Source organism: Babylonia areolata, chromosome 5, assembly GCF_041734735.1.
Source record: "Babylonia areolata isolate BAREFJ2019XMU chromosome 5, ASM4173473v1, whole genome shotgun sequence".
Classification (NCBI taxonomy): Eukaryota; Metazoa; Mollusca; class Gastropoda; order Neogastropoda; family Buccinidae; genus Babylonia; species Babylonia areolata.
In genome coordinates, this window is record NC_134880.1 from 32,314,057 (window position 1) to 32,380,329 (window position 66,273).

Here is a 66,273-nt window from a genome sequence, read left to right on the forward strand (position 1 = left end):
TGGCATTCAGCTGTCCACAAAGGCGCCAAATCCTGTGAGGCCAACAGAATCGCTGCAGTAGAGCAACGCAGACAGGCCAGGAAAAGCAGTGCCAGCAAGTCCCCGACAGCCGCGACCATCCCCTGTCCACACTGCGTCAGAACCTTCCGGGCGCGGATTGGCCTGACCAGTCATCTGCGCACCCACAGAGCCCAACCCATCCACCCCCAGGATGACTAGATGGTCCTCGTCGATCCCGTCGGACGAACCACACACACACACACACACACACACACACACACACACACACATATATACACACACAAACACACACACACACATATATATATATATATATATATATATATATATATATATATATGTGTGTGTGTGTGTGTGTGCGTGTGTGTGTGTGTGTGTGTGTGTGAAGAACTCAGAACTCAGAACTCATTTAATTGTCGTAAAACCATCATAGGAATTATGGACACTATAAACTAAACACAACAAGCAAACAAAAAGTAAAAGCAATAAGTTGTGAGCACATGCAGGATATTCCATAAGACATAGTTATGGACTGCGAACTTTAAAGCATTCATATATGTATTTTGCCAGTTCTGGTTGGAAATAATTTTGTGGCAACAGAGAACTCGGCCTTTGGATTATTGTGTTGCCAGTGCCATCTGGCCAATGATTCGAAGACTGGGAATTGACTGTCACAAGTAGGCGAGACCTCAAGTCAGAGTACACACTACACTTGTCCAGAAAATGCAGTTCATCCTCTATAACTCCACATGATTTACATAGCCGGTCTTTCCTAGTTACGTTGTAGTGACGTCCACGCTCAATTTCAAGTTCATGTGCACTTATTCGCAATCGACATAGTGCTCCTCTGTGTTTAGTATTTTTGCAGCTGATCAGGTACGGTTGTAATGTATAAGTATTTGCAATTTTGCAATAAAAGGAGAGCCTTGAAATGGTCTCGTTCTTTCTGCTGTTCCAATATTGAACATATTTATCCTGTAATTTATTCAAGATTGAATATTTTAGTCGCTTAATGCTGAGTGTGCCTTGGTTCTCCCATACGTGGGAGAATCCAATTGAAACCAGTATCTTTTTGATAAAATTAAGCCAAGGAACTTTTTCCAATGAACCCATCGATAACATATCATCATATGCTTGCCTCAAATAGCTATCTTCTTTTGATTCTATGATGTGTACCCAAAATGAGATGACCTGACACACTGCGGTCAGAGAAATGGGGTATCTGCCCAGTTCTGCCAGGACTGGTAACTTAATTGATCTTTTGTGTACGCCCATTAAGCTCCTACAGAAGTTGACATGTACATTTTCTGATGGGCATTTTGCGGAGAGAAAGGCATCAAATTGGTTGAACAGCATAGAGGGCGTGGAGAAGTTTGTCGCAGTTTGATTGAATGGAAACCACACCTCAGCGCCGTAACTGAGAATTGGGGTGACTAAAATGTCAAACAGTTGCGTCATTACATCAATTTTTACTTCTTTCCCTCGCACACTGCGTTTCAGAGTATGCGCTGCTTTATGTCCTTGTTTGGCTAAGTGGTCTTCAGCAAGGTGAAAATTTCCACTGTTATGAAAAATAACTCCCAAGTATTTATATCTATCCGTCGTTTCGATGCAGTTATCGCCACATGAAAAGAGCACTGGTATTTTGGGGTCGTTTTTTGTGAAAATTACGACTTTTGTTTTGTCCCTGTTGATTTTAAGCCCCCATTGCAAACAGTATTCATGTAGTTGGTCTAGTTTGTTTTGTAGTCCGACTTTTGTTGTCGAGAGCATCACAATGTCATCCGCATATAACAGATAAGGGATCTGAGTCTTGGTTGTTTCATTGATGTATGGTGAGGTGTCATCGTGTATATATTCTCTTATGTCATTAATGAAATCCTTTTTTAACTGCGATAGAATCTGTGAACCCCTCGTTTGATTTACCACATACAGTTGAATTTTGGTACATCTCTTTTATAATGAGGAAACATTTTCCATTTATCCCAATTTTGTTTAGTTTCAAAAGAAGTGCATCATGCCATATATTGTCAAATGCCTTATTAAAATCAACAAAACAGCTGTAGAGACGCCCATTTCTTTTATTGATGGTGTTGTCAATTATCTTTTTCAGGATGAATATGTGATCAGTGGTTCTAGAATGCCTTCTGAAACCAGCCTGCTCTTTTATTAGTAACTCGTTTTGTTCTAGGTATGTTTCAATTCTTCTGTTGATAACTTGACAAAACAGTTTCCCAAAGGTGCTGTTGAGTGTTATACCCCGATAATTGTTAGGATTGGTTGGGTCTCCACTTTTAAAGATAGGAACATTTATTCCGTCTTTCCACTGACTGGGATAAATACCAGTCTGAAATATGGCATTGAATAACTTGCATACAGTAGCACTGATGCTGGGCATGCTTGCTTTGAGCATTTCGCTTGTAATTCCGTCTTTACCGGGGGCTTTATTGGTCTTGAGACTCTTTACGGCTCGCATTATTTCAGTCATCGTAAAAGGATTGTCCAGGACAAACACTGGCATAGTCTGTTTTATTCTATCAAGTTCTTTTTGTACGTGTTCTTTCCTAGCTTTATCAACGGGTACTTAACTACTTATCAAGTTTTCTAAGTGATTAATCCATTTACCTGCAGATAATGTGTGTCTCTGCGGTTGAGTAGAACTATCTGCATTTTTTAGTTCAGATAGTATTTTCCAAACTTTTTGGGGGTCGTGCTCCATTGCTGTGTTTAAACTTCTCACAAGTTCATTTCTGTACGTCTTTTTTGTTTTCTTTAGTGTGTGTGTGTGTGTGTGTGTGTGTGTGTGTGTGTGTGTGTGTGTGTGTGTGTGTGTGTGTGTCCTCTATGTGTTGATGTTTACAATCAGATACAAAAAGTGTATAATTTATATACTATATATAAGAAAACGTAATAATTTATTTAAGAAGAATTTTACATTGGAACCAAACCTGGTTGTTGCATCTTTCATTTACATTAGTGTTGATGTGTGAGAATCCTGTACATGCAATTGTGACAGTTCTTTTCTTCTCCATATCAGTTGCACAGCTTCATAAAATAAACTGTGCCTGTTATAACTGCAGATACAATCAGATTCCAACATTTTACAGTTCCAAACAAAATGGTTTGAAAAGAAAGATAGAAATTACAATTGCAATCAGACCATGAAGGATAAATCAATTATGTAAGCATGTATTTATGTTTAACCAACAGTTCTCCAATAGGAAGTAACACAAGTTACAATTGAAAACATCAAAACACACTGATATTATACAATGGTGTGTAAGTTATCAAACAGTGTTATTAAAACACTGATTTACATAATTACAAGTCATTTGGCAAACTCTGTAAGAACAAACTGCTGGGAAATGTTTATTTCAGCTGAAATAAGACAGATAAGTTGATAGGTAGGGAAGTTAAAATGCTATCTGAAATCAGTTGCTTTCCAAACACCAATCATACTGTTAATATTTGTGATTTGGATGAGAAAATAGTCACACGTAGCTGCAGTCTGCATTAATCCCATGATATTTGTATACAGTCAGCATGTGGATGAAGGAGAACATGAAGGAATGACTGTGTGTGTGTGTGTGTGTGTGTGGCCAGGAAGAAGTGAAGCAGACTATGTCTGAGGTACCTTTTCTGCCCCGCCCTCCATGGGTGTGAGCATAGCGATCCTAAAGAGGGCTGCTCAGACACCCAGAGGGCTGACGAACTCCAGTGCTGCTTTGGTCCAGTAGAGAGCGACTCTATGCCCTGGGCTGCATGTGTGCAGGTTTGTAACTACAACTTCCAGTGTATCTGCACATGCCGCTTCGCCACTCCCCCACAGGACTTGAGGTGCTGCGCGGTGGGTATGAAGTCGTAACTTGCGCCTGACTTGAGTTACTGAGTGTGAGGGCGAGTTGCGCAGGTCGTCAGCCTTACTCTCTCGTCCCGGCCTGTCTGTACCCAGTGGTAAAACGTAGTCGAGACGGCTGGAGATAGGTCAGGATGCAGTGGATGGCAGGCAGTGTTCTGTACGGGTCTCAATGCGTCCTCTTAGCGGCGCGCTCCACGAGGCATTTGCTGAGAATCGCCTTTCTGCCCGTTGTCCCAATGACAATTACTTCCGCGCAGTCCGCGGAATCCACGCTTCACACTCTAGGTATACAAGCCCTAAGTGTTGTGGGTCTACGGCAGTTCTTGTGGCGTGCTCGCAATCCTCTCTAAACGGTGTTGGGAATTCTTATCCGCCTGTGCAGTCTTTGGGAGATTTCTCCTCTTCCGCCAGCTGTGCCAATGGGATGAACCTATTGGTGTACCTTGTAGCAAGTAATCATCATCAGGATAGCAAGAATCACTTCAGTTGATCAACAACAACATCACTTTCGTTTTCTGTCACATCGACGTTGTGCGGAAAATCAGAATTCTAGCCACCTCTTCTGGTGCCTACGTCCTGGCAGCCATGTTGACACGCTCAACAGCTTTTTGCTTCACACACACACACACACACACACACTCACAAGGCATCAAAATCGAGCCAAAACTTGCTGTGTGAGTACCACACTGGTCACTTTTGAGTATAGTTGCTGGATGGTGTTGACAGCTTTTGCCCCCAATATGCTCGTCAAATGCCTTCTTGAGAAGATGGTAGAAGTGTGTTATGCCCAAAATTGACGCCTGCCCAAACTGTTGCCCATGACAACATAGGCAGGCCTCGTTCCCCATTATTTTTTTGTATTATTATGTTGCCCGCCAGTTGGAAATTTGTCATCAGTGTCAATAAATGCTGACACGTTGTTTCAATTTTTTTCATCTGCTCATACTGGGTGACGTGAAAGCTCATTCTCAAAAGCTGTAGTTTTCAAACACGAATGTGTGTGTGCGTGTGTGTGTGTGTGTGTGTGTGTGTATGCACGTGCGTGTGTGTATGTGTGTACTAGGGCGAGTGGGGACAAAGGGTAATGTATCTCTCTCTCCCTGCCTCTCTCTCTCATCTCTCTCTCTCAACAGGCCAAATCCCCGTACCGAATGGGCGTGATACATGTACAATGAAACATAGGTCATACGAATACCACAGTAATATATACCTACTACGTTATATCATAAAATGCACCTACAGTAAACAGACTACAATATTAAGGCAATCAACCTTTTGAAGGATTTGTAAACATAAATGGCGAGCCCATAAAGGATAGCTTTATTTCTGGATGACAATGATAAACTTAATCTAAAGCTACATTTCAAATCAGTTCAGTTTCTCAGGGATGCGTCACTGCGCTCGGATAGATTCATATACACTACAAGAAATCTGCTAAGCAGATGCCTGACCAGCAGTGTAACTCAAATGCGTTTGGTCAGGCCTTGAGGAGCAAATAATTAATGATGAATAGAATGAAAGATAAATAAAACAAGAGAGGCAGGGCCTTCAAGACTCACGTGTGATACAAACTTTAAACAGTAAAGGGAAGATGAAAAAACAAAAAAAAACATTAAAAAAATCTTCAGAATGTGTTCTGTGTTAAACATTGATAAGCTTGAGGCGGGGGACGAGGGTGTGGGGGGTTGACGTACTCATAGCGCCGGTTACGGCGCATCTGATGTCACAAGGCCAAATTTCAGTTAATAAGCTGTGTTGTTTTTGACTGAGCGTGATAAATCAGTATATTCTAGGTAATAACACCGTTAATATATCTTGTTGCTTTATGCGGTCACGGTAAAGGAGACGCACAGACAAGTCTACAACAGGCTGACTGAAACTGAAACAGTCACTTCAAATTTTCTTTTAATCTTTATGTTCATTACAGTTAATTCAGTATCCATTTTAGAATGTTCATGTGCAGTGAACACGTCGATTGTGCAGTAAGTGTCGACTGATGTATGTGTTCTGTCCGTAATTTGAATTTCTTTTCTTTTAATTGCGAACAAGAAAAATGACGTCATTCCACCTTCTAATCAAAGAAGGTTCAGTTCCAGCAACTGCATGGAAACAGCCGGATTATGGCTTTTTGGATCCGGAGCCTCAATGAAACGAACCGTTATGATCCAAAAATACGGCTTAATCCGGCAGACTTACAACCTATTATTGGTATGACTGTTAATCCCACCCCCACCCCCTCCACTATGTCTAATCAAAATTTGGTATCGGCAGACAAAGTATTTCCATATAAACGCAGATTCAAGATTTGATTAATTTACCTTTGACCCCTATTGGGGCATTGAAGATTTAAGAAAACTGCACAATCAGGAACACAACAGGCATTATCATAACGTTTGCATCAGTCCAAGTAGAACCCGTTTACTTGCAGAGAGAGAGAGAGAGAGCGCATTTGGCTACATTTCATGAAAGATGTACAAGAACATGTTCGATTTATCAGTTTATGGGGTGATGAAATTTGTGAAAAGATCGAAGAAGAAAGACCGAGAGTGGAAGAAAAGAGTGGACACTGAAAGCAATCCAGGACAAGGAAAAAAGTGTGAAACAAAAACAATCACAGAAAATTAGAGCAACGATGGAGGAGGCAACAATCACAGAAAATTAGAGCAACGATGGGGGAGGAATCTAAAGTGTTGTGTTGTAAACAAAAACCTGAACCAATATCATCATCTTAGATGAACAGACTATAAATAAATAAACGAAACTGAACCCCCACCCCCAGAAGAAAAAGAGCTACGGAAGTGGGTGTCCCCACAATAAAAGTCGGAAGCTGAATGACTTTCCACAGGGCCAAACAGCATGCGATCATTATATGCAAAATTGATATTAAAACTTACGTTTTTCGCGCGGTAAATTGACTATTCGAGGTGATAACATGGTTCAAATAATGTTATTTTCATGTATCTCAGTTATCAAAGACTTAAGTTCACTGAAAGGAAAACTGACGTTGCAACGTGTTGCTGTTTTCTCTAGATCTAAGCAGACCGGTGTACGCAACTGAGGATAAGCGTGTGCGAGAGAAAATAGAGTCCGCATTTCAACTAAATGAATATGTATCTTGAGTCTCGTACTTTCTGGCCCCCTTTTGATATGTTAAATGTGATGTACAGTTTTATCGGGTGCATCAAAATTTGTGTGTGTGTGTGTGTGTGTGTGTGTGTGTGCAATTTTTGACTCACTTGTGTAAACAAAGTGAGTCTATGTTTTAACCCGGTGTTCGGTTGTGTGTGTGTGTGTGTGTGTGTGTGTGTGTGTGTCCGTGGTTAACTTTAACATTGACATTTTCTCTGCAAATACTTTGTCAGTCGACACCAAATTAGGCATAAAAATAGGAAAAATTCAGTTCTTTCCAGTCATCTTGTTTAAAACAATATTGCACCTCTGGGATGGGCACAAAAAAATAAAAAATGAAGCCTAATTATATGCAAACTGCATTTACTGTTGTATTCATATGTTTTGTATTCTCTAAACTTGGCACTTTGATCTGATATTCTGACCCAACAACAAGAGCAGTCATTATTATCATTTTTTGTTCAAACAGGAACTTCTTTTGCTAAGCATGGAAGTTTTATTTATTTTGCAAACGTTTTGGTGCAGCGAGTAAAAAATGGAAATTACTCTGTAATTAATGCTAGGGGACTTAATTTGCTTTAAACTGATCTTTCTCATCTTAAACATTACATTTTGAAACAAGAGAGGCAAGGCCTTCAAGACTCACTTGTGATGCACTTTTTAAAAAACATCCAAGGTTTTTATGTATTGAGTATAAATTCAAAATGTAATGTTTAATATGAGAAAGATCAGTTTAAAGCAAACTAAGTTCCCCCAGCAGAGTAATTTCCCTTGTTTTACTGTCTGCACCAAAACGTTTGCAATAAACAAAACTTCCATGCTTAGCAAAAGAAGTTCCTGTTTGAACAAAAAATGATAATAATGACAGATCTTTTGTTGGGTCGAATATCAGATCAAAGTGCCAAGTTTAGAGAATATAAAAAATATGAATATAACAGTAAATGCATTATACTCAATACATAAAAAGCTTGGATTTTTTTTTTTTAAAGTGTATCACAAGTGTGTCTTGAAGGCCTTGCCTCTGTTGTTTTTCTTGGTATTTCTTTCATTTCCTGGACTTGTATCCAACTTTAACTGCACGAATGTCGTGCTCATGTATATTTTGTGAATTTTGTGCAATGCGAATTTTGTTGATTATACTATGATATAGTTACAAAGTTCTTACCTTTTTTTAAAGTAAAGTTCGTCAATATTTTATCAAATATGTGAAAAGTTCTTGAGAAAAGAAAAAGAAATAAATGATGGATAAATATAAAGTCTTATTTTGCGCAAAAGTCATGCTTATTTTCATGTGTGATGTTTGCCACTTTTACTCAATGGAGCAGATGACATGCTTTCCGAAGGGGTGCACATGGACATCCACTTGTCTGCAAATTGCTGGATAGCTCATTGGGCAGGAAAGCTGAAGCCTACTGGACACCATACTGAGACTCGTATCCGGCTGCCAGTCCGTTGAGAAGTCATCTGCTAAGTGGTGGTAGCTTCTTAAATGTAATCGTGTATCTTCATTGAAACCATGTTATGCTTAACCCCACTACATGCCAAATGTTGTGTCTTGATTGATATCTGCCGAGGTTTATTTACCAAATTTATTACAGGAAAACAGCGCAGTGACACGGAGCACAAACTTGCTGTGGAGGCACACACAGGAATGTCAGCTCAGCTTAACTAACGCCGTGAGCAAGTGAAAGCTTGGCATGAAGCAGTAAGCAGTCATCGTAGCAGTCATTGTAGCGGGTTGAGAGCTGGGCTACATATATGAAGTTACCACTTCGCGCTGTACTGATACGAGCAGCAAAATGGCTGATTAAACACTTCCGCTGGCTTCAGTTAGCAAAGGGCTCAAAGAAGGCATGCGCTGTCAGCCTATTTTTAGCCCAGCGAAGCCCATCCAAGTATTTCGTGCAGGTTTCCAGTTTCCGATTCCGGACTTCTTTTCTTCTGCTCTTCATTTCTGTTTGGAGAAGTCGGCGCAGTGGATGTGCTGGTGTTGTTTGGCGCCTGATGCTGGCAGTGAAGGAGACCCCTGGATTGACGCAGGTTGTGCTGTGTGGAGGATGTCCACCAAATGTTACGTGACGTTTTAGTAACTTGAGTTTTGTTTTGTCACCCCCAGGGATGAAAATGTTTTTATCCAGCCAATGCTAAGTGGTAGCTGGGACAGTCATTTCTATAACATTCTGTGGTTGCACCGACAGCCATTATCGTCATCTGTTGTTTTATTTCAAATAATTATTTGTAAAGTATAAAAATGTAATGTTTGGTGTGTTGAGAATGATTGTCTTTAAAGATTTTATGCTTGTTCCATCATGATCATTGTTTTCAAACATTATATTATTTTCTCTTAAAAACCTCTTAGTCGAGTTTTACACAACTAAAGTATTCTAGCACTGGGACTCGAGTATCAATTCTTTCATAGAATTCATGAAATTGATATTTTAACAAAATCAATTTCCTTTCACAAGATCTTTCACATGAAATTGAATTACGAAAAACCATTTTTTCTTACACCATCTTCAAAATTCAAAACTTTGCTGTCTGTCGTAAATTTGCTATTTGAAAACAAAGGTTCCATCAAAATATGTTGCTTGTCATGCATGTATCGTAAAAATCTGAATAACCAGGGAACACATCTTCCCAAAAGAGGTTTACTATACGCCCTCCAACTGTCAGAACTATTGGGCCATATTCCTGTATCATTTCAACTTCTGGGCATTCTTTTAAGGATACATTTTTCCATTTTGGACAATACAACAAATTGTGGCCTTTTTTTTCTGCCTCATCATCTGCGCCGTTTCAGTGGCATTTGTCCCACGACGCTCATTTAGATTCCCCCATACACGGCCACACCCGGGTTCGTCCGTCACAGTTCCAGCGTTGGCAGTCCACAGGGAACCATTGATGTTAGGTCGCCAGGAGGCCACACACCAGAGGAGACCCTGCACTGCTGCTGAGTTACTTCGGTGGTGTTCAGTGGTGCCTGTTCTGCTTTAACGTACTTAGGACACCACCTACTAAGCCCCCTACTAACGACAATAATGGCTTAGTCGCGGAGCCAGACTGAGTGAGCGTCCCTCCCAGAGTGGAGACTGCCATCACGTCCCTCAAACAACAGCCCCCCATGAATCTGCCGACACTGACGACATGGAGGGGTATCGAAACTGAGGTCATCATGAGAGCAGGACATGAAAAGCCACAGACTTTCAGACTATTTTGTTTATATTGATGACGATGGAGGAGGAGGAGGAGGATGACGATGATGATGATGCTATGGAGGTCCATTTTGGATTGGGACTGCGTAACAAGGCTGTACTCTACGCTTCCTGTCATAATGATATCCCGGCGTTAACCAGGCCCGAGAGATACAGACACTTGCAGTGTTGGTCAGGTAATTAGAGCAACACACCCAAAGACGCATCCTTGAAGTGGATGACCCTCGACTGTGTGGTCTCAGTCTCCCCATTTAAGCCCACAGCACACTCAACTCTGGGTAGGAGCCGGCCACGGGCCGAAAAACCCACTTCTGCTGGGATTCGAACCCGTGTCCTCCCAGCCGTCAGTCCACGACGCTAACCACTTCGCCACGGCGGCTGGTGGCTTTTTTTTTTTTTTTTTTTAATTTTTTTTCTTTTTTTTTCCAACCATGTGAGTTTCAGAGTTCATGAATGATAGAGTATGCGGAATAGTGATACCCCATTTTATGCACTGTGCACTGCCACTGATCTTTTAACTTTATCTCTCTCTTTTTCTTCTTTTTTTAATTTTTTTTTTTATCCCATACAAAATTAAAACACATTTTCGCAGTTCTTGAATACTGTTATCTGGTGGATTTGGAAGCATAATCCACAAGTAAATTGATTTTGACAATATACTTGAGGACAGCTACTCTTCCTGGAGGTGTAATTGATCTTTTTATCTGTACATGAAAGTTTTTTTAATTTCATTGAACTTATCACACTTATATGTAGTTCTGTTATATTATGCACATAGTTAGTAATCCAGAGCCCAAGGGTTTTAGAACTAGTGGATTTCAAATCATTTTAAAATTTGAAAGAAAAAAAAAGTATCACAATTACGCTTATTTCCCAGGCATACATTGCATTTTTTTTTCTTTCCTTAATTCAGTTTCAGTCCTGAAAATGATTCAAATTCCTCTAGTTCTTTAAATGATTCTTTATGATTTTTCATCATCTTTTAGAAAACGATGTATCGTCAGCAAACTGGCTAATTCTACATTCTATCTCTGAAATCTTAATGCCTTTTGTATTCTTATTCCCACTAATTTAGTACGCCATTAATTTTGCACATAAAATAAACAAATAGGGTGAGAGTGGGCCCCACTGTCTACACCCTTGTTCAATCTGTATGCTTGTAGATGCTTTAATATTAACCAGTATTGAGGACTTTATATTGGTGAATAACCTCACTAAAACGAAAGTATTTTAAAACTGTATACATTATATTTCCAACTAATTCAATCGAGAGCCATTTCAAAATCTAAAGAAACTAGTTATCCTGGTAGATTTTTCCCCCAGTAATTATATTTGGCGGTGATACAACCCGTTTGATCTTCATTAATAAGTTTATCAAGGACTATTTTGATTCTATTTGCTATACAAGAAGAGCCTGTTTTGTAAATTACGTTTGATAGCAATATGGGACGCCAGTTTTAAAGATAATCTCTGGGTTTATCTCCTTTTGGTAAGCAAATTATAATTCCTTCTCTCTGTGTAATGGACATATTTTTTCTTCTTCTTAAACCCTTCATTTAGAGAACGTATTACAAATGCGCCTAGCTAATTCCGGGAAAAAATGAAGTCAACTGTCATTCTGTCTGTTCCTGGGCTTTTACCATTTTTCATGTTTTGGTGCTTCTGAAATTTAGAAAAAATCTAACCTGGCTTGCTGCAGTGGATTTGATCTTCCCATTTATATATCTTAATGTTTCTGAACTTATTTCACGCCATATATTTATCAGTTCTAATTCACCTGCCAACTCATTTACTTTTTCTTCTGTTTTAGGATTATCAACGTGTTTTTGATTACTGTAATGTAGTAGTGGGTTTAAAACTGGGTTCCAGCCCTCCCCCCCCCCTCCCCCAATAACTATTGTTTCGGTTTCCAATTGTTTAGTTTGATTTCCTAATTCTAGATAAAACCGATTCCCCCGTAGGGATGCCGGGAGAATTTCAGTATAGATTGCATCCCCACCTTCTGGAAATTATGTGCTAGGAATTTCCTCTTTTCTATCACTCTTTGTTTCTGCCTTTTTTCTTCTTTCACTATTGTCTCCTTTTTCTGCCTTCCCAGTCCATTCCCCTTTCTTTGTTCAAGCAAGCCTTGACTTTTTTTCCTCATTTCTGCAGTCTGTGATGTACTATCTGTGCTGTTTTGCTTTGTCGATTAGGTAGTGAGATTATAAACACTGGGATGGGCACAAGCTGCCCATTCTGCAGTGTTATTTGCCTTCATGGCCTTCTTATGTATTTTTCACACACACACAAACACACACACACACACATACACACACACACAAAACTGACTTGACACCTGTTCACCGTGGGACGCTCCAGAACACAATGGCCTAGGTGAACGGGTTTTTTTTCGGACTTTGCTCGGAAGACAACAAGAAAGATGTGCTTCATTCAATGGTGTTTCAACGTGTGCATTTGTCCGATTGCTTTGATAAGTGAAAAGAAGTGAAGTGCAAGCGCAAAGAAACATTTAGCTCTGATTTGTTTCAAAAGAAGTGGAATGTTTCAAAAGAAGTGGAAATTCATCACTGACGTCACAGGAGTCAATCGAGTGTTGTGAACTCTGTAAGTGCTTTTATGTTTAACGAAATTACTTCACTGCTGTGCTTACCACCACGTTAATAACATGAGTCCAAAGAGAACACCGACCCAAAGGAACAGAAACAAAAGACCCAATAGTTAGGACAGGCAGACGAAACTGACAGTCTGCCAAACAGTAGACGAAATCAATAGCTATCAAAGAGAGCGCTCCCTGAGTAAAAAACGGAAAACATTGATTACACCAACAGCACAAGATAACAGACTTTACCAACAGTCAAAGTGGGGTAGAAGGGATCCAGTCAGGAATCATGCAAACCGACAATGCTGGCAATGCAGTGATTATTTCACTTTCCAGGTTGGAAAAAAGTGTGAAGACAAGCAAAGTCAACTTACAATTAGAGAAAGTCCAATCAGATATTTTTGATATCGGAAAAGAAACTGTATATTTAAGAAAGCAAAAAGAAGTAGAAATGTTTGAAAAGAAGTGTGATGATCTGATCGGCTAAGTCGACAGACTGGAAAAGCATGTTAAAAAAGAAAAAGAAATCCGAAACGCGCTGGAGCAATACACCAGAAAAGACAATTTTAAGATCGTCAACCTGCCGGGAGATTCGGGAAAAGAGACATCAGAAGAGACTGAAAAAAAGGTTTTAGACTTTGTTCAGAAAACACCAGTGTACAATCGTTTCAGCCTGCGCACATCAGTGTCACACACCAATGAGACAAATTTATTCATGGACAGAACAGACCAGTTATTGTTCGTTTAACAAACAGACAGTTAACAGATGAGAGATCAAATGAGGTAACAATTAATACAGTGACTGGTGAGTGACAGTGACTGGCGAGTGATTGATTGATCAAATGATTAATTTTGCAGTGAATACCAATATCATGCATGGAAGAGTGACTGAATAATAACTAATAAACAGATAAACGGGATAAGGTGTGTGATGAATGAATACAAGGAAACAAGGTGGTGGGTTTGAAAAAATGTCAAAAGAAAATTAAGAGACAAACAGTATATAAAACAACAAAAGCATGTTCTATCTCTTGCCCCTTTTCAAATGTAAAAAAGAAAAGAAAACAAAAAATAACATCATCAGAAACAACAACAAAAAAACTTTTCTTCCTCCGAAAAGGTAGAGGGTATTTTCATGGCTACAGTCAATCATACTTTCCTCTTCAGCCGGTATCAACAATATCGTCAGGGTGACACTGACAGCACGTGACTTTCCAAATATGGAGCGTGATGCCTGATGCCTGGGGAGGTTTGTCGGGCAGGTTTCAGGCGTTCGCACAATGTAGCGAGGCTTCACAAAATGATGCGCCACCGACGCTGACGCCTTACCCCGCCATGGAAGCAGCCATACTCCGTTTTCAGGGGTGTGTTTGGTATGTTTTTGTTACCATAACCCATCAAACGCTGAAATGGATTTCAGGATCTTTAACGTGCGTATTTGTGATGGAAGTCATCACATTGAAGTAGACGTGTTTTTTGTGTGTGTTTTTTTCGTGTGGCATAATACTTTCTTGATAGAGTTAATTTTGGATAAATGTGTGGTTGCACGAGGTGCATGGGGCGCTCAAGTGAACATGTATTTTTCTTGTATGGATGTTCAGGTGAGAGCTCAGGTAGATGAGGGCTCTCTGGCACAACTTGTCATTGAACCTGTGCGACCGTTCTGCTTACAGCTGCAGAGAACTTTGGCTCTGAGACCCTAGTGCTCAGGTGAGAGTGGAAAAAAGTACTCAGAATATTTTTGGTGTTCATTTTTGACTCACTTGTGTAAACAAAGTGAGTCTATGTTTTAACCCAGTGTTCGGTTGTCTCTGTGTGTGTGTGTGTGTGTGTGTGTGTGTGTGTGTGTCCGTGGTTAACTTTAACATTGACATTTTCTCTGCAAATACTTTGTCAGATGACACCAAATTAGGCATAAAAATAGGAAAAATTCAGTTCTTTCCAGTCATCTTGTTTAAAACAATATTGCACCTCTGGGATGGGCACAAAAAATAAAAAAATGAAGCCTAATTATATGCAAAATGCACTTACTGTTATATTTATATTTTTTGTATTCTCTAAACCTGGCACTTTGATCTGATATTCTGGCACAACAACAAGAGCAGTCATTATCATCATTTTTTGTTCAAACAGGAACTTCTTTTGCTAAGCATGGAAGTTTTATTTATTTTGCAAACGTTTTGGTGCAGATGAGTAAAAAAGGGAAATTATTCTGTAATTAATGCTAGGGGACTTAATTTGCTTTAAACTGATCTTTCTCATCTTAAATATTACATTTTAAATTATACTCAATGCATAAAAAGCTTGTGTGTTTTACTCTGTGTACAGGGCTTTCACTATGTTCATTCGCCCAAGTGGTCTTTTTCGGAAAATACTAAAATCAATACGACGAGTGGACTTTACAGATCTGTTGGCTGAGCCCTGAAGGTCATAGGCAAAAATAAATTGCGTACACATATTTATACACATTCAAAGCGCTTGCTCATATTCTTCGCGAACGCGAACGACGCCATTTTGTTTCAAGTTGTTGACCTGCCCGTTCAATCCTATATTCAATGGACAATACACGATAACATGTGATGTTCAAAGTTGGAGAAGGAGACCGTTAAATATTTATTCAGAGAAAGATTTGTGAACGCCTCATCACTTACTGGATTATGCCCCAAACTGCCATAAAAATATCCACAGAATCAGTCGGAATTCACAGTTAAAAATTGTAAACCATGCGAGTTAATACCCTTGAACTGATCACAATGAAACGAAAAAATTTCCAGTCTTGACTTTTCTCAAAATGAAGTCCTTTTCACTTCTTACGACGTTTAGAAGTACTTGTACTTGGCTCTACACGTTATTAGTTTAACAAAATACTAAATTTTCATATCAACTTTAAAACTATAAAACTAGAATGAACATAAAAGAGAAATTGAATCGACCGTGTCGTACTACATTCCCAGCGGGTGTAACTAAACTTGTACATCTGTCTAGATCTAGTGAAAACGGCTAAATGTTGCAGTGTTACTGCGGCGATAGCCATTAAAAAGAATTTTTTATTGCCCTTAAAGATTTTTTGAATGCCCAAGATACACCAGAATAATATGATTTAAACAGCGTTCTCATTGCGAATACTGCAATTGATTTATCGCCCTTTAAAAAAGTATGTTCAAATGTTAAATTTTACGCCATGATAGTGTAATGGATAAGGCAGTTTCTTCTCTATCTGGTTAGGACTTTTTTTTTTTAAACGCGAAGCTTTATGATAACAAATACAGAACACATTTTAACGATTTTTTTTGATTTTTTTTTTTAAGTGAGTCTTGAAGGCCTTGCCTCTCTTGTAATTCATTGGTATAGCGTCGAAGTAGTAATTTGGGTAAGTGTATTTGTATGTGCATTTGGTGGTCATTTTGCTTTTTGGTCTTTTAAAAAACTGGATGTTATTATATTATCATACTGTTTCTAAACTTGGAAGTAATCCTTTTTGTCAAAGTGTTCATGATATTATTGCTACTGTGACAGGAAGAAAAGAATATTGTTTTTCTTACACTTAATTTTACCTAATCTTTGTTTCATAATTACAATGATTTCCACTCAAGAATGGAATATAAATTTGTAATATGTAATTGCTAGTGCTTGCTTGGAAACATGATTGGATTGGAAAGACAGAAAGAGGCTAAGAGATATTATATATTACGAAGGCGATAGCTAAGGAATTATGAATTTATAACTGGTAACTTAATGGTGACGGAATGATATGTGACTGAACCTATGGAAGTTAGTGAAATTGTACAGGGCACACACGCACCCACTCACACACATGTGACTGACGGGACTAACGGACAAGACAAGACAATACGGAGACAAGCATAAACACGTACATTAGCAAAGATGAACAAAGTATTTTTATTTGAAGAGTTTGTGGGTTGGCGCTGGGCCGATACCCAGCAGCAACAGCAGCAGCAGCAGTAAGCGCTGATGGCAGCCAAGGGCTGTGGAGAAGGGCAGCCAAGCTGTGGAGAAGGCGCTGAGGAGCAGCCTCTGTCCTGGACTGAGGACTGGAGTGAAACGAAATCTTTGGACAGAACTGAGTATTCCCGTTAAGTGTTGTGCAGTGTTGTTGCCCTTCAACCATATCTAGTATGAGTGTGAGTGAATGAGTGAATTTTCAAATAGTTTTTTGTTGTTGTTGTTGTTGTTGCATATAAAGATATCCGTCTCTTGTATGATTATTATGCACATGAACATGGCTGACTGAGGAGTGAGATCTGAAATTTTTCGGTCTTTATGATAGTTCATCTAAACGGGTCTGAATGGATGTCTTTACAGTATTTGATCTTCTGCATGCATATATACACGATGGGGGTTCAGGCACTCGCAGGTCTGCACATATGTTGACTTGGGAGATCGGAAAAATCTCCCATTTACCCACCAGGCGCCACCGAGATTCGAACCAGGGACCCTCAGATTGAAAGTCCAACTCTTTCTTTAACCATTCGGCTATTGCGCCCGTTGTGTTTATATTGCATGGTCGATCAAGGGTGTTTGGACGGATGTGCAAACACATAAACCAGCCCTCCCAGCTGTTCTTCTCAAGGTTTTGACTCATCCCTGGTGAAAAATACCGAAGAACAAAAAAGTCTTTGTAAGTAAAACTATAATGCTCAATTTCGGTTTATGGTTTCTTCACATGTGTAAAATACGTTTTCATGTGCGAGCCAAATCATTCAGTGCTCGTCGGACATGGTGGCAGAGCAAAATCAGCAGGTTGGTGTCTGTTCCAATGACCAAACAGATCAGCTGCATGTTTGATGGTGGTTTCAACGATCAGGTCTGCATAATTCTTGCTGTGAAGTGTTGCGTGTCCATTTGCCACAAGCATATCGCAAAGCATGGTGATGAATCTCTGCTTGTTCACTGAGAAGGTTTGCAAGAAATTGTTCCTTTTTTGAACGAATAAAATGATGTTTTTTGTGGATGGATCAGCTATGGAAGCAATGAAAGAAAAAAAAATGGAGGGGCTGAATTCGTGTTTCCTGGAACAAACTTCATGTTTTGTGATCCTGGATACAAAGCCTCGTTTTATGTCACTTTTGTTAAGTTTTGCTGCTGTTTCAGTTAGGTTAGCTTTATTGCCTCCGAATCTTTCGTTTGTGAGGTGTCAAACTGGTTGAAAATCTGTTCTGAGGGTTACCATGTTGTCTTTTTGCCTTTTGATTTCAAAATATTTGCCACAAAGTGTAAAGATTTTTTTTTTTAATGTGCTTTGTAGTGTACGCATCAACTCTATCCCTGCAGAACTCCTGCATTTTGTATACAAGTTCACACAATGTAGCTTGTTCATCATTTTCTTCATTGACATCCCCAATGACATCATTGACATGCTTTGAGGAAAGTGTTTATTAAACGATCCTCAGAGAAAGCGGAAGGTTTGGGTTTTTCGTGTTGGGAAATCAATCAGGAATGTTCCTATGTTTTGATACTGGCACTGCAGGCATTCATGGTATACAGCATCCCATGCAAAAAGGACCTCCAGACATGCTGACCAAATTCTGTAAGATACTGTTTTTGCCCAGTTGTCCCCATGAAAACATTCAAGAAATCAAATTATTTTTACCTTCTGCAGGGAGATCAACCGATGACTTTATCTAGCCTGGAAGAAGAAAAAAAATTGCAGCAAAGTTGTCTTCCTGACAGATGCTCTTTCAGTGTTGTAAGCCCTTCAGAACAAGCCCCCACCCTTGATGGCATGAAGCAGATGGGTGGCCCTTTAGTGGATCCCGGCCCATTGCAAATTCCCTTGGAATGAGCAGACTGATGGTAAGCTTGGGGGAGCAACCCAGCAACAGCATCAACTTCATCGAGATGAAGTCCCTCATCAGGGTACTTATAGTGCCTACAACAGTCAGGGATGACCACCACACATTATACAACAAAGCGTCCTGGTGAGACTTTGTACCTGTCACAACAGACTGAACAATCACATCTACTTAAAACTGAAGCTGATGTCATGTCCCACCTGTCCATGTGAACAGGAAGACCAGACAGTGGAATACATTCTCCAAAACTTTCCCCCTGTACAAACATGCAAGATAAGTGTGGCATGTCGCCACTCCACTCATGACAATACTTTACTGAAGCCACGAAGAGCTAGAGAAAACAATGTCATTCATTATTGGACTGGTGGTGCAGCTGTGAATGCCAAGAAGAACCATACAAAGTACAATTAGGTTTTGCTCCTCATGAATTATCAAGCTTTCCCAGTGGTGTGTACTGGACAAAATATAATCTGAAAAAAGGCAAAGCCCTCATGACTCACTCATGCTTCGCGCTCTATCCAGTATAGGAATCACGAGGGAAAAAAAAGATTGAGAATTTGTTAAAATGTGTTCTACATTAAATATGATAAAAAAGAGAAAAAAGGTATGTGTATGCATGTATGTATGTATATATATATATATATAGAGAGAGAGAGAGAGAGAGAGATAGATAGATATAAAATAAACTTGGGAGAGAAAGGGCAATCACGATCGAACCCATGTACGTTCAGTTCTGAAGCAAGCACACTAAAACCCACAGCTGCGGCGCATCTGACTTCATTTTATTGAAATTAATACTTCAGGCAATGTTGACGTTTTCTTCTTGCGATAAATAGATCTGATTGTATTGGACGTTACAGTGCCCTTTAAATCGCGTTTCTGTGTGTTTTAATCATATCCCGATTATTTTATTTCGGTGGTAAAGGAGACGTTGCCATCACTTCACAGGACATCGCAACACATGGTAGATCTCTAGATCTGCAGGAACCAGTTGACAATGGGCTGCCGAAGAAACGATCGAAGAAACAATCGACTCAATTTTTGACTCACTTGTGTAAACAAAGTGAGTCTATGTTTTAACCCGGTGTTCGGTTGTCTCTGTGTGTGTGTGTGTGTTCGTGGTCAACTTTAACATTGACATTTTCTCTGCAAATACTTTGTCAGTTGACACCAAATTAGGCATAAAAATAGGAAAAATTCAGTTCTTTCCAGTCATCTTGTTTAAGACAATATTGCACCTTTGGGATGGGCACCAAAAAAAAAAATAATGAAGCCTAATTATATGCAAACTGCATTTACTGTTATATTTATAATTTTTGTATTCTCTAAACTTGGTACTTTGATCTGATATTCTGACCCAACAACAAGAGCAGTCATTATCATTTTTGTTCAAACAGGAACTTGTTTTGCTAAGCATGGAAGTTTTATTTATTTTGCAAACGTTTTGGTGCAGAGTGTAAAAAATGGGAAATTACTCTGTAATTAATGCTAGGGGACTTAATTTGCTTTAAACTGATCTTTCTCATCTTAAACATTACATTTTGAAATTATACTCAATACATAAAAAGCTTGGATTTTTTAAAAAGTTTATCACAAGTGAGTCTTGAAGGCCTTGCCTCTCTTGTTTTATGTTCATTCCAGTTAATTCAGTGCCCACTTTAGGATATTGATATGCAGTAAACACGTCGATGGTGTAGTTAGTTTCACTGTATGTGTTCTGTCCATAATTTGTATTTCTTTCCTTTTAATTGTGAACAAGAAAACATATACCCACACACAGACAACAAAACACCAGGTTAAAACAGACTCACTTTGTTTACACAAACGAGTCAAAAATAGATGTACATGGATTTATCGTTCACGGGGAACTTTCAAACACTTCAGAAATTTCGTCATGTGGCACTGAACAAGTTTATTTCTTTCCTGGTGTTTGGCAGTTAAGAAATGTGGTCCCTTTTTTTTTTTTTTTTTTTTTACCAATCATTTAATTTTCATGATTAAAACAACAATAAAACAAAATGACTCGCACACACAGACCATAAAAACACTTTTGTATAGTTTTCAATGTTGAACTTTATTAGATTAGCACAGTTTACAAACTTAGTTCAGAAATCACATGATTTTTTTTTAATAGCAGTAAGGAGGATTTATACTGTGCTGCATGTTGCTCACAGTGTAGACATTCCATTTTGTACAATAGCAGGCAAACAAAACTTTACAAGAAAATAAAATAAAAATCTGAATCTCCACCTTCCCTTCTCGCTTTGAATTCCCAAATGCACACATAACAAAACACACATGCATACAAATACACAGATACACACATGAATGCACATTCACACACACCACAAAGAAAGCAAACAACTAAGCATGGTGAATGCGAGTAAACAGGCAACTGATGGACCATTCTGAAAGAATGGGTTTTATAGATTTGCAGATAACTGTTGTGGATGTTGACTGGCAGACTGTTCTACACATGTGGCCGGCAATGGAAAATGCTCTTTCCAAATGACTATTTGGTGAGTGTCCCTGGTACAAGACTAAAACACTGAAGATGATTTCACTGACGACATCCATCATGAAAGGGCTCTCGGGTACGGAAGTCTCTCCAAGTTGGTGGCATGGCATTCTGCAAAAACTTGCCACATTTGGTGCAGGGTGCAGAAAACAAGTTGGAATACCCTTGCAGCCACATCTGAAACAAATAACTGAATAATTTAAAACAATAAATAAACTCACTAACGGTTCCGAGTAGTCTCAAACATTCAAGCATGTACCCTTCATTGAGGCACAGAGGACATCAACTGAAAGTGGAATTCACATAAAAAAGTGAAAGCTGTGATGATGGCAAAAGATTACTAAAGTCATAGTTTCAAACTAAGACTGGATGGCCGCTACCTTCAGTTTCAGCTGGGAAAACGATACATGCTTCATCTTCAGCCAGTTTCCAAGATAACAGAACAATGACTACCTACACCCCCTGACCGTGTTTGAAGTGAGCAAGTCTACTGTGATATTCTGACATGAACCAAAGCTTGTGACTGAGAGCATTGTACCTAAAATATCTTATGGTGGGGAGCATTTTTCACACAGAAACTTGGCAGTGAAAGAGATAAAAACAAATTAAATCCCCATACTTAAAAACTCAGATTAATCTCCAATTTAGTTACTGCCCCAAAGAGATGTCTTCATCAATGTAACTTCCACACTAAACAAAAGAAGTTCCCAATTGAACAAAAAAATGAAAGAAATGACTGCTATCAATCAGTGTTCTAGTATATAGAAGTGCCAAGTTTTGTGAATAAAAAATAAAAATGTAACAGTAAATTTACTGTGCAAATATTTGGCTTTTTTTGCCCATCTTAGAGGTTCACTGTAAATATAAACAATAAGTGGAAATAACCGAAACTGTCCTATTTTTTATGCCAAATTTGGTGTCAAATGACAAAGTATTTCCAGAAGAAATGTCAGTGCTATCTACCATGGACACACACACAATAATACAGACAACTTAAACTGGGTTATAACATTGATCACTTTGTTAACAAAAGTGAGTCATTAAAGAGAGAGAAAGTCATTGATGTCTGTGTTGTATGGGTCTTTTTTCAGTCCACTGTCACCAGTTAAGTCAGCAATAACCGTGTGAATGTTGTTTGTTGGCCTAAAAAAAAATTAAAAAAAAGGAAAAAAAGAAAAGAAAAAAGGACTTAATACAAACCAGGGAAAAGTCAGAATATTTCAGTGATGAGTTATCTTATCACTCTGGCAGCAACGCATACATGGTTGTGCTGACGAGTTTTCTTGTCATACTGGCAGCCTAGGGGTTAAGGCAATATTGATGAACATCATCTTCTCAAAAGGGTAGTTCATTTTAGATTAATGCTCTACTACCCTGCGTCTGCCAAGTCCATTGTCTGCTCAGCCAGTCAACACAACTCCCAACCTTAAGTGCTTAATCATTCCGTGTACAACAAAGAATGTACCATCTGAACCACACAAAGAATAGTGGGCATTCAAGTTTGACATACTAAGTATACTTAACAAAACAAGAAAGTATAATACAAACTCCACTTTTTTGGTATCACATACTGTACCATGTCAAACTGATGCACAATTCAAAACAAAAGCAGGAGGATAAAGCCCTATTGGTTTGCAAGGACAGACTTAGTACTAAAAACATCTGTGTTAACCACAAGAAAGGAAATCCCCTTCGAACCATTCACTCTGGGAATAAGGAAGTTCCTGACGTAGAAATTGAAGTGATTCTCCAGATGACAGAAGGTTGCCTCCAGAACATGCAAAGAGGAACACTGTGTTGAAAGGCCGCTTAAATGGCAATGACCTGCACCTGATGTGCTCTCAGACTGAAGCAGCTAAGATCACTGGGCCTGAGTGGAGGCTTTCAAAATGACCTGAGAAACCCAACGAAAAATGGTGGCAGCAGGAATGTCTTTCTTGTTGTTTCTGAAGACATCTCTGAAAAGAATGTCTCCTACTTTCAGTAGTATTTGAGACACCTGATTGGTCAAAGATGGCGATCTTCATTCTCCTCAGATAATATGTCACACAAGGGTCCCATCCTCAAAGATGGAAAGGGCACCTCTGGATTTGGATCTTAGCTAGAAAATCTGGAAGAAAACAGAGTGTAATATGTAATGGAACTGTCCCTGTGGAAGGCCATGTCCTGGAGTGATCCTCTCAAACCATGTATCTCTCCCTTTTATTGGCAAGTGGCATGCAAAAGGAGGAAAGTAGTCTTGATGGTGAGCATGTCAAAGGGGATAAAACCGAAAAGCTCAGAAGGTACTTTTCAAATGAAATCTAGAACGATGAACAAATCACACAAGGAAACTCTCCTGGGGTTTTGAGACTCCTTGAGTGAAGACCTCTCTGAAAATCAAATCTGCTTCAAAGGGTGGACCTCCCAACTGCTTAATTAAGGTGCAGATAGCAGATCAGTACCCTTGAACTATACTAGCTGACAGATCAAGCCCCATGGGGCAGTAAGCCAGAATGTTTGTGAGCTGCTTGCTAGGATGATTAGAAGGCTGGACTTTGTGTTCCATACATCACTCAAGCCATTTTTGCCAGTGGAAGTCATGTAATGACTCAGTCCCTGAACAGAAACCAATTTAAAGTCTGATGACCTCCCACGAAGAGGGCTGATACAATAGACTGAAGGGCAGAAAGCTTCAAATCTAATGATGGGAACTTGGAATGCACAGCAGCCATGCATGCAAGTCAAGCAAATAGGGGTTCAAATGAGGGATCCCTAAACAGGGCTGATTAAGCGGATCTGGTTTTAGTTCCAGAGGAGGAACATGAGTGAGAGCCAGCATGTCCAGGTACCAAGGTTCGGCCGGCCTCTTGGGTGCAATCAGGATGAGCTGTGGATGCTCCAAACTGGCTTTCAAACCACCTTGGATAGGATCAGAATGGGGGAAAAGTGTAAGTTGCTCCAATCAAGAGACAGAACATCCACTGTCCAGACATCCGAGTCTGAGACCAGTGAAACATAAATCAGAAGTCTCTTGTTAAACTTCATGACAAAAAGGTCCACTATTTGTCAAAACCACAAATCCCACACCCCGTGAAAGGTGACCTTGCTGAGGGTCCATTCTGTCTGATGGATACTCTTGGACCCACTGAGAGTGTCAGCCAAGATGTTGGCCTTGGCCACTATGTCTTGCTGAGAGCAATGCCCTTGTTGTGGCACCACCAGAGGTAGGCCTTGGTCCACAGTGAGAGTTTCACTGAGTGCACCCTCATTCTTTGTTCACATAACCTGTTACTGTCAGGTTGGCTATGAACAACCAGATGGTCTTGCCCCAGAACTCCTCCCAGAATTTTGGAAGGACAGGAAACTTGTGTTTTTATTTTTTCATACCTTTTTTCACTAATCAGATAACTGCCTGCCTTGTAAAGGAAGCAAACCGACATGTACAGCAGAAAGGAGGAGTTTGTATTATACTCCATGTTTGGTGTTAAATATACTTACCATGTCAAACTGATGCAAACTAGGCCTATTGGTTTGCTCTGCTTGGCCAAATTTCGCGCGGCTAACGGTGAAAAGACGGGCCCACCGCTCTCAGCCAATCAAACGCCTCTAAAAACTATAAGCGCTTAATCATTCCGTGGCCATGAACAAAAATGCCCCATGAGAACCACGGCGGAGACGCGGGGACGGACGGGCGGGCATTCGAGTTTGACATGGTAAGTATATTTAACACCAAACATGGAGTATAATACAAACTCCTCCTTTTGGTGTCATATACTGTACCATGTCAAACTGATGCAGAATTTAAAGCAAATGGAGGAGGGCAACGCCTACTGGTTCATATGGGGAGCCCTTGTAACTGAGACGGCAGTGTTAGCCGCGACAAAGGAAATCCCCTTGGAACCGTCAGCCCTGGTCATACGGAAATTCCTGAGGTAGAAGTTGATGAAGGGATTCTCAGACGGCCAGAAGGCTGCCTCCAAGACATGCTGCGTTGGCACTGAGTGCTGGAAAGCAGCCGAAGTAGCTATGGCCCGCACTTCGTGTGCCCTGGGATGAAGACAGCTGATATCCCTGTGTGCATGAGAGTAGGCTCTACGAATGACTTGGGAAACCTGGTGGGAAATGGTGCCTGCAGCAATGTCTTTCTTGTAATTCTCATTGAGGGAGATGAGCAGACACCTCTGAGAAGAACGCCTATGGCGAGACCTATCCCAATAATATTTGAGACACCGAACAGGACAGGTGCCTATCCTCATCATCTTGGGCAAGAATATCAGACAAAGGTCTGACCCTCGGAGAGGGGGAAGGAACCTCAGGGTCTTGGTTCTTAGCCAGAAACTCTGGAAGGAAACGAATAGTGATGGAACCATCTCTGTGGAAGGCCAGATCTTGTGGCATTCCACTAAGCCCATGCAGCTCACTTCTACGACTGCCTGTGGGCAGCCACAGAAGGAAAGTGGTCTTGAGGGTGAGGATGTCAAAAGGAATAGTCCCCAATGGTAGGAAGGGCTGTTTTCAAATGAAATCCAGCACCAGGAACAAGTCCCAGAGGGGCACTCTTCTGGGGTCTCTAGCTTCCTTCAGAGGGGCACCCCTAGCCACCTCTCTGAGCAGGCAATCCGCTTCAAAGGCGGAACCACCTAGCTGTTTGCATTGTGGTACAGAAGGCAGACCTGTACCCTCGCACAGAACTAGCAGACAGGATGAACCGAGGAGCAGAGAGCCAGAAAGTTGGCCAGCTGCATGCTCGTAAGGTTCGTAGGGGTAATGCCCTGAGCTGTACACCACCGCAACCATATCTTCCCGCGAAAGTCATACAAAGTCTCCGTTCCCTGCCTCCTTGCTCTGGTGACTATGGAGAGGAGGTCAGAGGAGGCAGACCCCTGGGTCAGCACAGCCGATACAGAGGCCGACCGAGGGGTCGAGGACTTCAGTGGTGATGCTGACAGTTCCGACCGCACAGCAGCCATGCGTGCTGGTGGAGCAGTTGAGGATTGGAATGCGGAGTGCCCGAGCGAGGCTGCCTCAGCAGATGAGATTTGGTTTCAAGTTCCAGGGGTGGGAACATGTGTCAGGGACTGAAGGTCCGGAAACCAGGTCTGGGCTGGCCATTTCGGCGCAATGAGGATCAGCTGCGGGTGTTCCAATCTGTCTTTCCGTATCACCTTGGACAGAAATGGAAAGGGAAGAAGCGCGGAGGCAATCAGACTGCTCCAATCTAGAGAGAGAGCATCCACTGCCCACGCTTCTGGGTCGGCAACCGAAGACACGGAAGTGGGAAGTCTCTTGTTGAACAAGGTCCACCATCGGCCAAAACCACTGTTCCCACACCCCCTGAAGGCTGTCCTTGTCCAGGGTGCACTCTGTGCGCATGACACTCTTGGACCTGCTAAGAGCATCTGCCAAGAAGTTGGTTTTTTCTGCTCAGTGTCTCGCTGAAAGTGTAATGCCCTTGCTGTGGCACCAAACGGAGGAGATTGGCCCAGCTGCAGCCTGGAGTGAGTTTTATCTGTCAGACAAAATTCTTTAGTGGCATGAAGTTTCATTGCTTAGTTTCAGAGTATATGATTGACCATTTATATTGACTGAACCCATGTTTGTCATTAACCATGTAGAATAACCTCCCTTGCATGTTCTCATTTCCCATCACACTTAACCTGAAGTCACTTCGGAAATCGAGATTTACTAACGCTCCTTACCATGCTGAGTGACCTGTTTACGTTAGCAATAAAAGTTACAAGGTGTCAGGAAGGTCAGAAGATTAAGAAAAATCAGCAGAAAAGAATAGCATATGTAGTGATCTTTTCCATTGACTGAAAGATGTCTCTGACGGGCGCAACAGCCAAGTGGCTAAAGCATTGGACTTTCAATCTGTGAGCCCCAGGATCGAATCTCTGTAATGACGCTTGGTGGGTAAAAGGGTGGTGATTTTTTCCGATCTCCCTGATCAACATATGTGCAGACCTGCTTGTGCCTGAACTCCCTTTGTGTGTATATGGAAACAGAAGATCAAGTACACACGTTAAAGATCATGTAATCCATGCCTGCGTTCGATGGGTTATGGAAAGAAGAACAAACAGCATGCATACCCCTGACACTGGAGTATGGCTGTCAACATGGCAGGGTAAAAATGGTCAAAGCCCACTAACGCACATACAAGTGAATGTGGGAGTTGCAGCCCACGAACAATGAAGATGTCTAAAAATAATGCTGGAATTCAACAAAAGGCCCCTCCAAAAAAGCAATTCACAACAAATGTACCAGTGCCAGAAAAAATGTATCTCGACAGTAACTTGTCAAAAACCAGAAAAGGTTCAAAAGATAATTTGAAAATTACGCTGTGGCTAGTAGCAAGATCAAGCCTATCAAGTAGCTGTTCTTTAACAATTTTTGGACCAGCTGTGGGTTTGAAACTGAAGCTGACAAAAATAATATGACTAAAGTAATGGGCAAACTGAAAGAATTCTTTGTAGAGGGCACTCATGAAGCAATCAAGTCCTACAAATTTCACCTAAAAAAAACCCAAACAAACAAACAAACAAAAAATCACACCAAAAACAAACAAACAAACAAACAAAACAGGCACATAAGTGATAGCCTAGAGGAGTGATGGCCTAGAGGTAACGTGTTCGCCTAGGAAATGAGAGAATCTCGGCATGCTGGTTCGAATCACGGCTCAGCTGCCGATATTTTCTCCCCGTCCACTAGACCTTGAGTAGTGGTCTGGACACTAGTCATTCAGATGAGACGGTAAACCGAGGTCCTGTGTGCAGCAAGTATTAAGCGCACGTAAAAGAACCCACAGCAACAAAAGGGTTGTTCCTGGCAAAATTCTGTAGAAAAATCCACTTCGACAGAAAAAACAAATAAAACTGCATGCAGGAAAAAATTTTTAAAAATGGGTGGTGCTGTAGTGTAGCGACGCGCTCTCCCTGGGGAGAGCATCCCAAATTTCACACAGAGAAATCTGTTGTGATAAAAATAAATACAAATACAAATAATGCAGCACTCAGAAAGCTAACAAAAGTATGCAGTTTTGATACTTTTGAAGAAAGAATGATCAGGCACTAAGCAGTAATTGGTTTAATGGAATAGGGGCTGAGGGAAAAACTTCACGACACAAAGTAAGCGTCTGACCATCAGAAGAAAGTTAGAAAGCTGCAAGCAAACAACTGCAGTCAATGTCATCTGAGAGTGACTTAGCACAAGTGCAGCCCTTGTTTAATAAAAAGAAAGTTGGAGGCAACAAAAACATACAGTCAAATACTTCACAAAAGGTGGAAAGTGTGAAAACTCAAATGGAAGAACAAATGTTCCGGATATGTGCTCCTTATGAATATCAATCTGAGGAAATAGGTGCAATGGTGTTTACCGACAAACTGACCACTTGCGCAAATGTAGATTGTGTAAGACCTTTACACTGAGTGTATTACACAATAGTCTTTCTATGTCTTGAGTCATATTTTTAATGAACTGTTTTTGATAAGCCAGGTCCATATAAAAATACAGAATTTCCCATAGTATGTTAGACTGATGTCCCATTACAGGACAGTATCAGTATCTCAAGGAGGCTGCCTGACCAGCAGCGTAACCCAACGCGCTTAGTCAGGCTTTGAGAAAAAAATTAAAAAAATAAAATAAAATACAGGACAGAACGTTGTTACTCCCACAAATAAATGAAGCAATGTAACTTCCTGCTTGCTAAAAAGCAAAATAAAATGACTGCTACTCGTCAGTTTTCTGGTATGTCAAGAAAAACACAAAGTTTTATGAATAAAAAATAAAAATATAATGGCAACCTGATTCTGGAAACATTTTTTTGGGGGGAGGGGGGGGGGGTTGTGGGGGGGGCGCCCGTTATTTTAGTCAAACACATTTCCTTTGTCATCAGAGTTGGGTTCTTGTCTTTTCCAAATGCAAATATAAGAGAAAAATGAGATAAAGGAAAAAAAAAAAACAACTAGAAATGGGGGATGACAATGACGATTATGACTGATATGACATTGGCGTAAGCAAAGGCATCAACAATAGACGGTGAGGGTGATGCACAGTCATGGTTTAAAAAAAAAAAAAATGTGAATGCATATGTATGATGAATGACATTCAGTTTTTTAAAAATAAATAAAGGCTACATAGTAAAACAAAACAATAACACTAAAACTTGAAAACAAAGCATGCAAGTGATGGACAGTCTTTGTTTCTTTTCTTTTCTTTTCTTCTTTTTTTTTTGTTTGTTTAGTATTCCTCAATGAATCTCTGTGGAGGTCTTATGGGTCGCGTAGATCACCTGACACATTTCATAAAATGAGGAGCAGAGCAGTCTCCTGAGTTGTCAATAAAGATGTTGGTTGTTGGCTGGGAGAGGGAAGCTTCCTCACCATCTCGCAGTTCCTGCTGACTGTGCTGGGATCTGGGGGTGGTGTGTTTCTGGGTCACTATGTTTTTTTTCTGGAGGTCTGGTACCCACACTTGGTTGCCATCGTTAAAGATATCCCCTTTGACAACTCTGTGACGCCTGTTGTAGTCGTCCTTCATCCTTTCTCCATATTCTATCTCCTTCTTCTTCACATCGAGCAGATCAGGGGATCAGCAGATCAGTTTTATCTGGGTGACATGAGACACAGGTTTTTAGGGATTGCCCCATGCTGAGCTGAGCTGGGGAATACCCACTGTGGACAGGTGTGTTTCAAAACATGAGTAGACCACTGTAGTCGTCTTTGCATTTCTTCATCACTGACTTAACAGTTTGGACTGCTCGTTACACTTCACCATTGGGCTGGGGGTAGTGAAGGGATGAAGTGATGTGTTCAAAGCCCCATTTCTGAGCAAAGTCAGTGTACTCTTGGGAGGAAAACTGGGGTCCATTGTCAGTGACCATCACATCTGGAATGCCATGTCGGCTGAAGACTTTCTTGCACTTTGTGACGGTTTCAGCTGTGGGAATGGTAGTCCACTACAATGAAGTAAGTGTTCCCCTTGTATTCGAAAAAGTCTGCAGCAACTCTGGACCAAGAGCGTTCTGGAAACAGTGCCTGTCATTGGTTCAACCCTGACTTTGTGGTTCTTGCTGCATTCTGGGCATGTTTTCACAATGGGCTCAGTGTCAGTGGTTAAACCCGGCCACCAAACACTGTTGGCCACATTCTCCTTGGTCTTCACCACTTCTTGGTGACCGTCATGAAGATGACAAAGAACGACTTGTCTCAGTGATGGAGGAATCACAAGTCGTCTTCCTCACATCAGCAGTCTATCATGCACTGTCAGATTTCCTGACTCACTCCAGTACTCTCTGACTCCCTTGCTTACTTGGTTCTTCAGAGGCTATCCATGATTGACATGATTCACGACTTCTTTCAGCGTGTTGTCCTTCTTTAGCTCAGCCCTGATCTCCTCCAGTCTGTGGTCTGCGGCAGGCAGAGTTGTCAGTACACTGCTGACGTAGACCTCAGTCAGGCTTGTGAGGTCATCAACTGTGTTAGATTCAGGCAATGGAGCTCTGGATAGGGCATCAGCAGTGAAGAGCTCTTTCCCTGGGACATGACACATCTTGAATGTGTAGCGTAGCAGCCTCATCCTGAATCGCTGGACTCTGATTGGCAACTAGTCGATCAGTTTCGTGGAAAACAATGGGATCAATGGTTTGTGGTCTGTTTCAACTTATAACTGCATTCCCACGAGGTTTGCCCAGTGCTCCAAACTCCATGTAATAGCCAGTGCTTCTTTTTCAATTTGTGCATATCTTCTTTCCGTTTCTGTCAGTGCTCGACTAGTTTCAGTCTGCCATCATCTTAAAGTTGCATTAGTACTGCTCCTAGTCCACAGCTGCTAGCATACGCTGTCCCAAGTGTTTCTCACTCTGGGCTGTACAAATCAGGTGTTTCAGCAGATGTGAGATCCTTCTTCAGCTGGAGAAAAGCTGTTTCTTGCTCTTTACCCTAGACCCATGCATTGTCCTTGTGCAACAAATCTCTCAGTGGTTTAGTATTTCCGGCCAGTCTGGGTAGAAATTTCATTTGTTAGTTGACCATACCAAGAAATCGCCTCACGTCTCCAGCATTTTCTGGTGTCTTCATCTCTAGTACTGCTGTCACTTTCTTTGGGTCTGGTTTCACACCTTCACCATCAATTATTTGGCCCAAATATTCGATCTGATTTTCAAGAACTCGAATTTCTCAGCGTTCAGACTTAAGCCACTCTTTCTCAGTCTGTCCAGAACACATTTCAGTCTCTTGTCATGTTGGTGCTTTTTCTTACCATAAACAAGTATGTCATCCATGTGACAGAGTACAACTTTCAGTCCTTTCAGAATTTCATCCGTTTTCTTTTGAAAATATTCAGGTGCTGATGAAATACCATATGGTAGTCTACTGAACTTGAAACATCCAAAGAGAGTTAAGAAAGTTGTCAGATCAGAGCGGGCTCTGTCCAGTTTAATTTGGTGAAATCTGGAGTTGACATCCAGTTTGGTGAATACCTCCCCTGGGAAATCTGCGACAAGAGTTTCCTCCATTGATGGCATAGCATAGATTTCTTGTTTCACACTGTCATTCAGCCTGGTAAGTCTACACAGATACGAACATTGCCATTGCGTTTGGGCACAACAACAATTGGGGCACACCAGTCAGTGGGCTTATCCACAGGTGAGATGACGTCAAGAGCAAACGCCTGGTTCAGCTTCACTTCCACTTTCTTCGTAAGTGGTACAGGCACTCTTCGTGGCACTGTCTGGCAGTAGGATTTTGCGTTTTCTTTCACTTCTATATGTTTTTCTTTTTTCAGCTGACCTTGCCCTGTGAACAATTCTGGATAGTTCCTTTTCACATTGTCCTCTGTGGCAAATACTACCTGTTCTCCAGGTATTTCAGGAGGGGGTGGAGACTGAAGGGGCACAGCCTCACACCCATATTATATTATATTGATGCATCTATCTCTTTTAATTTTTTTTTTTTATTATTGTGGTTGTTCTAGTATGATTTTGTGTGTGCAGATACCCATTTGTCCAGAAAATATGATATTTTAGTGCAAATTACCTGACTAATGTTTGTAATGAACAAGTTGAAAATGTGACAAAAAACAAAACACTGATTTCAAAACAACAGCATGTCACTGAAAATATATATAATGGGAAAACATTATGTGTTTTGTATTCTTTATTCATTTACTTTTCAGAAAATATATACTTTTATGGGTCTTTCTCCAATAACAAAGAGCACATAATTTTTTGAAAATTTATACCTGTTTTTTGTGAAAAAAAACAACCTGCAAATAGATTTCACTTAAATCTTACTTTCCCGGCAGCGAAAGGGTTAAATGTAAGTGAGAAAATCTAATGTGCTACAAATTCTCAAATAATCTTTTAAAGTCATTATAAACAGAAAATTTGTTGTATGATGTGATACAGGAGTGAAAGGGCTGCATGTGAACATGACCTGCTGTAAATAACTAAATTGAATTAAGTCTATCATTCTTTACGGTTGTAATGTATTGCACTGTATTGTATCAATGTCAGAATAGATTTCTCTTGAATGAAATTGAGGCTGCTATCCCTAAGGAAAGTGCAGCACCACCCCTCCTTTTACTCTGCCTGCAAATGTATTGTTTTATTTTCAAAGTGTTTTTTTTTGCTACAGAATTTTGAGGGGGACAACTCTTTTGTTGCTGTGGGTTCATTTCTTCTACATTTATTGAGTGCATGCAGCAAATGGGACCTTGGTTTATCAGCTCAACCTAACGACTAGCACGCAGACCACAACTCAAGTTCTAGTAAAAGGGGAAGAAAAAACCCCAGTCCACAATTGGGACTAAAACCCATTGACACAAACTGCCTGGTGGGGCACATTACACTTGGCCACTGGTCCAGTAAATGTTTACAGAACTTAACAGGAATGAATTCAAAGCAAGAGTTAATTCAATGCTGGCTTAACAGGAATGAATTCAAAGCAAGAGTTAATTCAATGCTGGCTTAAAACTATGTTGAATTAACTACATAAAAATAACCAAGCACTTACTGTGAATGAGCGGATGCCAATTTCAGGCATTGTGGGAGCATAATAGTGTAGCATGGCAGCAGCAGCATGGTCTGAAATCTGATCAAAGGGAAAGAAGTGTGTTAAATCATGATAGATAACAGTAATCAATCATTGATAAAGTCTGACAGGTTGATGATTCAAATGCAATCAATATGCTATAACTTTTACCCTGTCTTCTCTAAAATTTGATAGTTCTCCAGAGAATAAGTCACAGTCAAACAGAAAAGCGAAACTTAAAGTTTGTTTTTAATGTTGCCACATTTATTTACAGACAATCATAAATATTGTATAAACTGACAACTCACAAGATGGTGCTCTACCTGTGGAGTCCCACCAGACTGCCAGTTTCAGGCCCTGTGCCTCAAAAGGTACAACCCAAAGCGACCGGTGGTCACCCTATCCTGTTGCAAGGAGCCAGGTTTCTGAGGTGGAGGGTAAATGCTACTGGCCAAAGAACATCAGACTTGGAGATACCACAAGACCACTCAGGAATGTTGCAGGTATCTACACCAAGAAGATTCCATTTGCAGAGAGACTGCTTGAAGAGAACACTGTCATGGCCTGTATCCATGAGGCACATCTGAACACCAACTACAGGTTCAATGTCAGAGGATACCATACCTTCAGGATGGATAGGGAAGGAAGACACAAAGGAGGAGTGCTGATACTCATCAGGGAATAACATCTCAGACACTGACTTCAAAGTGGACACAAAGCAATAAGCCGAAATCCATGGAGTCAAGATCACTGTGGACAACTCGGTTCACCATCTTCAACCTATACTGCCCTGCAGACAAAGATCTCTCACTGCAGACGATCCATTTACCACATGAAAACTGCTTGGCTGTTAGTGACATCAACAGTCTCTCTACCTGTTGGGGTTATAATGGAACTGACCACAAGGGAGATAAAGTGGAGGACTGGCATGATAGAAAACAACATGCTTCTGTTTAATGATCTAGAAGACCCATAAACCTTTTTCCTCATCGATGGATATCAACATCTACCCCAGACCTTGCCTTTCCCGAAAAACCAGCAGCATGGTGCTGAGCCAGTTGGCAGGCTGTGACCACAGACCAGTGTTACTGGCCATCAACTTGCAGCACAGGCCCAGCAACCCCAAGTCCTTCCCCAGATGGATACAAGAAATTTACAAAGCAATCTGGGAAATTTTCTCATTCACTCTGACGAATTCTGCAAAGGCATTAAGGTGGATGACTTCAACGCAAATAAAGCGTGCAGTCGCTTCAACCAGGCCATCCTAAAAGAAGCCTCAGAAACAATTCTCCATGGTGCTCGAAAAAAAACTACAGGCCATACTGGACTACAGGAGCTGGAAGAGGAAGTAGCCAGAATAAAGAAGAGGTAGAGAACAACCCAATTCCAGTGAACAATACTGCCCTCAAAGCCTATTCTGCCAAATATCGAAAGGCATATATTCAAGCTGCAAGAACAAGTGGTAGGGAGAGAAAAAAAGCACCAGCCACCATGGCGAAGTGGTTAGTGTTGCGGACTGACAGCTGGGAAGACATGGGTTTGAATTCCAGCAGAGGTGGGTTTTCAGCTCACGGCCAGCTCCAACCCAGAGTTGAGTGTGCTTTGGGCTTAAATGGGGAGACTGGGACCACACAGTTGAGTATCATCCACTTCATGGATGTGTCTTTGGGTGTGTTGCTCTAATTTCCTGACCAACACTGCAAGTGTCTGTATCTCTTGGGCCTGGCTGACACCAGGATATCATTATGACAGGAAGCGTAGAGCACAGCCTTGTCAGTTAGTCTCAAACCAAATAGACCTCCATAGCAACATAACCATCATCATTATCATCCTCTTCCTCCTTCGTCATCATCAATATAAACAAAAAAGTCTCAAATTCTGCGTCCTTTCATGCCCTGCCGTCATGGTGACCTCAGTATTGAAACCCCTCCACTTTCATGCTTGGGGTGAGTTCTGTCAATGTCTTCAGTGTCAGCAGATTCATAAAGTGCTGTTGTTAGAGGGACGTGGTGGCAGTCTCCACTCTGGGAGGGACGCTCTCTCAGTCTAGCTCCGAAACTAAACCAATATAGTCCTCAGTAGAGGGCTTAGTTGGTGGTGTCCTAAGTACGTTAAATCAGAACAGGCACCACTGAAGTGACTCAGCAGTAGTGCAAGGTCTCCTCTTGTGTGTGGCCTTCTGGTGATCTAACATCAATGGTTCCCTGCAGACTGCCGATACTGGGACTGTGACAGATGAACCTGGGTGTGGCTGTGTATGGGGGACTCGGAATTAGCAGCATGGGAATAATGCAGATGATGGGGCATAAAAAAGAAGAAAAAGAAAAAAAAAGAGAAAAAAAAGCTGAACCTTAACAGAGATGGAGATAAGCTTTGGGAGCTTACCAAGGCAAAGAATGATGAGGACACAAGGTCAGTCCCCATCATAACTGAAAAAGACCAGGAGATAGTAACAGAGAAAGAAAAAGCAAACTGCTTTTTAGACAGCTATGGGCAGATCAGTAACATCCAGATTCCAGAAGACAGGAAACAACAAGTTCCTGTTGAGCTAAAAATCCATCAGGGTGAACAAGATCCACCAGAATACATGAACAAGACTTTCAACAAGGAGCTGGAGGAAGCACTAAAGACCTTGAAGGGCAAGAAATCTCTTGGCCCTAACAAAGTTACCAACGAGATGCTTGAACACCTCAGCACCAAAGCAAAATCTAAACTCCTTGCTCTCTTCAAAAACAGGTGGAAAAATGAGCAGGTTCCACAGAACTGGCGAGAAGCTGATCTGGTGCCCATCCCCAAGAAGAGCAAGAACCAAATGAAAGCAGTTACCGTCCCATCAGCCTTACCAGTTGTGTTGGCAAGCTCATGGAGCGAATGATCAACATGCGCCCAGCACGGCTGCTCAGATGAGCACAAAATCCAGCTCTTTAGTTGGCCGAGCAGCGTCTAGCGTCTTGGGTCAAAAATTTTTTAATGCCAGACTTTCCCACGGCACTCTGCACCGGCCGGCGCATTCGCCGCGGTATTTCTGGCCCCGTGCACCAAACCTGGACATTGCCTTCTTTGTTTCACTCGGCCCCGCAGCCCCCGCCCCACTTTTCCCACCTTTTCACAGCATCCACACATTTCCTGCAGCGATTACAGAAAGTTGAATTATTGCTATTCCTGGTTGTATTATTGGAGTGCAGTTTGATTTGATTTACACAATTTCATTATTTTATCAACATCATCGTTTCATTTTTTTTTTTTTTTTTTACCTTAAAAATCTTCGTCTTTCTCGTGGAATGAAGGGCACGGCAGTGCCATAAGCCGACAGACACTTCCCCGCTCTCCATCCCCCTGCTGCTCACTCTCACCATGCTACAGTGTGTTCATATAAATATTTGTTGTGCTGCCAAGAAAAATCGCACAACTCAAAAGGTAAGCTAATCTGCATGCATGCATGCTAAATGTTCTGTGTGTATTTACGATGTTATTGTGATAAACGCCTGTTTTCTTAGAGAGGGATTTAAACTTAACGATTTTTGCGATCATGTTTCTGCTTATCCTTCTCTTCTCTTTCTTCATTTATGTTTCAGCCGTTGCCGCAACAACCGCTATGTAAGAAAACATATTGTGTTTGGAGTCAATGGAAAGCTTGTTTTGTGTTCTTTTTAGAAAACCACTTCTTTAGTCGTTATTTCCAATCCATCCGAGGAGATGATGCGCAAAAGAAACAAAGCAGATTTACCACCGAACAAGCGTACAGCGAGTGCCGCTGGCGCGGCCTGTTTGTCAGCCGCGTTTATTTATATCCATGCCCTACTTCCTGGGTTCACGAACTTTCGCAGGGCCAACTAAAGTGCCAGCACTGAACACCCGTGCCAGTACAGCACCTAGAAAACAACATCATCACTCCAGAGCAAGCAGGCCTCTGGCAACACCATTCCACCAAGGACCAGGTGACCTGCATTGCCCAGAAGATTGAGGATAACTTTCAGGGCAAACAGCACACTCTGACGGTGTGGACAGACATGAAAAAGGCTTTCGACTAAGCGTGGAAAAATGGGATCCACCTTAATCTCCAAAAGGGTGGTGTGAACATCTGTATGTTCCAGGGGATCTCCCAGTACCTGAACAATAGGAAGGCTTCAGTCCATGTGAATGGAGCACAGTCATAAGAAGACACTGAGAGGAGTGCCCCAAGGAGGCGTCATAAGCCCAATCTTGTTCCTCATATTGATCAATGGCATCGTCAGAGATCTGCAACATAAAGTCTAGGCAGCCATATGCTGACGATGTGGTCCTTTGGTGCTTGGAGGAACACCTCACAACAGTCAACTACAGGCTGCAGCAGGCACTGAAAGTTCTTGAAGGCTTGTGAAGATAAACACAAAAAAAGACCAGCTTGACTGTCTTCTGCCAATCAACAAAAGAACGGACAGTCGCGCTGTGCATCAATGGACAAACTCTACTTGCTGAGGACAATTCCACGTACCTTGGTGTAACTTTCGACAGGCACCTGACCTAGAAGAAGCAGGCAGAGAAGGCAGAAGCTAGAGCCAAGGTGTGACTTATGAAGAAGCTGTCAGGAACTACTTTGGGCGCAGACACCACAACCCTCAGGAGTGCTCTACACTGCAAGAATCAGGCCAGTGCTTGAGTATAGTGTGACAGTATGGGGAACCACAGCCAAGTCCAGCTTTGATCGGGTCAGCTCCCCTCTCACTGCGGCACTGCAGGAAATGAAGAGGCAGACAAGCCCTCTAAAGTAGGAAGCAGGCTCACCCAATCTGCCCACCCCCTTAGCTTTGGGGAGGCAAAGACCATCCTGTGCAGCCACTTCAGAAACAGCTGGGTCGAGCTCAGCAAGTCATCATCCTCAGACTGCGCACATACCACTGCCAACTCCTCTCCCATCTCTACAAACTTAAAATTTCCCACACAGACCAATGTCCATGTGACACCGCTCCTCAAACTCCAGCCCACGTCCTGCAAGACTGCCCTCTACACAAAGAGCTGAGGAGCTGGCCCAGTCCTGCAGCGCTCCAGGACAAGTTGTGGGCAATGGCTACAGAGCTCCAGCGGACTGCGGACTTCATGACCTACTCTGGACTGACCGTCTGAACATGGGCTGGGAATGCTGAAGAAGAAGATCGGGTCAGCAAGGTGCAGAACCAGGCAACTGGCATCATCAACAGGGCCAGGAAGTCAACACTAATACTGGAGCTTAAATCCATCACAGGGCTCCAGCCTCTTGAGGATCACACAAATACCAAGCTCCTCACCCAAGTTCCCAATTCAAGAGGTTGCAGGATCATCCCATGAAAGACTCTCCCAGCCAACTCAGGGGCGACTCAAGAGGAGCAGCTTTGCCCGCCAGAGCAGGACCCTTGAACGACAACACCGAGACATTCTTGACCATGACCCCAAAGACATCCCTCCGTGTCAGGCTGTCCCTGCATGGGGAAAGGGAACACTCAGCCATGTTCAGTCCAGCATCCCTGGTGTTGGCCCTAGAGACTCTCAGAGTGGCCCTGAGAAAAACTCCTATACCCTTCAGTACCTCCAAACCCACTACCCAAAAGATCCCTGGACTTGTGTTTATACTGATGGCTCTGCCGAAGAGGTGCACAAAAAGGTGGGGCAGGAACATTCAGTACCCGGGAGGCATAGAAGAAAATATTTGCTTCCCTATTGGCCTTTACTCCACCAATCATAAGTCTGAGGCAGAAGCCCTGAAAACAGCAGCAGCCCACATCAAGGTCAGCGCTCATGCTACCTATAACATAGTTTTCCTGACTGATGCTCAATCCATCCTACATCAGTACATGCCTTCCAGTCCAACAAAAACACTGACCAAAACGACCTGCCCTCCACTCTAGCCTCCCTCTTCAGGAGCCACGCTGTCATCCTACTATGGATTCCTTCTCACTGCAATGTGCTGGGCAATGAAATTGCTGACTTCCTCATGAAGGAAGGAATTAGTCAATTACACAAGAGCAGGTGGATTGGTCTACCAACTACTTAGAAGTAAAGACCATCATCAAGGCCAAGCAAGAGGTGGATGCAACAGCTTCCACACCACAAAGGGACTTCTATCAGATAGCTGACTAGGCAGGAACAGGTGATAGTGTTTAGATTCAGGACAGGCCACAACCACCTAAACAACCATCCATACATTAAATTCCACATTAGTCACTTTGTACGGTGCCCCTATGGGACTGACAGCCAGACAACAAAACATCTGCTGCAGTCCTGCCCCCTCCATGAGGTGCTCAGGAAAAGGCCCGACCCAACTCCAGTGACCCAGAAGCTCTACGATTGTGTGGAGGACCTGCAGCGTGCAGCTGCCTTCATCACAGACACTAGGGTGTCCAACTGATGAACAAGAAGATCTTAAGCAGTCCACACTGATTTGGCATTTCTTTGTATTGATCAACATTTTTGTTTTACAATCATCACATAGATCTATTTAGTTTCAAACTTTTCACAGTTTTCATCATAACTTTCCCGGTTCAATAAATTGTAACAAAATTGCAAATGAATTTTCCAGCAAAATTATGTTCCGCAGACTGGATGTCCCACTCCAAACAGTGCAGACTGAATGTACATCACCACCTGTCTCTCAGATCAAGGATGAAACGGGAAAAAAGAAAAACGTAACTCACTGACAGATCTGTGAAAACCAATGTTCTGCTTTGGAAACTATGACTGTTTCTTTCCAACTGCAGAAGTTGGACTCTGTTAAAAAAACAACAACAAAAAAAAACAGGAAAAGTATTCAAATGCACAGGCATTGTGCGAGTTCACTCCAACTGACAAATTCTGGACTGCAAGTCAAGATTTGTTGATTTTGATGGTCATTCCTGGACATTAAGCAGTAAATGAAGAGGCCTTTGCACAATCCTTTCTATGAATAAAATTTAGCAGCCTCCATTCAATAATATGCTATCCATATGTTGATAATGATTATTCATAAAAGGGAGTTGCTGCAACACCTTTCTATGGCTTCAGTCATTTCAAAATGTTATGTTTAGATGAGTGAGTAAGAACTTTTTAAAATCATTTCCAATCCCAAGTTAAGAATTAAAGCCCTTGCTCCTCGCAGATGCTTGTATAGAATAGAACAGAATAGAATAATGTCTTTATTACCAAGTGTTCCGGGGTAATGGAATATTCGGGGGATAGTACATAACAAGGTAAGAACATAAATCAAAAATCATACACAAATGCAGATATAGTAGAAATTAGGTTACATACAAGTGCATATGAATACAAAAACTTGTGCATACTCACACATGCACACAATGCACAAACACACACACACATGCACGCACGCGCATGCACACACACACACACACATACACACACACACACACTCTCAGTCTCACACACACACACACGTTTGGCTTATGTATGTCTTTTTTTTTTATACTATATAGAATTTAACTGTGTGCTACCACACCAAGCATCTCCTTTTAACTCACTCCATGCCAAGAGTTTTTGCCCTTGCGAATCCCAGAAAACCCAGGGTTTGTTTTGGATGGGAAAAAAATTCTCAAAAACACAAATAAACACCCAGACAATTGAAATTTAGTATGTGTATTCAGTGAATGTTGTTCCATATTTCTGCAAAAAATCAAATTAATTACTCACCATCTTGTTGTTGATCACGGTATCAATTTTTTGTGTATTTTGTAGCATTTCTGCACCCATCAGAAATGTATACCAAGTGTCCTTGAACAGCTTACAAATGTTCCACATCACATCCTAACACTATTTGAGGAACTGAAGACCTAGTACATGCAATGAAGTATGAACAGATGGTGGAGAAAGTTGAAAATCACGCACACAAAAGAAAATATTGTCTCTACATAAAAAAGGGAGTTCACTGTACACAAAAACCTGATGTATTATCACTGCCAATAGTCTTGTCTGGAGTTAAAAAAGCTCATGGCAGGTGATGTTGAGTCCTGGGCACAGCTTCACACACAGTGGAACTCCATATTTTGGACACCAGTTGGCAGTTTGGTGTCTAGGTGTGTTGTGGCGCTTGAACAGGTCTTCACAGACCTTGCACTTGCAGTAGCTGGTCACTCATATCCACTCCAGCCATGTAGGTGATGTAATCTTGCACTGCAGCTGGCTTCTGTCTTTCAGGACGGTGTCAAGTTGTCACACTGACCATGGTAGTTGGCAGAATGACTGTTGTCAACACATGAACTGGATTTTTGTCCTGCCACTTCAGCACAGCAAGATGACCTGCAACCATACACACACACAAATAATCATGCAGGTCTGACTCTTTCTTCTTATTGTTGTTTAAATTTTTTGTTTGCTTATTCCCTTGTTTATTCTACATATTTATGTGAATGGAAGCATAATGTGGTAAGTTTTTTACATGTTGTCAAAGAAAACCACTTTAGATTTTCTTTTTTTACAATATTACAAACAATAATGACATACATAGCACCTTGTTCTACAAATAAACTCCATGTTATTGTAAAACAGAAAATAAGTAAACATATGCATGCAATCACACACACACACACACACACACACAGTTGTACACCTGAGCATGTGACACTGTTTTGTTTCACACACACACACATATATAAATATAATACATACACACTCACCATTTTCAGTCCAATCACTGGCAAAAACACCAGCAAAGTCGTCCGTTTCCTCAGTGATTTCGTTGTTAGTGTCGGTCAGCTGGCACATGGTCAGGACTCGCTTTCCTCTCCACTGTAAACACCCTCTTCAGCGGCCGAATCTATTTCTAGTTCATCGGGATATGGTTCAAAATCACTGTCCGACGAATCAATATTATCTTCTTCAACATCGGAGCCTTCAGTTTGGATCATTTCCAAAGTAGCTTCAATGCTGTGTTGCGTTTGACCTCTCCTACCATGTCGAACACTTCGACGCGACGCCATCTTGTCAAACAACTTGCAGAGCTGACCAAGGGTATGCTTCGTTGTCGTCTGCTACCGAACGTGTCACTACACACACGCAGTGCGTGTGAATTAAAAGTTGGCCGGAGATAACTTAAGAATCAGTTCTGCTTTTGAGTTTCATATCCGACACGTCACTCCAACAGCGCGACTTTCCAAAATCCAAATCCGCATATGCGGACATTGGCATCCAACGCTTTGTCCGACGACATCCGCATATGCGGACAATGGCAGCGAGTGAGTTAACAGAAGCCGCATATTACATGTGGATGAGGCTGATGACTAGATCTTCAGGTGGATGGTGGTTGATTGCACAATTCTATTTATCATACTGGATTTGTTCGAGAGACAGGGTACTGACTGCTTTGGGGAAAAAGCTACTGGCGAAGCGATTGGTCTCTACTTGCTTGTCTTTAATGACAAGTAGTAAGGGGTCAGATCTGGTCTTCCTGAAATCTAAAATTAATTCTTTTGTTTTTGATACGTTGAGTTCTAAGTTGTTTTGATCACACCAGCTGACAAGTTCCAGTACTTCTTCCCTATATTTTGATTCATCACTGTTCGTAATCAGCCCTTCCAGAGTAGTATCATCAGCAAACTTGACCATGGTATTACATTCATCTTGAGTTGCACAGTCATGTGTTAACAGTGAGTACAACAGTGGGGATAGAACACATCCCTGTGGGGTGCCTATGTTGAGCTGTTAGGATTTTTGAGATGTCTGGGGACGTGGTAGAGACCTATGCTAATGGCATCTTCAGCTGATCTGTTAGCTCTATAGGCGAACTGAAAGGGATCAAAAGATGGAGGAATGAGGGTTTGAATTGTAGAATCAAGTGTTCAAATGTTTTCATTACGACTGATGTTAAGGCTACGGGACGATAATCATTAAGACAACTAGGCTGTACTTTTTTTGGAACAGGAATGATTGTTGATTTCTTAAGGAAGTGTGGCACCACACAAGACTGAAGGGACATGTTAAATATGTCAGTGAAGACACTAGATAGTTGGACTGCACACTTCCTCAAAAGGCTTGGTGAGATGTTGTCAGGGCCAGCAGCTTTTCTTATTTTCAGATGACTGAAGTGGTGTCTGACTTCATTCTCTTGGTCTATGAAAGGGGGAGTGGGGGTGATTTGGGGTGCAGCCACGTCAGAAGTGGATGATGGTTTGTTGAATCTGGAGTAGACTGTGTTGAGTTTGGAAGAGCTCTGTCAGTGCTGTCGACTGCCTGGTGGGTCATTTTATAATCAGTGATGTTCCGCAATCCGGTCCATATATTCAATCAAAGAGTTGCTTGCTGACAGGTTTTCTTTTTTTTTTTTTCCTGCATAAAAACTTTGCCTTCTAAATGCATTTTTCAACACTTATTGTGGACTGTTCCATCATCAGTTTCGTGAAAAGCTCTCTCTTTTTCCTTTAGTTTTTGCCTAACAGCCCCATTACACCAAATTTTGTTATTTGAAAATATTTTGATATTTTTTGATGCACACACTTTCACAGAAAGAAATATACACATTGTTTCGGTATATACACATTTAAGTCCCCAGCAGAGTCTTTAACCCCTTCACTGCTAGTACGTTTTGCTATAGCCTATGCTGAGAAAATTTTCAGAAAAACAAGAAAAACATGCCAATGATTTTAATTTGCTTATATTTCAAAAAGTACTGAAGATAAGTGCATAAAAGTATCAAATGAAAGGAAAATGAACCAAGATTTTGTTTTTAATACTCACATGTTCAAATAATGAGCCAATCTGACACAAAAATTAATAATAATAATAATAATAATGGTATTTATATAGCACTGGATCTTGTGCAGAGACAAATCAAAGCGCTTTCGCACCAGTCATTCCATAAAATTCCATAAAATGCATTAATAAAAAAAATTGGGACTGTCATTCCATCATGTATGTGCTACAATATCAACTAGGTTATCAACCAGTCTTTCTTGTGACTGCTGTGATCGACCACACACACTGTCAAGGCTAGCAACAGTGTCCAGGTCCATAAGACTCCAACAGTCCACACAAAGAATGAAAAGGGTGTACTCACGCAGGATCTATCGCCAGTAAAAAGGCTGTATGTGGTACTTGCAGAAACAGTCTTCAAGACACAGTGCTGGTTTGCTGGGGCAGTCTGGGCAGTAGAACCTCACAACCTTTCTTTGTCTTTTCTTCCAGCAGACTCTGCACCTCCTTTATAGCCAGGACTTCTGTGAGGTAGGTGGGATGACATCAATGAAGTGTCGTCCACACAAGACAAACAGCGTGGTCGTCTTTAGCAGTGTCTTGGTCTTGGTCACCAAAAATCATGGCACTAATTACATCCTTCTGAAGTCCAGGAGTGTACTGCTGCTGCCTGCTTTTTTGTAGAGGATGTGTGCATTCAGCATGGCGATTTGTAGGAAATGCACACACAGCTATCTGTACCACTTCAGGGTTTTCCTTGTGGCATTGTAGGCCTGCAGTCCATGGCACCCATGTTTTTGTTGTAATCCAGAATTGCTGGAGGCTTGTTCACTGCCCTTTGGTCTTGCTGCTGCTGGTCTTCAGCTGCAGGTTTGTAGCAAGTTGTCAACTCCAGATGGTCCAGGATGAACATCATGATCATCACCATGCTGCATACCTGAAACACATTGCATAAAAGACTAAGCTTGTTGGGTTTTTGGAGGTGGGTTTTTTTGTTTGTTTTTGTTTGTTTGTTTGTTTTTTTTACATATAAAAAGATCATGAAATGGTACCATTTTATTTCTAATTGTTTTCAGAAGCTGAAATACACACACACACACACACACCTACCCCCCCCCCCCCCACCCTCCACAACCACACACACTGAAACTGGTTCATGTACGCCACACCCCCTTCATTCTCTCTTTCTCATACAAAACAAAATGACAACACACACACAAGTGTTGCATTTACAAAGTAATTTAGGCATACAATTCTGTGTATCTTTCTCTGATTTCAGTTTTATAAACATCTCGCCCCCCCCCCCACCCCCCCCCTCTCTCTCTCACACACACACAAAACAACAACAACACTGAACAACAACAACAATAACAAAACAAACCAATACACACTCGGAAACGAATACATGTACAAAGAAAGCACTTGGTGAGCGACACACACTGTCATCAACAATGAGCCAGCCAGCAAGCCACACCTCCTTGGGCTGTGATGGTCACACACAGTACACATGTGACTTTCTCTCACTATCACACACTGATCAGTGACTATGAAGCTACTTACCACAGCTAACACATTCAAAACACACACAATGCAGTCATATTCATTGTTACAACAAACAGAAAGCAAATAATAAACTGACAAACCTCGTAAACACCCACCTGCATCTTGAATCAGCTGAGCTTGTCTGTCTTCAGTTTTGTCAAGCAACTCCACCTCCCACCCCCCTCCATGTCAAAATCAGCGTCTTCAGCATCAACTTCACGCAGTTCTATCTCATTCAGTCCACAATCTTCATCTCTCCTGTTTGCATCGCGAAAGATTTCTTTCAATATTAGTTCAAGTGTTGGGGTTTGTCTGCGTTCAGCCATGGCTTTGCAAACACAACTTGAGCTTCGTACAAACTTGCAAAACTTCCGCCATAAATATGATAATCCGATGAATAATTTTAGCTTATGGAACTCAGAAGAAAAGAGCTCTCTGGGGAGCTAATTTAATGGTTAGCAGACTGCATTTTCTGTAATGCGGGACTCGAAACATAGAACGTTTTAACATGATGTACGGCGCACGTCAATAGAGCATTGGTGAGCGACATTTCATGACGTACGCCGTATGTCAACAGTGCAGTTAAGAGGTTAAAAACATTCCAGTGTTCGAAACAGTCCTGCAAGGTCTCTGAGGCAGAGGCTGACCATTGTTTCACAGTTTTCATGATTGGTTTTTCAGCTTTCAGTTTTTGTTTGTAGACCAGAACCAAATATATCATGCTGTGTTTGGACCATCCAAAAGGCGCATGGCGGATCGAGTGGTATGCCTTCTTGATGGAGATGTAGCAGTGGTCGAGGGTCTTTTCACCACGTGCTGAACAGTCCACTTGCTGGTACAGCTTCAGCATTTCTTTCTTGAGGCTGGCTTTGTTGACGTCACCAGCAACGATGACGGTGGAGTCAGGCCAACTGTTCTCGCACTTGCTAATTTTGTCTGCTAGAAGACCAAGTGCAGCGGAGAGGTTCACTGTGGGATGAATGTACACAGGGATCAGCATCACTGAGGAAATTTTGCATGGTAGAAGGGTTGGCACTGGATGGTCAGGAACTCCACGTCAGGGAAGCAGGCATGCGATAGTGCTTTGACATCGGAACACCACCGTGTGTTCACGAAGAAATACACACCACTGCCCCTTTGCTTGCCTGAGTCAGCAGTGCGGTCAGCTCTGTGTACAGTCAAGCCTAGTGGTTGAACAGCACTGTCAGAGATGTCCGGTTTAAGCCATGTTTCAGTGAAACAAAACAGAGCACTCTCTCCTCGTCTGAATGTTATATGCGTTTGTCAGTTTTTGGTTGGGTAGAGATCTAACGTTGGACAAGAACATACTGGGTAGAGATGGGCAAAAACTTTGTTGGCGTAACCTTGAAAAGGCCCCATTCCTCGCGGACTGAGCCTTACAAGCTGACCTGTCCGTGTTCATTGTTGATGGTTGTAAATCATGACAGAGTGAGTTGAAGTGAGATCTCAAAACACTGGACTCATCTACCTGTTCCCTAACACGCAGCTGCGTGTCACGATCATATCGTAAGATCGCAGCTGTTTCCCTAACACACATAAACAGAATTAAACACAAAATAAACAGGACAGCTATCCCGTGTCGCCATTGGTCGGCGCCATCTTGAATATAACTTCCATAACAAGAAAATAATATTTGCACAAAATATATGACTGTTACTAATCAGTGTGGCAACGTGTCAGATAAAAGTGCTATGTTTTATGAATAAGAAATAAAACTATAATACTGACATGACTGTGGAAACACTTCTAGCTTCGTGTAATTTTTTTGTGCCCTTTCCAGAAGTGCATTGTCATTAGAATTAGAATGTGTGGAAAGAACTGATTTCAGTGCTGTCATGCATATAAGGAAGTACACTCTTTTATCAACCTGAGAAGTGATGTTTGACACTGCTGTTCCTGCATTCTTTCTGCTGATGTAGCCGGTCCACTGACTGATTGGTCTGTGTTACACTTTACTGCTGGCATATTCACTCTTGTTTCTAGTTATTTTGTGTGTCCTTCAGGTTAAATTTTTTTTTCTTAATTGTAGAAATCACTGCAGATTACAAAATAAAGCCCTTCATCTGTCTGGAAGTTTCACTACTGGTATTTGTTGGTAAAAGTTTGGTGGTTTTCTTTTTTACTTCATGGATCATTTTTAACATCCTTTGTAAGAAATGTGTTTGTGTCTGCTTACTACTTCTGCCTGTACTACTGTGCTGTGCTTGCCAATGTGTGTGTGAATTGCTGTGGGCATGCACATTCCTCTTAAAAATAATGAACTATCAACAACATATCCTTCTAAATCATACCTTACCTTCCATAACATTAGATTTGACAATCACCCACAACCAACATGCCTGACCATATTTTGTTGCTGATATTCATATTTAATCCTTATGTTTGTTTTTGTTTTTCTTCAAATATAACAACTTGTTAATGCACAAAAGTAAGTTATGTATTTTTTTTCTTGCAGTCTTGTGTTTGAAGACATGATTATTCCACATTTTGCCAACAACAAAGGATTTACGGTACTTGATCGAAACCAACCTTCTGGAACACTTCATATCGAGATTTTCCCCAAAGATCCACCTGCAAATGAGTGAACATAAAAGATGCAAATCATCAGATCAATAACTGAAGAATTCAAACCAAAGCCTACAATTTTTTTTAATTCTAGAAAAACATACAATGATTTAGTAAAAGGTAATCACCAAATGTATCTCCATTTCAAACAGGGGCATTACACAAACATCCAAGCCTGCATGCGCACGCACGCACGCACACACACGCATGCACGCACACACACACACACTCTTAAGAAGCATGCAAGCATGGGTACACATTCAGTCTCTCTTGCTCTCACTCATAACTTAATACAAATACTGAAAAGAAAAGGAGAGATAACAGAACAATAGGATGAATGCCAATTCCAGAAAGCTAAACACAACAACTCCTCTTGTGCACTTGTGTGAGAGTGGGCAATACGCTAACAGATTTTTTTGGTTGTCCTGTTGGAGTGCGACAAGGTTGCATTCTTAGTCCAGTTTTATTTTCAATATTCATAAATGACATTGCAACTGCCTTAGAAGCTAATGGTGTTCATGGCATCCAACTGCTTCCAAATGTACTCCCACTGTTCTTGTTGTTGTTTGCAGATGACATAGATCTCATTACAGATACACCACGAGGTCTTCAGAATCAACTTGATATTCTTAACAGTGCATGTAAAGACCTACATTTGAACATTAACAAAGACAAAACAAACGTAATGGTTTTTAGAAAGGGAGGTTTTTTGAGTAGATATGAGAAATGGAATTTTGATGGAAATGATCTAGAAGTTGTAAATGAGTACAACTATTTGGGTTTTATTTTTTCTACAAAAATGAGTGTTTGCAAAGGGGTAGATGCATTGGCTGTCAAAGGCAAACGAGCTTGTTTCGACTGTGTTAAGTATGTAAGTAAGTTAAGTGAAATGACTAAAGCATGTTTCTTCAAAATTTTTGATACCCAAATTCAGCCTGTTCTATCGTATGCTTCAGAAGTATGGGGATTACAAAGACTGGAAAATATTGATAAAGTCCACACACTTGCAATTAAAAGATATCTTAATGTACCACTGAAAACACCAAATAAGTTTGTGTATGGAGAGACAGGTCGCTACCCATTATATGTCAACAGTGCAGTCAGATGTATCAGATACTGGTTAAAAGTAATAAAAATGGATAACAGACGTCTCCCCAAACAGGCATATACCATGCTAGTTACTCTAGACAACAATGGCAAAAAGTGTTGGGTCTCTCGCATAAAAGATACACTCTTTAGCCTAGGGTTTGGATACGTCTGGCTGCAACAAGGGGTTGGGTGCGAAAAATCTTTTATTTCTTTGCTTAAACAACGTCTAACAGATATTTATGTACAAGAATGGGAAAGCTCCGTAATGCAGAAAAATATGTATAATTACTATAGAACATTTAAATTTACCTTTGAAAATGAAAGATACTTTGATTTTGTGAATATAAAATGTTTTAGAGACTGTATTGTCAAATTACGCTTGGGAATATTACCTCTTAAAGGAGCTACTTTGAAATAATTTTTCAACAATAACCAGGATAAACTTTGCAGCTTATGTGCAGTCACGGAGGATGAGGAACATGTAATTTGTGTTTGTCCTTTGTATTCTGAAATTAGAGATAAATACCTGGACTATTGTAGCATACAATCTCTACCACAATTGCTAAAATGTGACTGCATGCTTAAAACTAGGAACCTAGGAATTTTTATCTTTTATGCATAGAAAATTCGAAACAATTTTGTAGGTAATATGGATGAGTAATGCCCTCTTTACTGGCTGTCAGTTGTGAAAATAACTGAATGAAAATCTGTAGGTTTAGGAAATTCCACTTTCTTGCATGCATGGTTTGTTTCATGTTTTCGTTTTTCCTTAATAGGCATTCTACATTGTTCTTTTTGTTTCTAGGGGCCGGAGGCCTATGGAATAAAATTTTGTTCTTGTTCTTGTTCTCTTGTGCACTCTATGTTCAAATAATTATCACATTCACAAGCTGTTAATTCCATCTCTTAGTCTTTTGACAGAGTGAAAAGTTCAGTTCAGTAACTCAAGGAGGGGTCAAAGTGTTTGGACAAATCCATATACCCTACACCACATCTGCTAAATATATGCCTGACCAGCAGTGTAACCCAATGCACTTAGTTCTTGAGGAAAAAAAAACAAACAAATAAAAAACATTATAAAGATAAATAAATAGATAAATAAAATAAATACTACTACTAATAACAATTAATAAACAAAACATACAATACATTCCTACGAACTGCAGCTCCCACAACACACACACATGCAGGCATAACAAATATAGAACAATCTGCAGTTTCACAGACGTGAAAGCCACAATGTACATACAGGCAAAAGCACACAACCTCCAACACGTAAACTTACATAAATGCACACACACACACACACACACATCTACATTCCCCACCTCCCACCTTTTCCACACACACACTCACACACATACTCATATACACAAGCAAACACACACACACACACACACATATTCCTACATACTGTGGCTCCCACAGTACACACACACACTCTTATATACATATTCCACAGCTCCGACAACACAAATACCCCGACCCCCAACACACACACATTCCTACATATTGCAGCTCCCACCACACACACACACACATATATATATACACACACACACACAGAGCTCTCATGACACTGTCAGGTAATGTTTTACAATGTTTTATTTGACGCAAAATTTGTGTGACGTCTTCCTAACCCCAAGGCTGCCAACTATATGACGAGATAACTCGTCATCGCAAGCATATACGCTTCGCTGCCACAATGACGAGATAACTCGTCATCGAAATATTCTGACTTTTCCAGAGTTTGCATTCAGTTTGTTGACAAAAATACCGGTAGCTTTAGCTTGGGGAATCTTTCTAGATTCTATTCATAGCTAGAAACACCATGTACATCATGAGGCAGTCCTTTATTTGAACATTTTGGTTGGGTTACTGTAGCAGTGTTTGCCTGGCTCCTCTCCTCGCTCGCTCAACAAAATGTCTGACTGATGCCATGCTCAAGACATGCGATTGTGGGGAACTAAATCAACTAAGATTGCTTTCTTTAGCTGATGCTCAGAAATAATTGAAGCATAAATTTGAAGAAGACAGTGATAAAATTTACTGGACGATTTGATAGAAAATAAAGGCAGCAATCAAGAGAATGGCCAAGATACGACTACCAATGAGTGATGCTGGCTGTACAGCTGTAGCAGTTTCAGTTTCAGTTTCAGTAGCTCAAGGAGGCGTCACTGCGTTCGGACAAACCATATACGCTACACCACATCTGCCAAGCAGATGCCTGACCAGCAGCGTAACCCAACGCGCTTAGTCAGGCCTTGAGAAAAAAACAAAAAAAAAAAAAACAAAAAAAAAACAAAAAAAACAACAACAACAAAAAACCGGGGGTATAAATAATAGATAAGCTTACATAAATAAATAAATAAATAAATGAATAATAATTATAATATAGAAAAAGGTAGTAGTAATAATAATAGTAATACTAATAAAATGATAATAATGAAAAATAAATAAATAAATAAATAAGACAACAATGGTGATAAATAAGGGAATAAATGTAAAATATGAAGACATACATTCACACATACACCCACACATGCATAACAGAAATGCACCAAACATGCAGTTTCACAGATATGAAAGTACAGTCAAATACATATAAACGTACATGAGCTCCAACACACACACACACACACACACACACATTACCTTGCACCTCCTCCACCCTCCTCCTCCACACACTCATTTCTAGTCTACGTATCGCAGCTTCCACGGCACACACACACACACACACAAACACACACTCACAGAGATGAACACTTACTGTACAAGCACACACACATACGCCCATATCTCCCACCCCCCAACCCCACACACATATATACAAAGATATATATATATATATATATATATATATATATATACGTTCCAATATCCTGTTGCTCCCACAGTGTAGGCATGCATACACTCACATACCTCATCCTCTACCCACCTTCCCCCGCACTCCCACCTCCCATCACACACACACGTACACAGATCTCTCCTGACACTTGTGTACACTTACACTCTCGCGCATTCATAAACGCACTCAAAAGCACAGACCCACACATCCACACAAACACACACATACACACACGCAACAGAGGCTGCCCCTGACTGGCCGCAAGAGGGATGGGAAAAGATCTCTGATGCCAAGACGTGGCGTCTAGTGTGTTGCTCAGTCTATTGTATTTGGAAAGGCCCACAGAGACTCTGTTCCGTTTTGAAGAAATTTGCGCAATGTTGGTTTGGAGATGATGCCGATATTTGTTTGATTTGCAAAGCATCGTGCTCTACCATCATGTTAGACTTGCGGCGCTCCCTCTCTCTGCTTTTATTTCTTTGAGGCGATCGATGGTGTGATGGCCTTGTACCTGTTCTTTTTGGTATTCTTTGACTTTTCTGAGGATTTCCGATTTTCCTAGATGTAGCCGCTCGTTGGTGTTGCGTTAACCAGCAAGTCTGTCAGCTCGCTCATTTCCCTTAACACCTGCATGTCCCGGGCAGTATGACCATGTGAGTTTTTTAATCTGAAAATTGCGCATTGCCTTATGCCACTCTGGGCTTCCCATTCCGTTTTCAATTTTCTGTATGAGGTTCATTGAGTCGGTTAGAATCATGGCATGTTGGTTTCCGGGCGTATGGATGGACGATAGCCACTGGAGGGCATGTGTCGCAGCTTCAACTTCCATCGTTAGGCTGGAGGTTGTGACTTTGTAGGCAGCATTCTCTTCCCAAATTGTTTTTCCATTTTGTTTCGCAGTGAATCCCCAGCCAGACTGGTCTTTGGTGACTGAGCCATCTGTGTATATGATGATGTCCTCTTCTTTACTGTTTTCTTCTATGAGTAGCTTCACTTCCGCATCTGTTTTGCCCTCTGGCCATTCCCGACAATGTCTTCCCTAGAGTGGGTGAAATGACTGTGTTTGAATAGATGGTTGAGGTTTTGGGGGTTTTTCTCCCATCTTTTGTTTCTTTCAGGTCTTGTAGTCGGCATACTAGCTGGATTGTATCTTCTGCTTGTCCCATCCATGATCTTCCTCGTCCTAGACGGCTGCCTTTTGGTTCTTTGGACTGCGTCATGCAGTGGGTTTTGAGGGTTTTCAAACTTTGAATTTGGTTTTTCCCTTTTTTTAATTTTTTTTCCCGGCCCTTTGCACTGGGGAAAGGGGTCAAGCGGGTTCGAAAGGTTTCTGGGGGCCCGGTTTTCTTTTTTTTTCCCAAGGGAAATCACCTTAGCTTCATTTTGCTTTTTAAAAATTTTTGGGGGTTGCTTTGGACGGGTTGTTACCCAAGCCCGTAGCCCTCACACTAAAGGCCGAGTAAAGGGTTTATAGCAGGAAGAGGTGGGTTTTTCCCAATTTCCCTTTGGTTGCCATTGCTTAAAACGGGAAAGGCCCTTTTGCATTTGGGGGAACAGAAAATTTTCCTATGTTTTTTTGAAGGTCAGCATCCTGCCCAAGTTATTCCTGGGTAGCGTAGGCTTTTCATTTTTTCTCAATTTGAATTCCTTTCGAAGACCCAGAAGGTGGTTTTTGCTCGCGGGTTTTTTTGTTGGGGTGCACAGCAACTTTTGGGTTTTGCGGTTTGAGGGAAGATCCTTGTCTTTAAAACCCCTTTGACCCCAAAATGGGTTTTTGTTGTTTTGGAGGGCTTTAGTTCTTTCCTGAGCATTTTTCAAAGTTTTGAAGCCCAGGCCATCATCCGCAAGGGTAAAGCACCCGACGTTTCCCATTGTTGTTTTAAGGGTCTCCCAAGGGGCCCCTTCGTTTTAAAAATTGTAGAGGCCCGGAGAGAGCGGAGGGCCCCCCTTGTGGGTTTTTCCCCCCATGGATATTTTGGGAAGGGCAGACACCCAAATCCCCGCAGGCTTTGGGACGACGGTTCTTTCCTGAAGCGCTGCTGCACCCCATCTTGTCGTGTCAAACTTACTCCAAAACCTGGGAAAAGCCCCAAAGAGGGACCAAAGGGACTTTTTTGTGGGCCCTTTTTCGGGTCAATTGCTCCTGCAAAGGGGTTTCTTTTTTTCCTTTGAAATCCTTTACCCCTCATAGCAAAAGCACTGTTTTTCCCATGTGGACTTCCCTTTTTCCTTTTCCCCCCTTGGATTTTAAAGGGGAGAATGTCCTGTGTTCAAAAACCCCTTGCAATTTTTCCCCGGGCCCTACATGTTTTTCCATGAGCACCAGCCTTTTTTTGCATTTTTTAGGCCCCGGGAAAGCCGCTTTCCCTGACGATGGTCCCTTCCTTTTTGGAGGGGTTTTAAGAAGCTGTGTGCCCAGCCTCCGGCAAAAGCCCTTTTGGGGAAAAAATTTTTTTGGAAATAGATTAAAAATTTTTCTTCTGTTTTCTTCCGATACCCTTTGTTCTGAGTAAGAACTTTTTCTGGGCCGGGACCAATTCTTTTTTCCCTTTAGCTATTCCCTTTCGTTTAGATCATCCATTGCCAAGTATCATCGGGCCATTTCAAAAGGGGTTTTGGTTTAACTCCTAAATTTAATTTTTTTTTCCTTCTTTCTAATTTTCTTTTTTTACTCTGTTGTATAAAACCCCTTTTGAGCAAGGCAGACCCTTTTTTTCTTTTTTGGTCTTAAGTTTGGTTCCGTCAGTTTTTCTAACATGTCGGGGGTTGGGTTGTTGTCACTTTTTCCCTTCCATGCACGAAAAAATTGCCAAAACTCTGTAAAGGGTTTGTGTCAAAAACCTGATTCCCCTCGCAAAACTTTTTCCAAATTATCTTTTTTTGGCCATTTGAGCAATGACTTAAAATGTTTAGTTTTTTTTTTTTCTTTTTTTGTTTCAATTCTTTGTCCGGAGAGGGTTTTTGTTTTTTTTTTTTCCCCAAATTTTTGAGCCGAAATTTTTTTCTATCCAGGCTCTCTCTGTGTGGGAAATTCCACCAGGGGGGCTGAGTAGTTTGCACCCCCTGTTCAGTCCCGTTCTTTTGTTTTTTTTTGGCGTTTTAAATTTTTCGATGACATTTTGTCTTTTTGGGTTTTTAAAACTAAAAATGGATCTGTAGCGAAAACAGAAAGTGCCCGAATTATTAGCAGGACACAGTGTGAGCGTTTTCCTTGGCCCCCAAAAACCAACGCCGTCTGATAAAAAAACTGGAAAAAGGGAACCTTTGGTGAGGGGGGGAAAAAGAAGAGGTGGGGGGGAGACTGAGGGGGGTAGCCTCACACCCAAATTTAAACCCTTTTGGGAAGGTCACAATGCCCCTGCGAAACTATCTCTTTAAAAAAAATTTTTTTTTTTTAAATTGGGGTTGTTCTATTTATTTTTGTTGTGCGGGAACCCCTTTGCCCAGAAATATGCCCTTTTGGTGAAAAACTCCCTGACAATTTTTTGTAATAAACCCAAGCTGAAATTTTTACAAAAACCCAAAACACGATTTCAAAACAACAAAGTCAAAAAAAAAAATGTAAAAAGGGGGAAAACACCCTTGTTTTGTTTTTTTAAATTCATACACCTTTCAGAAAATATATAATTTTTGGGTCTTTCTCCAATAACAACAAACCAAAAAAATTTTTTAAAAATTCATCCCCGGCCCCTTTAAAAAACCCCCTTTTAAAATATTTTCCCTTAAATCTTTTTTTTCCGGCAGCAAAAGGGGTTAAGGGTGGGGACACTTTTTGAAATTTGTTGCTGAACAGCACCCAACTTTATGACCCTGGTGGGAGGAAAGGTGTGTGATCACCTTTAAACGTGTTTTTTCCAGTTTTTTTCCCATGTGAGGGGGTGGGGGGTTTGTGTCACAACTCAGGGAAAATTTTGTGTGGAGGGGTTTTTGTGCTTTAAACCTTTTCCCCTTTTCCCCCTCCCAAATTCGAGCATTCTTTTAGTGTGTTTTTGCCCCCGGTTGTGCGTTTTTAACGTGCAATCGGGGAGCCCCCTTTTGGGTGTGTTTGTGTCATTTGCTGACGGTTTTTAAAAAAGTCTTTTCTTTTCTTTTCAGGACACTTTCTAGGCTTTCGCCCGCACCCTTCTTGGAGGAAGGTTGTGCCCTTTTTGGGGTTTTGGGGGGTTTTTTTTTTTTGCCCAGTTGGCCCCTTTCAAGTGTTTTCCCCTGTTGTGGGGCCCCAGCCCCGGGGGAAAGTGCCCTGCTGGACGTGCCCTTTTTTTGTTTTTATTTTCCAGGGGCAGGGAAATTTGTACCTGGTTGGCATTTGCAGAACCCCATTCCTGTGTTTTCCCCCTCTTCGGGCCTGTTTGGGCCGGGACAAGCGTTGGTGTTGGGGATTTTGGGCTGTTTTTCCTACCCCCCTTTCCCTCATCAGTCGTCTTTTTTGCTCTAGTTTTTTTCTTCTTTCAGTTTTCATTTTTTAAACCGTCAAAGGGTCATCGTTTTCCTTTTTGGGGTTGTGAGTGCGTCCTTTTTGTATTCATCAAACGTCTTTGTTCACGGTTTTAAGCATTCTACGGACTGTTTGCCGCGGGACGGCCGTGTTTAAAGCCTTTTTTTTTTGTTTTGCTTTTTTTTTAAACCTTTTCTGTTGTCTTTTAAAGTTTTGGGTTGCACCCGGGGGGTTGGGTGGTTATTTTTTTTTGAAAACTCTGGGGTGTGTTTTAAATAAATTTTGTAACCCCTAAAATTGTTTTGTCTTTTTAGGTTGTCAGGGCTTTTTGTGTGGGTTGGGGGGGGGTTTTGGGTTTTCCCCTCTTATAGAGCGTGAAAAGGGTGGTGACACCCTTTAACTTGGGATTCCAGTATTTTTATGTGAGGGGGAAAAGGGGTTGTGTGAAACCATTAACTGCTGAATTTCCCGTTTTTTATATGTGAGGAGGAAAGGGGGGTGAGATCCCATTAACTGGTAATTTTCCGTTATTCTAGGTGAGGGGGAAGGGGGGTGAAAACCACCAACCCGAACCCTGAGGGGGAAAAACTTTAAAACCAAATGAAAAATTTTTTAAAATATTGTGAAAAATTTTATTATTTAAAATTTAATAAAAAAAAACAGGGGGAATTTTTAAGTTTTGAAAAGACTGGGTCTGGAGATGAAAATATTTATTATTTTTTTAAGTGAAAAATTTGAAAATTTGAACATTTTGACCCTTCCCACCCACACACACACACCACATATTTCCTAAGGGGGGTGGGAAAGATCTCTGATCCAGGGAACATGGCTTCTAGTGTGTTGTTGCCCAATGTAATTTGGGAAAGTTTTCAGTACCCGTATCAGACTCAAGGAGGCTTCACGGCGTTTTTTTTTTTTTTTTTACAAATCCAATACCTAACCAATCTGCCAGCAGTGCCCCCAGCAGCTAAACCCAACGCCTTATCAGGCCTTGAGAAAAAAAAAAAAAAAAATAATAAATTATATATTTTAAAAGGGACACACATAAATAAAAAAATAAAAATTTAATGATGAAAAAAAAAGTTGTAGTAATAAAAATAAGATAAAAAAAAATAATAATAAAAAAAAATAAAAAAACCCCCAAAAATTTAAGAAAAATAAGAAAATAAAATAAAACATAAAGGGACACACATTCAACATACACCCAACATGCATACAGATTTTCCCCAAAAACGAGTTTATAATTAAAAGGCAAACAAATACTATAAACGACATGAGCCCAAACCCCACACACCCCCAAAACACACAACACCACAAATTTCCCTGCACCTCCTCAAACCCTTTCCTCCACACACTGGGGATTTTCCCGTCTATGTATCGCAGCTTCCAGGCACACACACACACACCACACAACACACCAACACACACACCACCCCCCCACAAGAACACTTACTTGTACAAGCCCACACACACACCCCCCCCCAAAACCCCCCCCCCAAAACCCCAAAACCAAATAACAAAGAAATATTTAAAAATATATACTTCTTTTGGGAAAAGCACAGAGAGCCACGTTCCATTCTGAGGAACCCTGCCATTTTTGGTTTTGGGGAAATGATTCCACTATTAAATTTAAATTTTAGAAAAGGGTTTATTCTATATCTTTCTTCCCAGTTTGGGCCCCGCTCCCCCCTCCATCTCCTTTCTTTCGGGAAAGTGACTTTATGGTGTGATGGCCTTGTACTTGGTTTTTTTAGGTTCCCCCTTTTTACTTTTTTAAGATTTTTTCCCAAAAAAATTTCCGCTCATTGTTGTCCCACCTGCAAACCTTTTTGGCCCCCCTCATTTTCCCCTTAAACCCCCGCAAGTCCACAGTTTAAAACCACTTTAAAGGGGTTTTACATCTGAAAGTTTTGCAAGCCTCATGGGCCCTCGGGGCCCCCCCCCATTCAATTTCAGTTCTTTTTAAGAAGGTTCACTGGGTTAGGATCATGGGAAAGTTGATTTCCAGTGCACAAATAAAATACACCCCTGGGCAGTATGGTCACAGCTTCAATTTCCCTGTCAGGCTGGGGGTTGTGACTTTTCATATGGTGTTCTCTTCCTTAATTTTTTTTCCATTTTCCCTTGAAAGACTCCCCACCCGGAAAAGGTTTGGTGACTTAACCCCTCTTTTTTTTATATATTTTATAAAAAAATAAAATTTGTTTTGTATGTATGTATAGAAAATCGTTTTAAATTTATTGATATGGATGTTTATAAGCGCCTTCCTCCTCGGGGACCAAACTCTAAGACTTTCAACACTGGGTCATTTACACAACCGGGTGTACCTGGGGAAGCCCACCCGACCGGCCATCATTTCCTTTTGTCATTCTCAATTTCAGGCCCACACCAAAACATACACACTCAGCAAATATTCCAAAAATTTTTCAAGTTGACCATTTTTTTTTTATTTAGCCTTTCCATGTTGGGCCCAACCCTACTCCATTTTGGGGGTGTGCAGCTAGGGGATGTTCTTGTTTTCCCCTAACCCCCGAAAGCCAATGGATTACCCGGATCCCTTTAAAGTGCGTTTTTTCTTCTGGTGCGTACACAGGAAGGGGGGTTTAAAGGCCCCTGGAGGTTGCCCATAAAAATTTCCCCGGGAGAGGGGAAAAATCTCCCTCCTTTACCCACCCGGGGGCCCCCGAGATTCCAAAAACCCGAAAACCAACCCCTTTAACCAAATTTGTATTTCACCCATCGAAAATTTTAAAAATTAAAATTGAAATGTCCCCCTCTCTCCCCCCTTTCCCTATGAGTACCCCATAACCCTTTACCCCGAATCCGTTTGCCCTTTTGGCCCCTTCTCATAAAGTCTTCCAAAAGGGGTGAAAAGACGGGTTTAAAAAAATTTTTGAGGGTTTTAAAGGTTTTTTTCTGATTCTTATGTTTTTTTCAGGGCTTTTAGCTGGCACACAAGCGGTTTGGTTTTTCTTTGCCCCCGTCCCCTCCATGGGTCTTCCATATCCTTTTACGGCTGCCCTTTTTTTTTCCCACACTGAAACATACATTTTTGTTTTGGGGTTTTTTTGATGCGCTGAAAAAAGGGGTTAATCTGTTTAATTTTTTTTCTGGCCTGGAATTTAAAAAGGGCAAGCAGGTTCCAAAGGTCAAACCGGGGGTGTCTTTTGTTTTTCCAAAAGATCAGCGTCATAGAAAAATTTTTTTGAATTTTTCTAATTTTTAAGGCCCACCCTTTTGGGAAAAAGTTGTTGGTGTCAGCCCTAGTCAGTATCAATTACACTAAAAATGGGGTAAATTTATATATCTTTTAAGAGGGGGGCATTTTTCAATGCCTTTTTACTGGGCCAAAAGCCCTTTTAAAAACGAAAGACCTTTTTTGCATTTTGAACAAAGCTTTCCGTTGTTTTTTGAAAGGGTTGCATCCTGGGCAAACTGTTTTTCCTAGGGAGCGTAGACCTTTTTTCAACCTGAAAAAATTTTATTTGGGAAAGAACACCGGGGGTGGGTTAGCTTGCAGTTTTGTTGTTGGAAATACACAGGGAATTTTTGGGGTATTCTGAATTGTAGTTTTGTGTCCCTTTAAACCCTTGGGCCCTTTTTTTCTGGATGGCTTTTTTTTCTTTTATAAGCATCTTTCAAAGTTAAAAAACGGGGGCCCCCCCTCCCCCCGATTTGCCCCCAAGCTAATACCTTTTAAAACTGCCAAACCCTTTTTTTGTAACATTGAAAGGCCCCCAAAGAGGGCGGGATCCCTTTTGGCCAAATTTCCCATGGAAAAATTTTAAGGGTTTTAGACCTCCTCCTTGGGGGGCGGGAGGATTTTCGGTTTTTTCCGAAGTCTGCCCCCTATCCATCTTGTTTGTGCAAACTTATACTTCAGTGGTAGCTCCCTGAGGGGTTTTCAAAATAAAATTTACTGGATTTCCCTTTTTCCCGACAACGGGTGTTTCTTTCCCTTTTTTGAAATTCTTCCTATATGGGAATACCTCAAGCGGGGAAAAAAACCACATTTTTCCCCCGTACACTTTCCCGTTCTGTACCCGCCTTTTTTGGGGGGAAAAATGTTTTCCCTGTTCAAAAATTCTAGTGAGTTTTCCCGGCTTTTTAGTTTTCCCCCAAACTTTCCAGCAATTTTTCCTTTTTTGGTTTGGTATAGGTTTTCAACCTTTTCACCCCCAGGCCAAACCCTTTTTTGACTAGACAGCCCCTGCCCTTGGTGGGCTTAGTCAACATTGAGGGGTCCCTGTTTTTAAAAAGGGCAGTTTTTAAAAATTTTAAAAAAAAGCTTTCAGGGTGCCGCCATTTTTCCCCCGACACAGAAATAGAAAATTTTTCCCCCCTTTACCCCTTTTAAGTAAACAAATCCCCTTGTGGGTTTTGGGCATGAAAACCAACCGTGACTTTAGAGCCCTACTTCAATATTTTGGGCTTTGGGGAGTGTTTTTCCCCACAGAAACTTGGCATGAAAGAGTTAAAAAAGCTGTTTCCCAAAACCCCGCAGCCCTTTCCATTTTTGGGGAAATGTTTTGATATAATTTGAAAAGGTTTTTCTTTTGTCTTCTTTTTGGAAGCTTCTTGATATCCGAAAAGAAAAATTTGTCCAGGCCGGCACCGTATCTTTCATGCACTTTTTTTTATGCTTTATTCAGGTCATCTATTGTGATGTTATCAGGGGTCCGATGCTTAAAAATTTTACTTTAATTCCTCCCCATTTTTCATCTAATTTTTTTTTGGGTTTTTTGTATAACCATTTGAAACAGAAACGGATTTCCCTTTTTTTTATTTGTCTTTGCTTTTGTTCCTTTACTACCTGGCATTTCCTGGGGCTAATTTTTTGTTATTTTCCCCTTTCCCTGCCAAAAAATATACCTTCCCAAAAATTGTCAATGTTGTGTCACAACGTGCCTTTTAAAAAAATGTTTTCACTTATTTAACTTTTTTTCTTCTTGTGTTATGATTTTGAACTGCCCTTTTTTTTTTTCCCAAATTTTTGTTTAAATCCTTTGTCAGCAAATGCCTTTTCTCTTTCTTTTTGCCAAAGTTTTTAAAAAGTGCCTGCTGATTTTTTTTTCCAGGCTTTTTGTGTCAGCATTTCCCCCTGGAGAATGAAAACTTTTCTTCTAATTCAGCACCATTCTTTTGGTTTTTTCTACTTTTATAATTCTAAAATGGTGGGGTGCCTTCTTTTTTTTTTCAACTGAAATGGAATAACGGGGTTTTTTACGGGCTGAAATTTTATGGTTTTTGCAGACTAAAAAACCAGGAGTTGAGGGGCTGCCCTTTAAGTGGAAGATTTTCCCAGTCCTTTTCCCACTCTGAATTTTGAAAAATTTAGTGGAAAGTCAATCACAGTCACGATCTCCCTTTTCTTTGTTCCCAAATGTTAAGGGGGGAAAAAGAAATGAAAAGGGATTGTAAAAGGAACTGGCTTGAAACTGAAAAGGAAAGAACAAAACCCCCCCACACCCACACCCCCAAAACCTCCCAAATAACAAGTTATTTTGCATCGTCCCGAGAAAAACCGAAAAAAAATAAAATTTCCTTTTAAAATTACTTTTAAAAATGTTGCACCCCTTTATAGCTGCTTTTTCTTTCAAAAACCCCGTCTTTCCTAAATTTTTTTCCCCATTCCTTTCCCCCTTCCGCTCTTGTTTTTTGCTGGTTTTTTAAAGCCCTGGGAAAAAGGGGGAGAATTAAAGAAGTAAATGGTGATGGGAAAATTTTTTTCTTTTTGAAATAGGAATGTTTAAGGCTTGATAAGGCCTGGGTTACCTTTGGTGGGGCGGTTTCTGCTTGGCCCGAAGGGTGTGTGTATATGGGGTTTTCAGAACCCCCGTAATTCCCTTTCCCTTTGGGTACTGATAAGAAATGAAAACCATTATTAAACCCTTTTCCCTCTGTGTGGAGAAATTTTTCATTTTTAGCCTTTGACCTTCACCCTTTAATGACAAGGCCCCGAAAACTACTTTGGGCCCTTTAGGACCCGGCCCAAAATTTCAAAACGGAAAGGGGAATATTTCAAAGGGAAATTAAATCATGCAAGTGGAATCAAAGACCTTTCCCTTTAAAATCTTTAATAAAGGTTGTGTATTTCTGTAAAATGTATGGTGAAAAACACGACATTAATTCAGGGGTTTGGGTTTAACCCTTCTGCAAAAGTTAGTATTTTCCCCCTTTTAAAAACCCGACCCCCCGGGTTTAACCCCCGGGGGGGGAGGGGTGTCAAAAATTTCCTGGGGGGACTGGTTTAGCGGTGGTAAAAACTTTTGTGTTTTTCTATTGGTTGACGTTTATTTAAGGGGCCCAAACAGAAAAAAAACCCTTAATATTCCCACGCCCCGAACCAGTCCAACATTTCCCCCTTTTTCCCCCGGTTTTGTCATGTGCTTTTGGGTAAAAAAATGATTTTACCATGAAGGTGCAAATTCCCAAATAACACGCCCCTTTGATCAAATGATTTTTTGCTGCTCAGATTCATTTTCAAATCATTTTCTGTAGCAAAATATCCGTTTTTAAAATTTTTCCTCCTATCAAGGAAAACATTTTCATACCTACTTGAATTTAAAAAATCCAAACATATCAATTACCCTTTCTTTCGTTTTTCAGTTTTTTTCCCCGGCATTTTTTGTCCCCTTATTTTTGCCCCGTGGGGAAAGGGCCCAGATTCAGCACGGTTTTAAGGTTTACGAAACCCCTCAACCCGGGGGCCCCCCCCTAAGTCAAATTTTTTTTTTCCACCCGTAAAAACGGTGGTTGGGCCAAAGGGGGTTAAAAACCAATTTTTTTGCAAAATTTTGGGGGTCAGGGCTCGACAAAGGGGGTTTAAAATTTTTCCAGGGGCTCCCGGGCTCCCAAAGGGTTTTTAAAAGGGAAGACCAATCTGTCGTGCAGGGGGTTTTTCCCTTTTGGTTGTATTTTTTTTGCTATAGTATAAGTAAGCATGCCTGTTGTCTTTGTTTTAGTTTTTCAAAACCACAAGCCCCAAAATTAAACAATCCCGTTCAAACAAGTCCCTTCAAATTTTTGTAAATGTAATTTCAGCTTATAAGGTTGCAAATTTTAAACCTTTTTTACTGCGCTTTGTGTACGGTGAAGTCCTGAAATGTCCCCTCACCAATGCTGTTTCTGACGTGGGGGCCGTACGTCAATTTACAAAAGTTTTTATGTTTCGATTCGCGCATTTCCCAAAAAAACAGTCTGCAAACTATTGAATTTTTCCCCCTTTATTTGCTCTTTCTCAGAGTTCCTTTGGGAAAAAATTTTCCCTTGGATTTGTCAATTTAAAACAAAGTTTTGCAATTTATCGAAGCTCAATTGTGTTTTTCAAAAAACCCCCGGGTGAAAAGCCGGCCCCAAAAACCCCCAAAACTTGCCTTTGTATTGAAAATTCTTTCGCGATTGGGAAACAGTTTGAATGAAACTGTGGGCTGAATAGATGAATGCGTGAAGTTGATGCCGAAAATGCTGATTTTGACAGTGGAGGGGGGTGGGAGGTGGGGTTTCTTTAGAAAAAAAGAAAAACAGACAAGCTCCCGCTGATTTTAAGGCAGGTGGGTGCTTTCAAGATTTTTTTAGTTTATTATTTGCTTTTTTTTTTTGTTGCAACAAGAAAAAAATTTCATTGTGTTTTGTTTTTAATGTGTTAGCTGTGGTAAGAAAATTTTTCAGTCCCTGATTCCTTTTGTGTGAGTGAGATAGAGTCATTTACATGGGTCCCGTGTGTGTACCATCAAAGCCCAAGGGGGCGGGGGGGGGGGGTTTGCGGCTGGCTCATTGGGTTTATGACAGCCCCTTGGGCGCTCGCCTAGGGGGTTTTGTGTGTGTTTGTTCCCGAGTGTGTTTGGTTTGTTTTTGTTTTTTTGTTGTTGTTTTTTGTGGGGTGTGTTGTGTGTGTGTGTGTGTGTGTGTGAGAGAGAGAGGGGGGGGGGGGGGGGGGGTTGGAGATGTTTATAAAAAATGAAAACGAGGGGAAAATATACAGAATTTTTCCTACCTTTTTTTGAAAATGCAACACTTTTTTAAAAAAAATTATGAGTGAGTGAGTAGTGAGTGATGAGTGTGTTTTTGTGATGGTTTTGTTTGGGGGTGTGGTGTGGTTTTGGGGTTTTTTTTGTATTAGAAAGGAGAAAGAAGGGGTTTTGGGCCAAAAACCCGAACCAGTTTTTAGTGTGTGGTAATTTTGGGGGGGGGGTGGGGGTAAAGGGGGGGTGTGTTTGTAAATTTCCCGCTTTTTGAAAACAATCAAAAATAAAATGGTACCCTTTCATGATCCTTTTTTTTTTGTAAAAAACAAACAAAAAACACAACAAAAAAAAAAAAACAGCAAAAATTAGTCTTTTTTGCCCCCGGGTTTTTTAGGTATGCCGCTTTGGGATGGGCTGATGTTTTATCCCGGACCATCTGGTTGGCAGCTTTCCCCCAAACCTAAGGGAAGACCCGCACAGCAAGACCCAAAAGGGGAGTAAAAAAAACCCTTTCCCGCAATTTTGGAATTTCCAAAAAAAACATGGGTTTCCCGGGCCATCTGACCAACAGCTTCAGCCCTACAGCCCCCAAAGGGAAAAACCCCGAATTGGGGACAAATTGGTGAAAGTCCCTTTTCCCAAAATTCCATTTCTTTTGCACACCTCCTCTTATAAAAAAAAATAAAAAAAAATAAAAAAAAAAAGGGAGGGGAACTCCAGTACACCCTGGACTTTAGAAGGTGTAATTTTTGGGCCCTGATTTTTTGGGGGACCAAGACAATGGGTAAAAAATGACCCCGCGTTTGTCTTGGTGGACGACACTTCAAATTTATTCATCCCCCCTTTCCCCCAAACCCCCCGAAGGCCTGGGCCCCAAAAGGGGGTGCAGAGTCCCGCTGGAAGAAAGGACAAAGAAAAAAATTGAGGTTTTTACTGCCCCGACTGCCCCAGCAAACCCCGCACTTTTGTCTTGAAACTGTTTTTAGCAAGAAACCCCAACAGCGTTTTTAAATGGCGAAGATCCTGGGGGATTTCAACCCCTTTTTAAATGATGGTCACTTTGACAGTGTGTGTGGTTGATCACAACAGTCAAAAAGAAAAAACTGTTTTATAAAACCCGGTTTAAAATTGTTGGGAACCCTTATAGGAAAGGCCTCCCAATTTTTATTTTTTTATTTTTTTATTTTATAATGCATTTTATGTGGAATTTTTTGTGTCAGATTGACTCATTATTTGAACATGTGAGTATTAAAAACAAAATCTTGGTTCATTTTCCTTTCATTTGATATATACTTTTATGCACTTATCTTCAGTACTTTTTGAAATATAAGGCAAATTAAAATCATTGGCGTGTTTTTTTCTTGTTTTTCTGAAAATTTTCTCAGGGCATAGGCCATAGCAAAATGTACTAGCAGTGATGGGGTTAAACTCCAAATTTAATCCTTAACATTAATATAGGTTGCATTTCTGCTTTAATCCAGCTTAAGCACTGGGGCTCAACAACAATACAAATTTGACTATAGCTTCAGAATGTACAAATTGTACCACCTGATAAAAAAGCAGATAACAGAACAGCTAAACAGTGTAACATGAGCTTAGCGAACAAGAACATGGAAACAATAAGTATTCCAATCCAGTTTCTGAAGATGACTAGCAACTCAGAAAACAACATCTGGGGTTAACAGATCCATTCTACACCAATCAATATGGAGATACCTCTACACTCCATCTCGCTCACTACGATCAGCTCCAGATCCACTCTGTTTACGCATACACAGATTCAAACTCACGACTGTTGGCTGCCATTCTTTCTCTGTCCTCTGGACCTTGCAACTGGAATGACCTTCCTCTTTCGCTTCGTCAAGTCTCCACACTCGGCTCTTTCAAGTCTGGCCTTAAAACCCCACCTCTTCCCAAAATAGCCTCCCTTCCCTGCCTCTTCCTTGTCTTCAGTTTCTCCAGTGTTAAAGAGTTATGCATGCGTGTGAATGACTGGTGCGAAAGTGCTTTGATTT

At 41.0% G+C, this 66,273-nt stretch overlaps 1 long non-coding RNA gene across 1 annotated transcript; it reads right to left on the minus strand.

The window, feature by feature from the left end:
• Positions 1 to 20,692: 20,692 nt before the first annotated feature.
• Positions 20,693 to 47,927, minus strand: LOC143282030 (uncharacterized). Its single transcript, XR_013055206.1, has 3 exons — positions 47,884 to 47,927; positions 33,145 to 33,222; positions 20,693 to 21,331 (listed from the first exon to the last, which is right to left on the minus strand). It is a non-coding gene; the product is annotated as an uncharacterized LOC143282030 (long non-coding RNA).
• Positions 47,928 to 66,273: the final 18,346 nt, after the last annotated feature.